Raw genomic sequence first — 72089 nt, forward strand, 5'->3', positions numbered from 1 at the left:
TGCCGGATAAAAAATATATGGATCATTCATGATTTATGAGGTTGCTATTAATTTTTTAATATTTCTAATATTTTTACTCACTCATTTCGCTGTTCGGGATTAATAACTTGGGTTCGTACAACTGTAATGACGAATTGAATACTGCATCGTTGTCATAAGCTTAAGTACTCAATAGCGACGCAAAATTAAAGTGAGAAAACATCACTCTAAAACCAAGTGTGTTACAAGTGTATTATTTTAACACATATTAAATGTGTTCTATGTTTAACGCCATAAGCGAAACTGTAGTTTTTTGTAGCCATTTAAAACACGTTTCACGGTGTATTAAATATCTATAGATTGCTTATGGCGTTTCAATGATATTTGGGAAGTGTGTTAATTTTGACTATACACTTGGTTTTAGAGTGATGTTGATAGTTGAAATTAGATAAACGATATCGAAAAAATATATTTCTTTAGATAAAAAATCACTTAGCCTTTAAAACAATGACAATTCAATATTTCGGTATATGGTAAAACCATTAATTACGACAAAGAGCTGTTCGTAAATATTTTTTATTTTGTTCACATCAATTGTTGTATAATAAAGACACGGTATGGCTATAAATATTTTAATATTTTTTAATAATAAAGTGCACTTGGTAATTATTAAATTAATTTTTAGTTAAAAAATTTTTTTGCTTCAAATAATCAATGGAATATAAGAGAAATTGACTGTTTTGATTACGCGCGTCAATACACGTGAAAAGTGATTTTATTCATTATATATATTTTGTTATTTATATATATCCAAATGATTTTCTTCTGATATAATACATTTAGAAGATGGATAATTTGATATAGAATGGAATTAAAGGAAATTTTACCCTGGGCACACGTGTCGAGTTGGTACGAATTATCCGTTAGGTTCAATGCAGTTTCTGCACTTGGAGATGTTTGGACGAATCTCTAATGTTTTTACGTGAAAGTGCAACAATACAGAAATTACTGATGGTTCTAAATAATTTAACGCTATTTTTTTTTTTCTTTTTACTATTTATTTGGAAATGATTATTCACAAATGTTTATACAACTTTGCTTGAAGTATAAAATTTTATCTGAAAGTTTGAATTAAATCATGAGTAATCGTCTTCATCTTGATCATAAGGTAGTCGATGTAAACAAGTGAATCTGGGGTTTCTGCAATAAAAATACCTCTCAAGTAAATTTCAACACCTAAAACTTATTCGAAAAACAAAAAATAAACTACTTACTTGAACATCCATCTAGAGGCTTTTTTAGTACATGTGGCCCAAGCACGTTCTGTTATTGTAAGCCACGAAAATTTAAATCTATAAACACAATCATCAAGACTGTCTCGATAAATTCCAAGTCTACAAAAAAAAAAAATTACCTTTAAATAAAATTATCAAATATATAAATTATTTACTGTTCAGAATTCTTACACGGAAGCGACAGTTATGGTAGCTTCTAAACTAAAACTCTCAGAATTCTTGACTTTCCTCATGGATCCTCCTGATGAACGGGAAACGAGACCATTTTCAGTATCACAACTAAACCTATTGCGCGTCATGGGATTTGTCTTTTCGTATTTCGTATGTAATTTCAGGCTTCATTATGTAAAACAAGAAATAATAACTATTGGACACAGCACCATATTCCGGGGACAAAAATTATTATTATACTTACGGCGTCATGAATATAAAAAAATCATACTCGAAATTTTCAAACCGATCGGCATTTTCATCTAACTACTCGCCTAGAAAATTGCGAGAAAACATATCTCTGGAGATACGGCCTTTAAGCTTCTGAGTGAATGTCCCCGTGTTCCAACTATCGGGTACCTACAATAAATACACAGTAAAAAATATTGTGTAAAATCAACACAGTTTGTGTGTTAAAAACGGTTGACATGAAATTTGTGTTGAAATTTCGACACAAACTTTGTGTAATCCCTTTTTAACACAAAGATTTTGTTGAAATATCGCCCCAAGAGGGCGCAAAGAATTCCACAGTAACACACAAAATGTGTTAATAAAGAGTGTATAACACATTTTTTATGTTACAAAATAAAGTGACACAAACTTTGTGTTAGTTTAACATACTACAATTTTTAACACAAACCGTTTCCGACACAAATACACAATATTTTTTACTGTGTAATTATGACCATAAATTTATAAACGATAATGATAAAAAAAAAAATCATTTATTTACCATCGGTATAACGACTCCAGCAATAGCCAATTTTATTTTGGGATTGACAAGTTGTTCAAAATATTCATCTACTCTATTCCATAACGTCAATACTTCATTAAAAAGATCTTGCTCTGTTAGGTTTTTAAGTAAATAAGAAGACGAATCAAGCATATAAGACCTATCAAGCACTACTAATACTTTTGGAAAAAATGTGTCTGGAAATGAAATATTAATCAGTTTATTTTATTTTATTTTTGAAATTACTTACCATTGGATTTGTTTTCCGTATGAAGATAGTAGTTGTAAGAAGGGGATGCTTCAAATTTCTAATAAAATTAGATATTATTAGAATTTAATAACTATAATTCTTCATTTAAACTTACGTTCACAGTGTGAAGAACTCTTAGATAATTTATATGTGCATATTCTAAATAGTAAACTGGAGTATCTGGTCCAATTATGACGCCTTCAGTTGGCGATAAGTGTTTATAAATCTATATATTTGCAAATTACCATTTTATTAAATAATCAATTGATAAAAATAATAAATTCATTATAAAAATTTTTACCAAGTGAGAATCGACGAATAAAATGCTGGAGAATATTACTAGCGATATTATTAATTCAATAATTAAATTATCTGCCGGATAAAAAATATATAGATTATTTATTATTTATAAGGTTGTTATAAATTTTTGACTACTGTTAATTAATTTTACTCACTCATTTCAATGTCCGGGATTATTAACTTGGATTTGTTAAAACTTTAATGACAAATGAAATATTTTGTTTTTTTCAGGTGCTTAAATACAAAATTCTAACAAAGAATTAAAGTGAAAAAATACGTCGATAGTTTAAATTAATTAAATTATATCGACTTAATTTTTTTTCGATAAAAAAGCGTTTAGTATTTGAAACAAAAACAATTAAATATCTTATCACGAGATAAAACTAGTAATACGGTTTATTCTGATAAGCTATTCGGCAAAGTATATCGAAATTTTTACCGAGTAAAAATCGACGAATGAAATGGTGGAGAATATTACTAGCGTTATTATTAATTTAATAATTAAGTTATCTGCCAAATAAAAAATATGTCGATCATTTATTGTTAATGACATTGGTATTAATATTTTAATATTTCTAATAGTTTTCTTCACTCATTTTGATGTCCGGGATTATTAACTTGGATTTTTTGTAACTTTAATGACAAAGTAAATATACTGCGTTGTTATCAGATGGTTAATTACTTAATAAAGACAAAGAAATGGCGTTGCAATATACTTTAATAGTTTAAATTAATTGAATGATATAGATTTAATATTTTTTTAGATAAGAAATCGCTTAGTATTTGAAAAAAAGGCTTCGCCTCGGCCAACAATTACATGTGATCTGAGACATTTCTTACTTTACTTCCCTAGGTGAGTAATATACTATTTTTTAGTGTATACTATTTAAGAAATGACTATTAACTATTAAAAAATCATTTCTTAAATAGTAAGAAATATTTGTTAAATATAAAAAAATGACGTTTAAGAAATGATTCCTTCAATACTAAAAAATCTTTTTAAATGCTAAAAAATCCTTCTATCAGTGGATAAAGTAGAAATCTCCTTTGAACAAGACAAATTCTCTTGGCTCCAAAAAATCTCGACTTCGTTCTCGAAAATGATTGTCTTCCGAAAAAATTTCTTGATTCAAGATATTTTTCTTTTCTGTATACACGGAAAGAAAATTATGGGAAGTTTTTCTATGCGTTATGGGAATGGTTCCCATAATGGTATGGGAATAGTACCTATACTATTATAGGGATCGTTCCTATAATTTATGGGAATAGTTCGCATAATAGTATGAGAATAGTTCCCATACCATTATGGGAACCATTCCCATATCATTATGGGGACCATTCCCATAATGGTATGGGAATCGTTCCCATAATACTATAGGAACTATTCCCATAATGGTGTGGGAACTACTCCTATAATATTATGGGAACTATTCCCATTATGTTATGGGAACCACTCCAATAATATCATAAAAATTTTTTTTTTGCAAAACAGTGTAGAAATTTCCCGAATAATATGAAAAGATCCAAATGAAGCTTCTTCGACGCTAAATTTGTTAAAAAAAAATTTTTTGTTAAAAATTTTAATATTTTTGCTAAATATGGATTTTTTTTTCAATGTTTGAATTTTTGTTTCTATACTTAATCAAATTTCTGTGCATTGTAAAAGTGATTGCCACACTTTTCTTTAAATTAATTTTTTCATGATGGTATGGGAACCATTCCCATAATATTATAGGAATGGTTCCTATAATGGTATGGGAACTATTCCCATAATATTATGGGAATGATTGCCATAATGGTATAGGTATAGGAACTATTCCTATACCATTATGGGAACTATTCCTACAATATTATGGGAATAGTTCCCATAATGGTATAGGAATAGTTCCTATAATGTTATGGGAATGGTTCCCATAATTTATGGGAATGATTCCTATAATTTATAGGAATAGTTCCTATATATTATAGGAATGATTCCTATAATATTATTGAAAGTATTCCTATAAATTATAGGAACCATTCCTATAATTAGAGGAACCATTCCCATAACGTTATGGGTATCATTCCCATAATTATAGGAACTATTCCTATAATTATGGGAAACATTCCTATAACTATAGGAACTGCTCCCATAATTTATGGTTGTAATTCCTATGATGATATAGGAAAAAATTTCACAAAATTATGGGAACAGTTTCCATAATTTTCTTTCCGTGTACAAACTTTTTTTTTAATTTTCGAGTACAATGGACAATCATAAAAAATAAAAAGAGAAATAAACTATTTTTCATAAGAATATTCAATATAATAATTCACTAACATAATTATATCAAAATATAAAACTGTCATTGACATGCTAGTATTAAAAAATTTATTATCATTTCTAAAAGCAATACAGTCGAAAATAAGCACTTAAAAAATTCTAAAATGCATGGCTATACGTAAATCTATCGTTAATATATTTAAGCACGTGTCTAGTGTCAGATATCATTTAACGACACACCCGCTTTAGGTCGAAGCCCATATACAGACTAATGATCCTCGTTATTGAATATCTATGGTCTTTATGTATTGCCGGCACTGTCAACCCTGCCACGCCACCGCGTCAAACTTCTAGGACCTCCTTCGATGCCTACTATATAAATATATGCTTACATACTGCATTATGGATAAAAAACCAAACGTCAAATATCACACACGCCCACCAAACACTGATTTTGATCTTACAATATATATTTATATATACAAGCATAATGAACACGCACTTATTATTATGGTATTTAAATATTTATAAAATAAATTTAATTTATCAATATCGATAAATTTTTAATGCTTATATATTTATATATATATAAGGACATAAATAAGAGATCAATGCATTATGAGATATTTGCAAGACAATATGAAACGCTAACGGTAATTTCGAAAGGATATAAATATAAAAATAAAATAAAGAAAGAAAACGAAATCAGAAAACAGAAAAGAGTAAACTATATGTCCGCCGGCATCAAACACATGCGAGACATCTGGCATTTTACGTGAATATATATGAAAGAGAGTTGTATATATGGCATATATAGAGAGAAAGAGTCCAAAAGACGACGAATTTCTGCAATACCTACCACGCCCTCCTGTCACGCTTTATATATATACATATATGCAAAAGGTTATATAAAAAAAATAAACGGTAAATTTGTAGTTTATTGTTTTATTGGGGAAACAATTATTAAGGCGATTGTTTTTTAATTTTGATGTTAATTAAGAATCAATGTGATCACTCGGCTGAGAAATGTGTTGTGATTCGCGAGAAAACACACGCCGAGAGGAACAAAAGCCATCAGAGCGTGTCAGGCATCCTGTTTGTATGTTAGTAAAAAAAAAAAAAGATAAAAATAAATTTTATTTTTAAATATTATTTATCTAGATTTCGCGGTCAATTTTTCATGGCAGTCATGTTATAAAATACTAATAACTTGTTTGTTTTGTGAAAGTGAAATGTGATGATATGAATATATTTCAGTATAAGTAGAGTATATAAATTTACATTTTTATTCAAGTATTAATTTTAATTTAAAAGTATGATTTTATTACGAGGAAATGTTTTGAGTTATGAAGAATTTTAAGGAGGTGTGGCTGCGTATTAAAACATGTATTGTTTAGTAATTAAAAAGAAGCATTTGTTGTATTGTTTAACGCCACCTGCTTGTTTTATTTTTCTCTATTTACGCGCGTATAGATGTTTATGTTTTGTGTGCGCGTATTGACCACGTGCGATTTTACAACTCGGTGAATATGTCAGGGGACATTTCGTCAGGTCATGAATAAAATTCAGTGTGACATTTAGTGCGAAAACGGTTTACTCTCAACCCTTGGACGACAGTTATATTAAATTATTTTGATTTTTTTTTTATTCATTGTAATCTTTGCTTTTATCTTATACTTTTTTGCCAATAAATTTTTGGAAAAAAATTTTTTATGACTCAGTTTGAATATAATTAGGTTAAGAAAGATAGATAATAGAAAATTTTTTCAAATTAAATTAATAATTATTCTGTTTTATTTTTTTTTGTTTTGTTTTTACTGTTTTTATATTCAAACCGCGTTCCTGGTGACTCTAATATTGTCTAAGAAAAATTCATTCCACCTTTTAGTTCCTCGAAACATCATCTTTCAAAAAAACATATAAAAAATCGAGGTTCGTGGGTCTATTATGACCGATTTGAAATTTTTTTTTCCAATACTATTTCAATATTATTTTTTGAAGCGTAAATTGTTAACCTGAAAGGCCAAGTTTCTCAGTGTAACTCTACTATATTTAAAGTTAGTGATAGAATCAACTATCAATTCATACAAAACTGTAAAAATTAATGTATTGAAGTACTCGGCTTACAATAAATATAATAAGCATTTAAGGAGAACCACTAGTGTGAAATTTTGAAAAAATCAATTTTTTTTTTTTGCGTATTTCGATAGTCAATACCTTCGAAAATAATACAGTATACTAAAATTTAAAGTGCATATCTCAAATTGTTTTTTTGAGTTACAGCCATCTGAAGAGCAGATGTTTATCGGTTCTCAAAAATACATTTTTTGAAATTGCTGCAGCTATAACCCGGAGACAAATCATCCGATCGATTTGATTCTTATTAGAGCTTCGTTTCTCCATACCATGAACCTTCAGTTTCCCATTCAAATAGAAAATGTCATTTTGACAGGTCAAAAACCATCAAATTTTCGCACGAAATTATATACTTTTTTTTTAAATACTCCGCCATTTTGTTAAATTTCAATTTTTCTTTTCGATCGAGGGTCATGGTACGGGTAATACCTTGTAGTTTAATAAAATTTTTGATTTCATCCGCATTGAAGGTCGCTATCACTGCACCAGTGGAGAGACTTTTTTCTTCGGAGCCTTGGGAGATTGCGAATGACTCGCGGAATTTTCAGTTTTTTGGTCCAAAAATTTCATCATGTATTAATTATATATCTACAAATATATCCTTCAAACATTAAAACATTCCATGCACTGGCTTTCTTTAAAAAAATTTCCAAAAATCATCTTTTTTTCAGGCGGTCACACTAGTGGTCCGCCCCCTTAATAGACAAAACTTTTTATTACTAAAGAAATTAATTTGAAAAAAGACAGAGTGCGTCAAATAGGATCTCAAAGTGAAGATAGAGTTCTGTGTCTATATTACAAAAAAATAAATAAATAATTTAACCCATAATAAAATTATGAATTCAATTAAATTTACTAGATAGATTTATTGTTAATCATATCAAATAAACAGCTATTACAAACTCATGACTCATGAGAGTATATTATAATAGTGTATCATGATGAATATTGAAATATTATTATTGGATAACACATGTATTCATATGTATCAATGTATAGACAGATGAAGATGGAGTTAGATATAGATATAATATATAATATATGGACGGATCAATATCCGCTGATTCAAATATAAATGAGTATTTTATCATATTATCATACAGTAATTGAATTACATGTAACAAAAAGCATAAGTTAACGTCACTTGATTGATAAAAAATATATTCAATTATTTACGCGATGAAAATGTAATTGAGTAATTCAATTTACTAAAACTTTTATTTATTAAACATAAAGACTAAAGAAAAATTTGTTAAGTGTTTATACAAGTCGTGACATTAATTTGATAAGTTAAAACATACGGTAGTCATATATGATATTTATATATTTATGTCGTCGAAGAATAAGCATGATTATGAGTTCATGTCAGTAGGCTTTGAATTATTTCTATCAGAAGCTTAATATTGATTTAATACGATATTATATTTATGCACTTTGTCTTGTTGGTTTGTCATTTGTTAGCTTTAAGTCTTTTTATTACAACCACTACTGTCACTGCTACCAATACTACAATGTTTAATGTTCTATACTATATATATCATGAGAATAAGGCAATATTGTTAACATATGGAATGTAAAGATGGTAGATGAACTTTTATTGAAATCTGTATGAGTATATTTATATATCTACATGCTTACATACGTATGAGCATCGATGAAATTAAAACTAAATTGAATTTAGTACACTTATGTACTCGTTTGTAGAACTGTAATTTAACTTTCCCCAGATAACTATTGACAACAATTATATACGTATCTATATATATATTTTATAAATTTATTTCAAATAAAAAGTTTTTAGTTTTAAATCGGTTTCTATATTTATTAGTTATTTAGCTTTGGCATAAAGGTCTTAGCATTTATGTTAATGTTATAAATTTGTCAACGTTTACTGCGTATTTATAAAAATAATCAATATGCCAACTTTGTGATATTTTAATTTTTTCTTTAAGTTTGTAATTTATTCTATAATTATTTATTGATCGTGTAAAGTTAAACAAAGAAAATTATAACTTTATTTTAGTTTCTAGTTCACTTTAATCATTAATCAATATTTATTATTAATAGACTAATTAGTAGTTATGTATTTCGAGAAGGTATTTTTTTCGTGACGAATTCGTCGAATTTTCAAACTTTATTATTAATGATTTTAATTTATTCAGATTTATGTAAATTTACTAAAATCTAGATCTAGATCTCAATTTTTTTTTCTTATCAAATTTTGAAACTTTTTTGAAAATTTGAAATTTAAATTGTTACAGTTTGAAAATTTATTCGTTTTTTTTTTAGGTTTGGCCCATGTATATACAAGTTTCTATAGAACTAGATAATGAAAAAATTTGATTTTCTTAAAATATATGAGGAATTTCAAACCTCGGTACATAAAAATTATTCTTTCGGAAATAAACTAACCATTTGGTATTTTTACATTTTTATAAACATTTTAATAATATTTCCCGTGTAAAAAAAGGTTAAAAACGTGTTTATAAACTTCAAAACACGACACAATGATGAAATTTTTTTTAAACGACTTCCAAACTTCTGAAAATACTCAGAAAAAAACAATTGACTTAATACTGCTACAAATTAACATTTTTTAGTGTAAAATACGTTCAGAAAAAATTGATTTCGAACTATTTCTGAAAGTTTTTCGTTTTAGCATATCTTAATAATATAAAGACATTTATTGATTTTTCTCTTGCAATTTCAAAAGTTTAAAAAACGTCAAAAAAAGTTCGTCGCTGTATCACGTTTTGAAATTTATAGTAGTCAACACTTTTTTAACAATTTTTTTCACACGGGTTTGTTGCTCTTTGATTGCAAATATAGAAAGTACTAGTGATAAGTGAAACCTTTCTTCGATCATAATATTCTTAATAACTTTAATTAATTATCGGAAAAAAAATAATCATACTCAAAGAGGAAACGCCACCGGACCTCATTCTCACACTCAGAAAAATAAATGGGAATATCTTTGTTGCACTCGTAGAGTAAATGAGAATTATAAAACAATTTTTCTTCAAGACGAATTAGAATTTTTGGAAATACGAAATTTTTAGCTCTTTGTTAAGGTTTTAAAAATCGCTAGACTCTATTTTAGGTTTCCAGTGTTTGTCCGTGAATTAAATTGAATTAAAAATCATTTGACGTGACCCTTTACGATATGCATTATGATATAGGGTAGAGGTACCGTTTTTGGCGACTTTAGGGCCACTTTTCGACACTTGAAAAACTCAAATAAAATAATTTGTAAAAGACGCAATGACAAAATGAATTTTTAAAATGTGTTCAAAGATACTTTTATCCCACTATTAAAATAGAAATTTTATTTTATACGTTTTTATTAATTAAAATAAAGTATTAAATGTCCAAAAACGGAGCAGTGTCCACAAATGGTACTTCTACCCTATAATTACCTCTAAGTTTAAAGTGTCCTTGGATTCAAATGCTTATAACTTTTAAAATTTTTTAAAAATTCATTTCCGTTCTAATTTTTCAAAGATTTAAATACAACTGTTGAAAACAAAACAAAACAAAAATTTGGTCGACGAAAAAAAATTCTTTATGAATTCAAAGAGATTAAAATTCTCTACAATAGAAACTAGCGGATATTACCTCACAAAAAATGCGCAATTTATGACCGTTCATTGCTGGGAAAACGGACACGAATCAAGGCCATATCTCTTCAAACATAAATAATAAAATTTTTGGCATATTTTATGAACAATATAAAAAAAAGAAAAAAAATTTTGATGATTTCTAATCAAAAGTTGGGACAATAATATTCTAAAAGTACTTTGACAAAGTTATTAGAGAAAAAAAGTTCGAAATAGATAAGTACTAGTCTACATTAGCTATTAGACTATTAGACATCCAACTCAAAAAAAAAACTTTTATAACTCCAAAATCGATTTAACTATATACTGTAGTTATTTATTGCCCTGAAAATAATTCATAAACTTCCCAATGTAATTTATGTATTAATAACTTAAATCTTAACAATAAAAAGACTTGGTGATTTATATTTATAATTTAAAAGCAGCAAGTAACTGAATTTATTTTTATTATAAATGTTTTTCGGAAATAGGTAACAATTTTTTATAAAGTTAAAGAAGCATTACATGTAGTAAAGGGTGTCGAGTATTTCGTTTTGGCGAATTCATATAACGATCTCCAAGATGTCTACGGTCGTACAGCGGAAGTTGTGGGCTCCTTAACTTGTATTTATTTTCTTTGCATTCTCTAACACACTTAACTTTCATGCTTACATGCATATATACATATTAACAAAATTTATCCAGAGTTTCATTCATCATATCACCGTCTTTTCATGTGCCTTTTATTTTCTTATTCTAAGATTATTAAATTAGATATACAAGAATTATTGAATTGATTTCTGTTGGTCATTCTTGTCGACAATTTTTCATACACATATACATATGTATATATATATGTATATACATTCAAAAACTTTGTATGCATGACGAATTATGTATTCATGTTATCATTATTGTAATAAGTAAAAAAAAAATTTTTTTATAATTTTTCATTATATTAATACACGAGATATCAATCCTTCTACGTCATGTTTTATATTTTAATATATACTTGATATTATGAAGTGACTTTTAGTAATTATAAATACGATAGACTATAGTTATTATCATATAAATATGAATTATGAGTTGAAATATTTGTTTAATAAGAATTATCTTCTGCTTAAATAAAAAAATTACTCTTATCTTGAATAATATTAGATTACTTTAGTATATGTATATTATTATAAAAATATATACATGCATTACAACATATATATGTCTATTTATTATTTATAAATATTTATAAGATCGAACGCAAAAACATTTAATTTACAAACATTTGAATTTAATATTTTTTTTTTAGTTATAGTTTGTGTCTTACTCGTAAAAATTACATCACTTGGTTTTTTTTGGGACAAGTAATGTTGAGTTAATAAAATAATTATAGTAAAAAGTAAATAACAGTTAAGCAAAAACTTTTTTTTGGACTAGTGTGGTTTAGTTGCAAGTGTTCGTTTGATCTTGTTCGCTGATGACGGTTGACGTACGACGATAAATCGACGTCAGTTATATGCCGGGACACTTTTACTTACCAGAAATATGATGTAGTGACGTTAACACGTCTTTTAAAACCATAGACTTTTTTTTGTGCTTTTAAAATATTTGTCTAAATTTATAACTTTTTTGCAAGCTTTATTATTGTTATTGTTGTAACAATTATTTATATGTATCGGAGTAAAAATTTTTTTATTAAATACTGGGTCTTTATTTTTATTTGTATTTAAATTTAAATATAAACCCGTGTAAAAAAAAATTCATTCCAAAAATGTTCCTAACATTGAATTTCCAAAATTGAGACAATTCTGAATTTTGAGTTTCAACTTTAAAATAATTAGAAGTGTGAAAAATTTTCAATTAGTCTAAACTTTTTTTGTGGGTTTCTATTTGTTTTTTTTTTTTTAATTTTTTGAGTAAAAATGATTTGAATTGACAATTTTGTGAGTTCATAATAACTTCATAAAAAGATCAGAATTAGTTTCAATCACTCATTTTTTGGACTATTTTTGAACGAATACGAAAAATGAAAAAAAAAAAAAAACTGACCTTCCCAAAAAATTCTAACAAAAGTCAAAAAATGTTTTTACGTATTTTCAAATCATTTTTATTTTTTGTCTCATACCTGAATAATTCTGGTAAGAGTCGTATATTTTCATAATTCCTTGTTTTTTTAATGTTCTTCAAATCCAAAAAATTGTCAAATCAAATTATTTTTGCTCAAAAAATTAAAAAAAAAAACGCATAGGAAAAGCCTACACTAGTCGAAAATTGTTCACTTTCTAATTTTTTCAAAGTTCCAAAAATGTTCAACTCAAAGTTCAGAATTGTCTCAATTTTGGAAGTTCCCTGTCATGAAAATTTTTGGATCGAATTTTTTTCATACGGAAATGCATTAACTTAAGGAAAACTGGGGTACGACGAAATATCTTAATGAGTAATTAATTCTTTGAACTTTTTGATTCAATCTGTCATTCTTAAATTTAAATAAAAACAAATTTTTCCGGGGTATGACGGGATAGTGAAATTTTTTTTTATTTCTGACTTAAATTACTATATTTATTTGCATATTAATTATATTCAACGAATTTCTAATATATCAATAATTTTTATAAAAACTTTTGTTCAATCAAAATTAAAATTTTTTTTTTATTCTCTTGAAGTCTCAAAGTGCCCCTTTATGCCTTCGGTAATTTCATATCACCTCGAAATTAATATTATTTGCATAATAAAAACATTTTCAAAAAAAGTTTTTCGTTGTCAAATTTTTTATGCATTCAATCTCGTCCCGAAGTTCCTTATTCTTAATATAAAAATTTTTCACAGTTTAATTAAAGAAAAATCTTTGACTGAACAATAAACTAATTTTTGAATAAAAAAAAAAAATTGACTTGTATCGAAATGAATATAAGTGAGCTTAAATAATGAATAACAAGGCAATCAGAATGTGTATAGAATATATATAATAGAGTGTCTAAAGAAGTTATTTGAACTTGTAGATCGATTGATGTGTCCTGAGGGCGAGTGAGTATAATTTAGTCACCAAGGGATGTGACCCTCTCCCATGCGACGTGTATGTGAACAACCAGATACTTTAATGACCCTTAACGATCATCAATTAGTTTCTAGTGGCAGTAATGATATCAGCTTTGTGTTACACCACTGACCAGTCACTCGAGTACGTCTATAGAATTAAGACCACCGGGTTGTCATTTACGGTGTTGGATGGCCATTAGCCTGGTTAGAATTCTTCAGCTCGCTATCCTCAGCATATAATGTTCCCTCGATTAATTATTTTCTAACCTAATGACATTTTTTATCCACATGATACAACTGTAGATAAACTTAAACATTATCTTATCAGCTATAATTACTTACTAAAGAAATTAATCAAACCAACAATAAATTATGTATTAAAATGACACAGTAATTAATCGTGTTAAATAATTCATACTGTTTTTATTTAGTTACAGTAAAAGGATCATTACAAAATTAAGTTGATGCATCAGTTAAAAAAATAACTGAGATGTCATAAGAGATTGTAAACTAGACACTTGAGCTTCTGCTAATCGGAATGATAATTTACGCGAGTCCTCGTTCTTCATCTGCTCGTTTGCTTTAAATTATACTCCATTTCCAAGTGGATCAGCATCAGTATACAGAATATCCATGGCTGTGTGTGGTAGGTATACTTATCCAGAGTGGAGAGTCAAGAGTCGAGAGTGGTAAGAATGGTTCAAGTGCGGGCAGGCATCAGATCACTTGGCTGTTGGCTTCCTTATACTGATCTTCGTCTGTGATGAAGCCGCCTTTACTCATCTCCATACAGGACTTAAGCTTGTGGTCCACCCAAGTATCCTATACTATCCGAGTCTAATATGTATGCCAAGTAAAATATATAGTTTAGTTATATTAGTTAACATAAGTAGGCCTATACAAACTCAGCTGAATCCTCTAACTCCTAAGCAAACTTTTTGAGGGCGGCACTTTGGTAACAGGACGCGTGTGCCAGACTCATCGTTTGTATTTGCTTTACGCGTGTCAGTTGACGACAACTTTTAGTTGTTTTTCTTATTATATACTAACGAGAGAAAACTAACTGACTATATTTGTAATGTTAATTTACTGCACGTGAGACATTGAGTATACAAAATATATATTTTATTTATGTATTTTATATATAAAGATATACCTTTAATAAGTATATCAAATTATCAGACAGATGCTATCTTGTAAATACAAATTCTATTAATTTTTATTTTTGTAAATAATAGGGTTGAAAATACTATCGGGTCAACTAAAGTTGGGTATTTATTTATTAATAAATTTTTACGGCAATTTTTTTTTCTTTATACCCGGGTCAAAAAAATTCTGATTTTAGTCTTAGATAATATTTGGACTAATTGGACTGTCTTTAAATTTTTATAAAAATTTCAAGATGTTTTTAGTCTAAAGACGATCAAAAACAGACTAATAAAAATAATAGGCAGTAAAAGTCGGATTTTAGTTTGGATAAAAATATAAGAAGGCGATTTATTATAAGAAAAAAGTTTGATTTAGATCTAGACGTGACTAAAACCAGATCAAAAATTATTTTAAAAAAAGTCTAAGTAAGGAATAATACCAGCGAAACTAGATTAAATTTCACATGTTAATTAAATACAAATAAACAGTCAAATTAAGTAGAAATAACTTAAAATTTTTATTTGATTTAAAACAGTTCAAATTTTTCGGCCCGGGTAGGAAAAATGTGTTACGAAACTGCTCTCTTAAAATGAATCAGTCGAACGTACTGCAAATCAATGAATATTTATTGCGAATCAGTCCTAAGTATATCGCTGATTAAATTAATGATAGATTTGGGGCTATTAGTGCAGTGAATATTCACTAATTGGAGAATTTTTCACTGACTCATTTTAAGAGAGTAGAAAGATATGACTAAAATTTTGTTTCAAAGTAGCCTGGAGTAGTCCAGAGGATAAAATCTCAAATTCAAGCCTCTTCCTTTGTTTTAATTAAAAAGATCAAAATTTTATTTATGAAATAATGATTAATATTTATGACGTACGGTTTTAAAAAAATTGCTGACATTTAAAAAAAATGTACATGAGATGTTAGTATTAAATTTTACCAAAAATTTTAGAGTTATAAATACTCGACTTTACTAAGAGAAATTAAGTGTACAATAGATATCATCCTATCGATGTATGATTTATTACGTGATTTTTGAAAAATATTATCTAAACATTTCTCTGTCTTATGGCAGACATTTTTAGTTGACGTCAAATATTATACAATTTAATTTGAACAAAAATAAAATATAATTCGCTATGACTTATAACAATAAATTTTACAATTAGTAAAGATTATAAAAAATTTAAATTCATTACAGTGACTTTGTGAAAATATAATTATTTCTTGAAAATATGACAATTATTCTATAATTAATGCAAAAATAATGAATTATAGTCGAATAAATATTGTCATTAATAGTTGAGTACAAACTATTATAAGGATATTTTGATATAATATTAATTTCAGAAAATTATTACAGTTTATATAAATATTTCATTAATATACTAAAATTTATTTCATCTGTAAAATTACCATTTTGCTTATTTATTGTTACTTAACACAGTGAAATATCATTTACATATGTAGTCGTTTTTACTATTATTTATGAAGAAATTACCGTGTACCCATGCAGAGAAAAAAACACGCGACGAACTGCTAGTAGTTTCCTGAGCCAACATAGTTATTGTTGCAAAATTATTTTTCTTTCATGTATGTAAAAATGAATTTTTCCATCGATTGCAACTTTTCTAAAAATTTAAATACTTCTAAAATTCAAGTATACTCAGAATTTTATTTATTTTCGTTAAAATTGTTGTTTCAATTTTATGATAAGTACCAAAAAAATATATTTTTTTATGTTTTCGAGTATTCTGTTGTACTGTTACTGAAAAATTATTTTTTTTTTGTGAACTACGAAGCTATTTTATGCTAGGGTTCTCATAAAAATGCATGTTATTTAACAAACTACATCAACAAATATTAACTGTAAACAAATTTTTAGTAAAAAACAACTCAAAAATTCTAATAGGACACTAATAAAATATTTTTACCTTCTTCTACGGTAAACATCTTTAAGATATTTACGAAAAAAAAAAAAAAATTAAGCTTGTCTAATGTATTTAGACAGCCGTTACTGATGACGAAAAATTAAAACACAGGGGTTGTTTAACCCTCATAACCGTACATCCTGTATCATCAAAATAGTTTGTACCTACTCGTTAAATTCAATACCTATGGCTGCAGTTAAATTTTTTCATATTCTATTAAAAAAAAAATAAAAGGGTTGACATAATAATACCTTGCACGTAAATTAATTTAGTTAAAAATTTAATGTACTCTTCACCGTAAAGGATTTTTTTTCTTTTACATTTTATAAATTATTTTTTGTTTTAATGGTAGGTATGGTTTTCAAAACAATGGTAATAAATAAGAATTGTTCCTGACATTTGTATCCGGTAAGCAGATTATCTGGGTCACTCGGGTGGCGTAAGAAAAATACGTAAGCGAAAAAAAATAAATAAAAAATAAAATTAAAATTAGTTTCCTCTGTCGGTTTGTGCGAGAAAGAGGACCTGTGCCAGAAATTAGATGAGTATTGAAAGTGAGAGTGTGATATCTTGATATGAGAGGGAGAAAGAGATGGGAAATGTTAGAAAAGAGGCGAGTTAATAAAAAAGGCATGCGGTGTCGGTACGACTTTGGTAAAATGAGAGCTAAGTATTCGGAGTGTATATCGTGAGATGTGGGGTATGAAAGATATATATCCCCAGAAGAGTGTTGTAGGGTTTGTTAACTATACCCAAGGGTCTTTCATCATCGTGTGGCGATCCTGCGGTACACGTATGCGCTTTGTCACACGCCGACATCACACACTCCTCATACACACAAATCCTCATAATATTACACAGCCTTGAATAGGATAGGATACACAACACAACTCAAACGCCACCCACGTCTTTTTAGTTTTACTCATTCATTCGTATCTTTTATATATCTCTCGTTAACTTTTAAAAGTCTATCTGCGGTAACTAGTTAGTGGCTGTGATTCTCACTTTTTACTTTTTTCTAAAACCAACAAATATAAATAAATTTTTTTATATTTACCATCACAATTCAAAAATTTTTTAGTTTTTATTTATTTTATCCAATTTTAAATGAAAGTAATTTGTCACAACAGAAGAAAGGATTTTTTGGCGCAAAAAATTTTAACTCGCCCAAAGAAAATTTTCAATTGCTCCAAGAAATTTTTTGAATTATAAATTGAAAACAAAACTTTTTTTAATCGAGAAAAAATTCTTCGCGCCAAGAAATTTTTTCTTGTCCTAAAAAAATTTTTGTCTTCAATTCATACTGCAAAATATTTCTTGCGCCAAGAAATCCTTTTTTTCTGTGTAGTATTTATTAAAAATGAATTTTGAAAATTTATTTTTTAAATAAATTTTGGATTTTAATTAACTATATTATAAATTTATTTTATAAGCTTTTAGTTAATTGAATTAAATTTAAAAGTGTGAGAATTAACAGGAGCTGAAAGACAAAAAAAAATAATAAACAGCAAGCTCAGTTTTTTATTTTGACAAGTGAAAAAAAAAGTTAAAGAGAGGAAAAGAATGAAAGGTGAATAAGAGTGATGGTAGATGATTTAAAACCAGTGAGGGGTAATAATATCAGGAGTGCGATGCGAAAACGACACAGACTCACAGCTCGCAGTTAGTTGTAGACTCTGATGTGCATTATATATATCTATATATATATATATTTATATGACGAACAGTGGCTGGTACGATGTAGTGCGCATGGGGCTGCAAATTGAATAACAAACGTGTTCACCCTCCTGAGTTAAATCACCGAATGGGCACCCTGCCTAGCGAGCTGCTCGACATTAACCGCACCCCCCGCGAGTAGTTGCGGCGCGACCCCTCAGTCGCTTAAAACCTCCAAACTGCTACTGCTGCTTTGCATAATGATCTTATTCTGTAATCTCTGGCATATTGATCCGAATCCCTGAAGAAATACAATCCATGCATGATATGACAGAAGAATGCGTCCATTACAACCATTTCCAATTTCCTAAATTAATAAAAATTCCTAAATAATTTAAAACTTAAAAAAAATAATAAAGTAATTAATAAATTATTGATAAAATAAAAATAAGTCTTAGAATAAAATTTATTATATAACTATTATTATATATATTATTTATTTGCTAATTAAATTAATGGCTATGAAAAGTATTATTTATTGCGGAAGTGGTGTGTAACTGTTCTCGAGATGCAATGTAGTTATAAATATATTTACATGTGGGATTTTTGGAGCATCGGATTAACGTGTCGGGAAGCTTTTGAGCGGATCAGAAAAATAAAGAAGAGGAGATTATGAGATAGAGTTGTGCTGAGAGCCAAGTCATCCCCACTAATAATGCCGAGTTAGAAATATTATTTAGTTTAAGCCTCACTGAATCTATCTATAATCATTATCATCATTATCATCATAATAATAATCGAAATTTAATAGTGAGAATGATTAGTAAAAGAGTGATAGAATAAAGTCACCGTGACTGAACACTATTTAGCGATCGACAAATTTTTTTTTTTTTTTTTTAATTTAAACTGATAGATAAATAATAAAATTAATCAGAGTAACGATTTAAGCCCAAGTAAAAATACATTGTAAAAAATGGGATAAGTCCAGGCGGTGTAGGTGTTAAAATTTTCGGTGTTAAATTTCAACACTGCCACCGGCGTAGTCTCTAAAAATAAATCAGTCAATATTCACTGATTCATTTTTTGAAAATAAATTTTTATATTTTTTTCTTCTAATTTCTATGCGTGGAATTTATTTTTCTTACACCGATTCAACACCGCCAAATTACAACGTCTACACCGGAGTTATTTCGTTTTAACACCGCTTTTTTTACAGTGTATTAAAATAAATTTTTTTTAAAATTAAGTACTCAAGTTTATAAGTATTTTTACTTTGCAAATGAATCTTGAGATGCTTTTCATATTTTCAAGCTTTTAGTCAATCTTACAATGAATTTTTTTACGAGTTAAAAAGTAGAGTCATCACCCAGTTAGCGTATGTTAGATTCACGGTCGTGTCATGATATCCCAGATCCGAGATCCCAGTACCAGTGGAGTAAAAAAAAGAAAAAGTTTAGGGTAAATTGAAAGGGGAAGACAAGTTGCATCATGGGAAATGAAAGGGGGCTTATGTTATGATGGGACATTTCATGGCTCGTAGAGTTCAGAAGCTAACGGCCCATGTGATATTAACCACCGCAAAAGCTCCCCCTCTTTTCGTTTCTCTTCCACTTATTTTCTTTATTTGCTTTTTTTATGCTTATTGTTCACCCGCGAATTCGTTACATGAGTTTATGTGTAAGTCTACGTGTGTGTGTGTGTGTGTGTAAAAGCGTGGATAGTAGAAAAGATAATTTATTAATATCAATGCATCACGAGTTCCGGAAAAATTTAGGGATTGATGTACGATGATAATGGTGGGAAACACGTGATCGAAATAATGATAAAAGCTCGATTCGTACTCACAAAAAGCATCATTTATTTTTTTTTGTCTCTCTCAAATGAATTTTCATAATCATCTATAATACTTCAATAATAATTATTTAATTCATTAATCAATAATTAATAATAATAATAATCAATAATCCATAATAGTTAACTAATAATAATAATAATTAATTAATTAATAATAATAATAATAATAATTGTAAGATACTTTTTAGATTTATATACGGGTGGGCGTGATATGAAGCTCCATCCGAGTACAAATTCCACGTTCATCTGAAATATGACAACAACGGGGAGTCTAATATACGAAATTAAAATTCGTCTAACAAAAATTATTTTATAAACCGTCCACCCGGTCGAGAGCCCATCGAAGATCGACCCTCGACGCGTTATATACTTTTATATGTATTTATATATTTATATTTATATTATATACATATATATTTATATAGTGTTATGATTTATATAAATATATGTGTATTTAATTAATTATACATTCGCGTCGAATCGACCGAACACGTATATCATATCGACAATGACAATTATTGTACAACTATATATATGTACTTTTGCATTTACTTTAGATTTTAAATATATAATAATATGTAATATTTAAATTTATAACTTTTTAAGTTTTCTAAATACCGTGTGTGTCTTTATACAATATTATATCACTATAAATATAATATTATTTTCTTTCACGCGCTATGTATAATATTTACAATTAGAACAATTAATTAATAAACAAAGACGTGTGCATAGGGACGTGCCAGCAATGGCGATAAGTATTTTGTGATTAAAGTGCATTATTTATATTATTATTATTATTATTTTATTATATTAGAATAGTGTATGTAGGATACTTAGATATTATGTACAGGTGCTGGAGATGCAGGGGAAGGGGTCTGAGGAGTGCCGGGATTCTGTGTAAGAGTGTAAGAGTTGTTTTGACGTTGTTGTTGTTGTTGTTGTTGCTGTTGTTGTTGTTGGTAGTGATTGTGGCGTTGTTGAGCTTGTTGTTGTTGTTGTTGTTGTTGTTGCTGTTGTTGTTGCTGTTGCTGTTGTAAGTGGTGTTGATTGATTTGGTGATGTGTGAGGACATTGACAGTGTGGTGTTGCTGGTGCATGAGGTTTAGGTTGAGTGGGTAGGATAATGGGGAGCCCAGGGCCGTTGTGGTACCGTTATTGCAGCCACCGGCTCCGGGCCCCACCGGGCTCAGTGCATGCTCATCCCCGCGTGCGGATGATGATGCACTGCCGCTGTTACAGAGGTTGCGTGATGATGAGGATGATGCATTAGTGGCGGGAGATGCGGGTGGTGGGGATGGTGTGGGGTCAAGGGTGGAGGTGTCATCTGCATTGGGGTCATGGGAGCTGTTGGTTGTTGGTGACCGGTGGTGGTCTGGGAGGTGACGTTGGCGTCCTGACCCACCTGGGGTCCCACCACCGCCAGGCCCTGCTGCTGTTGCTGCTGCTGAGAGCCCGGCGGTTGTTGTTGTGGACCCCCCTGTGATTGAACTACCTGGCCCACTCCCGGTACCACCACCGAGGTGGTGCTGCTGTTGGAAGTGGGACTCTGCTGGCTCCCGTTGTCCTCGCTGTCTGAGCAGGACTCGGCTGAGGAGCTCCCCGCTCCCCCCTTGCCCTTGCTGCCGCTGCTGCTGCTGCTGCTGCTGTGGGTCTTGACGTGCTTCGCGAGATGGTCGCTGCGCATGAACCGCTTGTTGCAGACCGGACAGGCGAATCTCTTTTCTCCGGTGTGGGTTCGAAGGTGCCGCTGCAACTCATCCGAACGTGTGAACCGCTTGCCACAGAAAAGCCAGTTGCAAACAAACGGTCGCTCACCAGTGTGCCACCGTAAGTGGGCCTTCAGATGTGATGTCTTCCCGTAGACCTTGCCGCAACCAGGTATATGACAGCTGTGGATGTTCTTCTTCCTTAGGTGGACACCGGCGGGACCGAGTCTCTCAGCTTCCTGGCAATTCGGGCAGTCACAGGTTGCTCTGCCGGTGTATCGTCTTTGCGAGCGTGGCGAAGGTGCTTGTGTTACTGCACCAGCGCCACCTTGAGGACTGCCGGCGCCCCCGGCGCCGGTTGCCGCTGCGTGATGTGCGTGCAGCCCAAAACCAGGTGGACCACCAGGTAGCATTGACTTGTACGTATCTTGTAGTAGATTGTGACTGGCTGTGGTGGCAGATGTGAGTAAATGATTGCCAGCCAAAGCAAGACTGGTTGAGTAGTCTGCTGAATAATTTGCCATTTGAGCGTGAACGCCAACGGTACCGCTTACGTCGAGCCAACCTCCTGTTGCGGCACCGTGTACGTCCCACCAGCCATCACTGGCTTTTATACCACCATGAGTTGCACCAGGCATTGTATTGAATGGCCATGATTCATACGGATGTCTTCCGTATACTGAACCAAGCGTTGCCCCCTCGACTTTGCCGAGGAGACTGCTCTGGTGGTGGTGCGGGTCACTGGCTGGTTGTGCTGACGCCGTGCCCGGAAAGTACAAGTCGCTACCATACTGGGGTGCCGTGGATGCACAAGATGTGACTGGTGCTCTCGCATACCCGCCGCCGCCACCTCCGCCGCCGGTGCTTCCTGCGCTGCTAGTCGCTGTTGGCCTTTGGGTGACTCCTGTTGTGGTGCAACCGCCGCCTCCAGGGTGTTGCGGTGAACTCCCGCTGCTCTGCGGGCTCTTTTTCCATGGATGAAAACCTTTCCCCACTGCGGCATCCGCCAAAGGCGGAGGGCTCTTGTTGCTCAATTTGTTACATTGTGCAGCGAGCATCGCCAGTGGGGTGCCACGAAGCCCGGGATGTTCCTGTAACATCAGAAATTATATTCACATTAGTATACATCATCGTTCACTATTTTCTTTTATTATATAATAAATTTTATATACACATATATTTATTTACTATTAAATTACACACATATGTATGTATATAGTCCTGATTTCCTGGTTTATACTAATCCTAATTTCAACATCCGTGACGAAAAATGAGGTTAATATTAAAACCGGTAAAACGAGCGGTTAAAGCTCAACCATAGATCCGCTATCCGTAATCACGTCGTCTAAATTGTCGATCTTGAAATAAGTTGTCGCTTCCGTTCTGTCGACGATAGTTGTATAATCGAAAAAAAAAGATTTAAAAAGCAATGAGTAAAAACGTATCAGAACAAGTGCAACGAGCCAAAAAAAACCTCACCTATATAATGACACTAAATTGGTGTGTGCTAGTCTAGAGAAGAACTGTTATACGTTATATAGACTAATAGTAAACTAGCTCTTGGAAATCGACTCGCTGAAAAGTAATCATGTGTAGAACAGTCAGCTACATCCAAATCAATCTATACATTTATGTTAATTCACCGAAGCTTAACCTTTACCAAAAACGCTAATAAAAAAAAAAAGTACATCAGGCTTCATACGAAAAAAATAAAATTCTTAAACTAAAAGTTACGAATACGCTATTATCAAAATAGAGGGTTTCACAATTTCAAATTACTCATATTCGATTATCAAATTTAACGTTTCATAAATTTGGTTAAATTTTTTCATACGATCATGGCTATGGATGCTACTAACAATAATAATAATAACAAAACTCAATGAGATGAAAGATGACTATAACAACGGATGGTAACCGAGAGATACTAAACGAAGAAAAAATTACGAATAAGTTAAAGCTCATCATCCCTACGACAGTTTCGGAAGGTAATGAGGCCGGAGGCAAATCGAGCGGTCTCATCAAGCCCAGTTTCATGCAAATCATTCTACTGCTGATGTTCTCTTATTCTCTCTGGCTCCTGGACTTGGTCGCATCGGTAGAAACATAACGGAGGCGAGGTTGTCTACTACTACTACTACTGCCACGACTATTATTACTACAGCGAAGGTAAAATGAGCCGGCAAAAGCAACGAGACTGATCAGAGCAAGCGAGAAAGTACCCTAAAGAGCTAGATGAGGATGAGAGAACCTACACCAAAGTCACGGTGTGTGTTGATGCCGTGATCCTGGTATATAAGAAAGAACAAGGGCAACTGTGATTCCGTGATGTATATAGTAATGGACCAGAGGCTGCGCGATAAGTTAGAGCTGAAGAGAGATACCTATAGAGGAAACCCGTCGAGTGTAGTATATTCGGACAGAAAGGTACAGTAGAAAGCCAAAGGGTCCGCGCGGAAGCAGCAGGAAATTAAAGTCTGGCGGCCCGCGGCCATTAGTAGCCGGCGCCATCGAGGCGACACGCCCCCCACGCGGATCCAACCATCCACACAAACACACATACACACTCACATGCACACACCACACATACGAATACACGTTAAGTTACCTTCGGACACTCTCATCATCATGTAAACCCACAACCCCAACCTGAGAATGGTACAAACGAAATGAGGTTACAAAAAGCATCAGCTCTTCATCATCATCTCATCTTCCATTCACCAGTTTTTATAATTCGTTACATGTTATGTCATTTATCACAAAAACTATAAATATAATTTTCAGTTTGTTTTTATAGTTATTTAAATTTTATTATCATTATTTTGATTACATAAAAAGTTTAAACACTAAAGAGAACTTGAGCAGGATCAAGTTTCTTTGTTTAAGGAAAATATATGTGTTACAACTCAACAAAACTCAAATAGTATAGCTTGAAATGACTGGATGTAAAGAAGCGAAAGTCACCCTATTGGGGTTGACGACAGGGAATAGGGTGAAACAAGCACGATGAGGATAGGAAAGCGCATACGACGTTCAACGTATCTCCGCTGATGGTGTACGAGAACCACGCCCTCTTCAAGCTCGGTCGTAGGTTATAGGTAGGGTAGGTATTGATCCAGTCGAACTACTACAATACGACGTGCCCTCCGGAGACAACGACATCTCTCAATTAGCTATCGAGGAGCTAGATCCACCCCTCAACGACGAATTCTCTGGCCCTCTGTGTCGACGAATTGTTCGGCATGGCCAGGATAAAGAGCGAGAGTGAGAAGGCTGCCCAATAAATCTAGTCAATGCTACTCCAGTTGGACATATGAATAATTGGCTCTAGATCCGGTGAGTGATTTCAAAGCTCAAAGTTCAGTACGTAGATAAGTGGGTGGCGAAGGTGATGATTGAATGCTGATGATATTGATGGTTCGAGTAATTTGACTCTACATTTATCAAAGAATTATTTAAATTACCGCCAAATTTACGACGTATCGAGTGTACGTTAATCGGACTATGATGAGTGCGGCTTGTAATTATTTTAAAAAGAGCGAAAAGCCGTTGTTCTTTGTTCCAGTTACTAAAGAACCTGATAGTTCACTAATGTTTACTAACGCGGCTGAAGATCTATGGCGCCGATCAACTTGTGCTAAAAGAATTATATGATTACTTGGCCGCCTCAAAGTCGCCGTTAACTTTTCTCTGGTTATTTAATTCGCAATTCTCTGGTTGCTTGATTGTTCCACTCAACTTTTCTTATCTCGTTGATGGTTGATGAGCACACGTCAATTACTGACTACAATGTAGTATGTATTATAACGCTTATGAATCACAACTGCGTATAGACACGCAAACATTTCTTATTATTGAGTTTCACTTTTGCTGCATCTGTGATCTTCATAAAAATGATTAAAGTAATTTTTTTACTTCATATTCTTACTTTGAAGCATCAAGTAGAACATGATGAAGTTAAACACGATGTTTGCTAATTTTAAAAATGAACACGTAACTTTTTTTTTAATTTGATGGGAATTACGATATCGCTAAATTAGTACCGTGAATAACAGTAAACTAATTCATGAATGAATTGAAGTTTTAATTAATGCTAAAAATATGCAAATGGATTAGATAATTTTAAATCTGTTGGCGGCAGGGTTTAAAGAAAACTAATGTTGGAAAACGTGCCGTTCGGAATCTTTTGTCTCAGCACAGCAGTAGAACTGAATATTGAGTATAGAAAGAGCCGCGTGACGTCACGCCCATCATAGAGAGACCGACTAGGACTAATAATAACGCCTGAGGGCGATGCCGCGCATAAATTAAAACCATCAGAAAACTACTCGTCTGTCCTTCTCGCTTCTAGATACATCACACGTAGTCGCGTCTTTTTGCCTTCTGAGAAACCTACCGACCAGCAAGTAAAGCGGATACGCCTAAAGAGAATGCTGGTGTATAAGATTTTTAGCTAGAGTTTGCTATGAGCTAGGCCCAGCTAGACCTTCAAAATTAAATAACTGCCATACAACTGGAGAATTAGTCAATTAATAATACTATCTTTCTCTCTTGTCTCATTATCTAACCAAACTTTATTTTTTTTTCATATTTAATAATTCTAAAAATTTAATGTGCTTGCTCTTTTAATCAATGCCGCAACCAGACCATGTTTTTTTCCCGCTCACGCGACTTTTCGTATCAGCTATCGAACCAACAAAATGGTATCCACGATAACGTCGTTAAACTGATGCTAAAAAGTTAACGAAAAAACACACATGTATTCAATATTATCCTTATCTCTTTTCCGCACAGTCCCGGGTCAAAAAGATAACTGGGTTTTGACTTTTTTGACTTGCATTGGACTTTTTTAACTTAAAAATTTAATTCAAATCCAAGACAACATGACTTCAATTTAATTTAGTTGGGGTAAATCGGTACTAAATAAGACAACTTAGTCAAAAGCAAGTCAAAACCAAATGTGTTTTCATATCTTAAAATATGTTTTTCATTTATTAAAAGAAGAGCTTAAAATTGACTTGCTTTTGTCTTTCTAGATTTTTCTGCTACTGCTGCTTTTGTTACCGCTGTTAGAATAAGTTATTTTATGAAAATATATATGATTATAAATATAATTGAAACAGTAATAAAGAAGACAGGATAAAGTGTTGGCATCGGTGGGCAAACGTCGGGTTACCACAAACACGTAAAGTGACAGCTGGTGATGAAAAGACTACCAGCAATGTAAAGTATAAATGTGATGGAGAAATAGTATAAGCTTGTCGTGTATAGTACAGGGTATGGTTTAGAATTATATATATAGTAAAGCACTCTTCACTCCCTCTTTACTTGATAGAATACACGACACGACTGACAGCTCGATGGACAGCGTGTGAGGGTGCGAACAAGGTGGAAAACTAGAAGGTAAGTTTAGTAGAACCCTGATAGGTAGGTTGTAGTGGCAAACCACAGCTGACGTGTCTTTCGTAAAAATTGCTAAACGGAAAAGTATTAATCGTTTTCACTATCACTGGCTGACTTTATTCTTTGATGTTCATTTATATTTAACAATATACATATATATTAAACTGTGGTATATAGTATCTGACGGCATGCAGTTGGCTATAGCTTTTTATTATTGTGGCTTTCGTGATACGAGCGAGTATGTTGTAAAAGAGTGTGTATAGAGTATATAAAATTTATAATCTACACGCTATGTCCACAAGTCGTCACACCCTTTTGCTTGTATCTTCATAACGCTAATGCGAGTCTTGCGAGTCTACAAAAGGACGCGCTCGGCTGTAAATTGATCTCGACGCATGGTGAACACAGTATATCATGCACTTGAGGAATTATAAAAATTAAAAAAACGCGTAGATTGCAAGGAGATGTAAGAATGTTTTATGGCGAACAGAAATTAGCTGTACGTAGACTGTATTTTTTTTTTTTTTTGTTCTTGAAATTAAAAATATATATGAATTGAGGGAGATGTAGATGATGATGAGAAAAAAAGACGGAGGTGAAGGAGGTGAAAAAGAGTGAGGAGATAAAGGGATCGAAGCACCTGCCGTAGAGCTGGGCGAGCTTTTGATTGGATTCACCTGCGCCGTTACGAATCTACTCAGTCAATTGTATGCGCAACTCAAGAAATCATTTTTTGAATTATTTTATTTTTATGTTTAATCCCTTAATTTTATTTGTGAGGACAATTTATCGCTTTCTAATTTCTGGTAGGGAAGATTTAAGTAAAAATTTGATTGAGAATATTTTCACTTGAATTGTCAATAAATGTTTAAAATAAAATATCATATAATTACACAGTAATTAATGCTTTAACAGAAAAAAAATCCCATTAGTAGTTGATAATTAAAATAAACTGAATACTTAAGATTTTTAACAACAATGTGGAGTTTTTTCCTTATTAACTGATAAAATATATGCGGGTAATTTTAATACTAATTATTTGTTTATCAGCTCGCTTATGCACGTAAAACCTATCGAGAATCTCACCATACTAAGAATATATATAATGTATATTAACACATATATTAGTTGTACATGTATCGATGAGCCGGCTTCGATGTACTCGTCAACAGGCTCGACATTTTTTTATAACTTTTTTATCACATCTTCTTCCTTCAAGTTAAAATTTTTTTTTTATGTTATTTATTTCGTGTTTTACTTTCTTTCGTGAAAGATAATTGCCAGAGCGATTGCAAAGTGTATGAGTTTATAAATACCGTACGCTCTCTTCGTCCTCTGCACCAGCCGTCGCTCAACGTTAATGACTTTGGCGAGGATGTCGAGTGACCAGGCAAGGTTATAAAGTGTAGTGCACTTAGATACACATATATGTTATATATAAACATCAAACATTATAAATATATATCTAACAAGTTAACATCGGATGTCTAGTGTAAGTTCAAAGATTTACTTGATGTATAACATAAAAAATCTGCGGAGTGAACGCGGATTAAATCCGGAGTGAATGCAGAGCGGATGACTGTTTATTTATTCAATCCCATTGGAGTGAAATTTACTCCGAAGGGGAGTTTATTTTAATATTAAAACTCCGAATCGGAGTGAATGCGGATTTAAATAAAATCCACACGGTAAGAAATATTTTGCGGATGTCACTATGCCAGTATGAGCGTGAACACTATACTGTATGGTATCGAAGATTTTTATAGGTTGTAAAATTGTATGCATAGATGATTCGACCATTGCGGGAATAGTAACATTGGCGATAGTTGTCGCGGACACCGAAATGTCAGTATGGCCGTCAGGCCCATACTGCGTTGCCGTATCCACAAGGCTTCTGGCAGATCAACCTAGGCCATGCTGTTTCGTCGTGCCTGCTATGCATACGTGTGAGCAATACAATAGCTCTTGTACTATACAGTATAGTAAATAATGTCATACTTCTGGGACTCGTTACAGTACGGTCGTGGAATATTTCACATACTGTTTTAGTATCTGTCTTGAGACCATACCAGCATGGTGTTGAACGCCATGCATTTCTTACCATGCAGTTTTTCAAAATTACTCCGCTGGAAAAGCAAACTCTGCCTTTACTCTTTCGAGTGACGGAGTGAATTCGGATTGAAATAAAATCCGATATCACTCCGAATTCACTTCCGATTGTTTGCAGTGTAGATATAGGTGGATATAGATAAATGTATGTGTATAGTTTTTTGCAGTGCACACATGATCAGAAAATGAAAATTTTTAGCAGAAAAAAAGTTCTAAGAAAAGACGAAGGACACCCGAATTTCTTGAAAGTGGATTTTAAAACTGGTAGTTACTGGGATTAATAACGTTATTCATGAGAGAGTGACCCCGGGGGCTAGTCTGCATCAACACCAATACACCTTTTTAAAAAAGAGAGTATATAGAATATAAGCCGAGCGGATCAGTGCGGCAGTAGTGTTGGCCATCGGATCGACGCTGTTAGTTCCCACCATGAAACGCGGCTACCTGTTACCCTTCTTCTAAATTATCTTTTTTAATTAAATCCATCGTGAGAGCTGAAACACTACACACTGAATATACAGAACAAGAAGATGATGAACAAGAACAAGACCAAGAACAAAAAGAAAAGAACGAAAAGAAGCTGGACTAGCAGAAGCAATTCTTAATTCATCCTCAGGTCTTTTTATCAGTTGATGCTGCAAAAGACTCTGTTGATGATGAGTGTGCAGTGCGTTACCAAAACAACGGCTTTAGTCGTCATCCTAAGTATATCCCGAGTGAATTTTGCCGCATGGCCCCAGGCCAACGGGAGCTCACGAGATTTATTCAGTCATTTCATCTCGGGCGCCGCTATTCTTCTAATCGACGACGAGCTTTCTACTCTTCTCTCACCATCAGCAGCTTATTCCTGTACTATTTTTCATCCGACTTTTAATTTAAACAGTTCTTTGTATACATCTATTCTTTTTTTTCTGAGCATGCGTACTTCGACGTGGGAAATTCTGATAAGACCGGGAGCTATAAGAGCAGAATGAGAGTAAAATAAACTTTGTTGTATATAGAGTTGGGACTATACTACATATATATAAATATGTAGGAGAGAGAACAAGCCTGCCAATTCATTAGCACTCGTAAATCTGTCGCCCTGGCAAACGTTGAATATTAAGCGGGTTATTTTACTTACTGACCGCTATAACTCCTTGCCAGTTAACGTGGTTACACCCTTGTCTCTCCCTTTCACTCTTTATTATTACCAGAGTACTCGCCGCTTATAAGTCGTTAGAAATATACCTTTTTTTTTTGTTTTATATATTATTTATTTTTTTCGCTCGCAGTCGCGTTTTCATTAACTCGTTCATACGAGGCTTGACGTATCGATCGATGTATCTATAGATGATTGGTTATCATGCATATTAGAATTTATATTAATTAATCGAATATTACATAGTCATTGATTATTTATTTTTACTTGATTGCAATTAATTTTTTCTTGTTAATGAACTTTAGATATTTTTTTTAAATATTAAATATATTAATTAAATAAGAATTATGTATTTTTATATATATTTTTTTTTTATTTATTTAATGCTTGCTCTATACACGGTAAAAGAATTTTCGAGTGAACGCGAATTAAATCCAGAGTGAATTTGGAGTGAAATTTACTCAAAAAATGAGTTTATTTTAATATTGAAACTACGGTTCGAAGTAAATGTGGATTTAGATAAAATCCAGACCACTTTGAAATCACTCCGCTGAAAAGACATCCTCCCTATTTACTTCATATGCGGAGTGATTTTTTTTTTAAGAACTCCGAAATCCCGAATGACGGAGGAAATTTGAATTTAAATAAAATCCGTAATCACTCTGAATTCACTCCCGATTTTTTACAGTATAGACACATGTTTAATTGAAAAAAAAAAAAAAAAAAAAAAATGTGTAAGTAATTAAAGTTCGAGTTTAAAATATAAAGAGAAATGAAAAAATATAAATGAGGGCATTTAAAAATTAAAATACTTGAATTTATTAGCTGATTGGTGTTCAAAAAATTCCTTTGGAAAAATGACTTCAAAGTAATATCTCGTTATAGTGAACGAGTAAATATACGAGTGCGACGAACGACGACTAATACTACTCCCAGTAAAACAATTTTAGATTTTTTTTTTCCACGTGTTACGTCTTCATTAGGATAATGAGAGCGATATAAATCTTGTGCAGAATATGGTTCTCTAGAGCGTACTGAGCACGAGAAGTATTAACTAACTATGTGTATATATATATGTATATATATAAGCAGTAAGGTAATGGTACCAGTGTTTCTCAGATAACTTTTAGACGGCTATGCGTTGGTTGTGTAAGTTTTAGGTTTGAGTAGTGAATGGAAGCTAAACACAGAAAGAAGGATATATATTTAAAACATATGGAGGGTGAGACGGAAGCGGCTGTGCATTTGCATGAGATAATTTAGTGGTACATAAAATTCTGCGGCAAATTAGCGCCCGAGTGTCCAACCTATCGCCCGGCATGTGTTTTATTATAATCTCTCAAATAAATATAAATATATATATACTAGCTATATATTTATTACCTCATCCCGGATTAATTCTTCTAAAACACCGACAATAAAATCGTCAACATTCCACACTAGGAATTCGAGATTCAATAATAATAATAATATTTAATAAATATTATTTAATATTTTATTAAATTCATAAAAAACTTAACAAATTTTACCCTCCTTAATTAAATAATAAATAAATTTTTTTAATATTTTAATTAAAGTTTAACAAAAAATTTTATTCTTAATGAAATGTCATTTTTAAAATAAAAATATAATATATTTTAATAAGGCAGTATAAAAAAATAATTTATGTAAAAGGAGTGTAAAATATTAAAATTAAAAAAAAATCTAATCGATTGCTAATAATCGAAAATTAAAAAAATAAAATATTGATAAAAAAATAAACTGCACCCATGTAGTTATTGTGAGAGTATATAGGTGAAGGCGTAAAGGAGTATATCGGTAGCTTTATGCATTAGCATATAGAGGGAATAGCCCTGGGGCCGTGTTCTCTGTGTTATAAACCCAGCACCCGACGGCCATAGCAAAAGGGCTCGCGTCCTTGTATATTTATTAACCAAAAATACATTTAAACCCGTCACATTTAACCTCTCTTCGTCTTGTTAAAAATCCACGGTCTAATTTACACGACAATTTTTTTACTTTCATTTTCATTTCCCATCGCAAAATATCTTTAAATATTTTCAGCTCCGGAGACGTTAAAATAAAATAATCAACACTTAATATTCAATTTATTTTTTGATAACTTGGTAAATCTATTGTTCGGATATATATTAAGTATTTTATTGCATTTGCATTTTTTCAAGTCACGGTGGTCTCCTGAACCGGCGGTCCTCTTTCAATTATCAAGAATTTTTAACGGGTCATCGACGTGTAAATAGCACCAGGCTAGGAACCACTCATATATTTATATTTATATATATATTTATAAATAGAAAAGACTTGACTGAAGAACGGAATCCTGAGGCATCAAAAAAATATTATAACGAGTTAAATTGAGCAGTATTAGCATTTAAACGAAGGTGCTATCGAACAAAAAATGTTAACATATATGATGGTAAATGTATTTTTAAAATATATAGGGGGCGAGGTAGGGTGGGCAAAACGGGGTACTCCCCAAATTTTATAAAAAAAAAAAATTTTTTAAATATTCCAAATTCACTTTTGTAAATATAAACGGGCATTATTTTTTATTTTTTTCGCTAAACTTTTTTAAACATCGAGTGTCAGTAGAAAAATGTTAAACTTTTTTTTTATGATAAAAACTATTAAAATTTTTTTTCCTCTTTTGCATTCAATAATTATGTGAAATGTAATTTTTCTTTATCTAAATTACTTACGAGAAAATTAAATTTAATTGAATTTATTTAATATCCAGAAATTTTTTGTTTTTCACTTTTTTTAAGGGGTACCCCATTTTGTCCGCAAATAATGAAAATTTTTTCTATTTACTTTGAATATCATTAGAAAAAAAAGATTTAACGTATTTGAGCCCCCGAATACTTAAAATTTCCTTAAGTACTTCCCCCCCCCTTCCTCCCCTACTTATAAAATTAAGGTCTTTAAGGTCCTGTGTATGTCAGATTTCTCATATGCTGCATCGTCACGTGTATTACCAGAGTGCAAAATGAGTATGCGTCTTAACACTAATTTGTTTCTTAGAACACAACTGCAACGAACTAAATTAGTGTTTCAAAGAAAATTCTGCCTTTTATCTCGTCCAATAATGAATCAATTAATTCACTCTATTTACACAATTTATTACGTTATAATTTATAATGCGCAGCTTGTTTATTTTTAGTTATTTATGAAAAATGTATTTCTTACATTGATTGCAAATCGTAATGATTGTTATTGTTTCAAAATTAAACAAGGTTATTTCAAATTATTTAATGATAAACATTGTAAGATATTCTATATATAAATATCTATAAATACATTATATATTTACTAGTATAAAATATAATTTGATGATGAATAGTTCCTGGTCTTACACGCAATGCAGCTATTTCCTCATAAAGAGAATTATTATCTTACAAAGTTTTATCTGATCTATAATTGTCACTCATAACATCCCAGCTTTCTATACTAAAATTACTTTGTGCATTGACATTTTTGCTATAGTTTTTATTTTATAAATTTTTCTTTTTTAGTTGTCTATACCATTTTACTTTTTTTACTTGATTAAATGTATGAGATACTGCAGTAGATTAATAGATAGGGTTGGAATATTTAATTTAAAAAGAATAATATTTATGACATTAATGTTGGGGAGTTTAATTTTTATTAAAACCTTAATAATTTAATGGAACTTAACAGGACCGCGCCTGTGATCGTTAATAAAATTTCAATTATACGTTGACATGTGACTTTCAATTGGTATATTTTTGTCAATACTATTCCTTAATTTATATAACCGTATTTCAAAATCAGAGAAAAAAATAATGATATAGATGAGAATTTAAAAAATGAGTATTTATAAAATACGACAATAAATATCCATCTATGAATTTAAAATTAAATATTATTAGAAATAAATTTGAATAAAAATATTATAATGCCGGCTTCTTTAAACAGTTAAATATAAAATTTAAAAAAAGATTCCATGGTTATAATTTAACCGGCTGTGTATATTTTATGTGAGGTAAAAAAGAACCAGCTAAACCTCAAAGAGACCATAAAAAAAATTCTTCCGAGCTTTAAAAACTGTTTTTTTTATGAAATATTAAGTTTTAATAATGATATTTAACAATGTTAAATGATATATTTATCTTAAATTATATGAATTGATATTTTTTTGAGCAAGGTGCTAAGTGAAGGTCACTTTGCGGCGAGATAAACGTGCATGTATATTGCAGGGCAATGAGGGTTAACTCAGTTGAGTAAAGTAATTTGTTGAGATAAATTGTCTGTAGTCTTTGCGTGAACAGAAATATTAATATACGTACGTAAATGTTCATAATAATAATAATAACAATAATATATATATGTATAAATAAGAAATAACGTAAATTTACAATTTCTATCCAGCCAACTGTTACAAATAGCATTAACAATAAAACCGCTACTAAATCATCCTCATTTAGTTAATTTCAGTGGTCTATTCGTCTACAAATACTACGTCTATTATGAAGATATATATATGGTTTACAACCGCAGAATATATTATAGAAATAATACTTATTAAAAATCAAAGATAAATCAGTTTTTTTCTCGATTAAAAGTCCTATGAATGGTTAATTAGTATTTTGCAGTAACTCAAAAAAAAAATTATTTTAACTACAGGGTCTAATTAAAGTGTTAAAAGCTCACTGCAAAATTTATGAATATTTTTCATTACAGCACTAAAATAATTATTGTAATTCATCTATTATTATTGAAAAATATTTTTTCGTTCTTGGTGATCATTTTAACGCCATATTGCGATGTAAACTGTAAAATTATTATCTTTGACAAAAAATTTTGTTTTTTGAGATCTCATATTCAAAAAATTTTAAATTAATTAATGGGTTATAATGAGAGATCATTTCCAGAGGCAATAGGAATTTTTACAAAAGTGCTATTTGAACAGTATACTGTAAAAAATTTGCAGAGTATGAACGCGGAGTAAATTCAGAGTGAATGCAGAGCAGATGACTTATTTATTAAATCCCCTTGGAGTTAAATTCCAAGTGAAATATTAAAACTCCGAATCAAAGTAGATTTAAATAAAATCCGTAATCACTCTCAATTTTTTACGGTAGCATGAAAAAACATTTTCCTACAAAGAACACAGCCTAATTTAGATGCATATAAATATTTTGTTTTATTTTTAATAATAAATTCATAAAATATTTGATATAACACATATCTAATAGATGGATTTTTTAGGTTTTATAGAGCTTGAGTAGCGAATACTTTCGCGAACAATCATCAGAAGTTCGTTCACGCTAAGGCAGCTAACGAGACGAAAAGTGCATGCTTACCGCGACTATGAATTATACTCTCATGATTATAGGGATTATGTACATGTAGCGCAGTAAACGGCTTTTGAAGCTAAGTGCATCGTGGATTCACGTGCACTACAGTGTCATTTATTTTTGTCTCGTCACTTTAATCTAAAAAAATTTTTATTTACAATATCAAATTTATGTGTACATTTAATTATTGTTTGTTTGTATTTTAATCGTTTTTAGTATTATTATTATTATGATCAATTGAAATTTAATGTTTCTAGATTTCAAAAATAACCGTAAAATTAGGTAACTCAAAATCATATAATTATAGATCATACGTCTTAATTATAAGTATAGTCCATGTTTATTTAAACAGGAAACGCCATTTCCTTTTGTTAAATTATTTTTATTTTGGTTGAATTGTAATGATATATTTATTTAATTATTATTACTATTCTCTAATAGAAACAAAAAAATTTAATAGCCAGACAAATATTTTTAAAACTATAAAAAATTTATAAAAATTGTGTAATAATAATGTATGGTATCTAAATAAATGAAGTAACAGTAAATCAATTTTTCAATTATCAACAAAACCTAAGCCGATAATTTGTATACACTAGTCTTGACAATTTATTAGTGATGTGGTAGTTTCTCGCGACAGGTATCAGCTAAAGCGATATACTCTACACTCGTATCAGTGCTTTAGCTTCAGTTAACTCTCTGAAATGAATTGGTTCGCGTGTCTTCGTCGGTGTTGTTGAATTTATAGCTTCATCCTATTCGCGTTTTACACTCTGACTATCAGGGCTGTACACCCATATTGAACACACACATACATATATAAATATATTCCTACACATTGACACTATAGGGGTTTATATTGGTCGGTATGAACCATAGTGCGTCAATTGAATAGCTATATCGCGTCTCTCAGTAATATCTCGCGGTGGGATGGAGAATAACTCATATGGTGATTCCTGTACACGACACGTACACACCAGAGTGTGTATATCGAATTGTTGGTTCACCAGATCCTCCATACATATGTGAGTTATCGATAGTCATATATGTATGTCTATATATAAATATATATACCTATAGGTATTGTATGTGTATCTATAGTTAGTTTAGTGTGTAGACAATCGATGGTAGCTGATTGTGATGCTAGTATTGCTGATGCTAATGCTCTCTATTTATTTCGCTGGTGGCTGTAAAAGCCTGTACTGTACTGAGAGTAAAGACCGTTTTCAATCTATACATTTCGTCACGTACATTGCATAAGCATATAATTTGTTGATGATGGATTTGATGACTGAATTCCAATTATGTATCGACGATTAAATTTAATTTTATAATTATAAGCAATAAAAATTTTAGTCAATAGAAATTATTTGAAAACTTCCTTAAGGAATTACAGAGAAAGAGAGAGAGAGAGAGAGTCTGTTTGCGTTTATTGAAAGAGATAATCCGGCAATTTTCGGATAGAGTAAATAATTTATTTATTAGTTTTAAGTTTATCAGATCATCGGTATTGAATCAGTCCATTAGGAGATCCCCATAAACCAGAGTATCAACCCCTGGACGAGCAATTGTAACCCCACGCACACGCTTTTACTATTTTGGAGATCACTGCAACAGACTGTGACATATTAGGCCACCCCTCGAGGACATCATCACCGTATAAGAGACTCGAGGGTGACTCCACGGGTGAATTTATTGTTCCGTTAGCTATCTAGTGGCCGAGTATGTGTATATAGGCTACAATCGTGGGAGACAAGAACTACGACCCTTATTCTTCAAGAGAAACATATCGCGTTGGAGTATAAATACGTATAAATTTCTCGTTTTTACTCAAAAAGACCCCAAGTAAATAAAAACTCGTAAATAAATTTAACTTGAAATGCTTTCGTACACTTGATAGTACATTCTTGTGAATTTTCATCATTCATGTTATCATAAATAAATTTATTTTTACAATTTTACGAATCAATAAAAAAAAATTAACAATGAATTTTATCGTTACACTGTAAAAAATTTGCGGATTGAACGCGGATTAAATCTGAATTCGGATCGAATGCGGAGCAGATGACTGAGAATTTATTTAATTCTCTCAGAGTGAAATTCTTCTCGAAGGGGAGTTATTTGTTTTAATATTGAAATTCTGGTTCAAAGTGAATTTGGATTGAAATAAAATCCGTATTGCCTCCAAATTCACTCCCGATTTTTTACCGTGTAAATAAAATCGTCACCTGACACTGATTCATTTTTTAAATTTATTTTAATCGTGTACTAACAAACTCATAGTATATTTTACTCATGTGTTTTTAAAATACGTCGCGATATCGCGGTAAGACTTGAGACCCGAAAGCGTGCGTAGTCTACTAGAGTGAGATCATTTATCTTTGGCAGTGTTATAAGTAACATACGCAATTATAATGAATTATTATACGCAATGAATCGTTGGCGAGCTAAGCAATAATGTGGATATTAGATGCTACGATCAGACAGCGATTACTAAATGAAAAATAGGCGTTTATAACTGTTTAATCTTTGATGCGTTGCTAAAAAAATAAACGAGGAAATTATTTTATAAAAAAACCTTTGAATAAAATAAAATAATAAATAAATAAGTATGAATAGTATCGCATCAATTTCATAACGGTGTCGAGATAGATTAAAAGTGAATAACTGAAAAGTGTAGCAGTGCAGGCGAGCGACCGTTGCGCAACTTGCAGCTGCATAATTTTTAGCCTTAAGGCTTTTAAAAGGCATCCACCCAGAGTAAGTATTGGATGTACTAAAGTCAGCACTACGAAGTTGTCAACACACGAAAATGCAAATTAACTTATGAGCAAGTTGTTGCTGCTGTTGAGCAAGGACGAAAAATTTTTAATGACAATTATTTATTTTCATTTTAGTTTTATGTCAACAGTTTACTTTTATTTATTTTATCAATTGATTCACTAATTGTTTTTATTAGTGTCTATTATAAGGATCATAAGTTCATTTATTTTATGAAGAATCAAGATGATTAAAAATTATTGAATGCTAATAATAATAATGATACATAATAATAAAATGTTTGAGAAAATTGGCCGTATAATAAAATGATCGTTATGTAAAAGAAAATAAATATGTAAGTAATTGTTGACAATAGAAAATCAGTTGGGTTTTCGGCTTCCACTTTTCATAGATGAGATTTCAATCGATAAACCCATCTCGCGGACACAAAACGGTAGATAATGATACTTTCCAGCCGGTTATCGTAAAGGTCGTGCAATTATTTATACGAACCGGTCTTATTATATATCAGATACATCGTAGGTACATAGATACAGATGTATGTGTACTTATCAATATATTATTATTATTATATTTATTATTATAAATAAGTGTGTGGTTGTATAGACGTGCATGACTCTTGTTCTCATCTCTGGTTAAAAAGCTTCGAGCAATCACGACTTTACTAATATAAGTTTTTAATGCAAAACAACAGCATCATGCGCTGCATAAAGTTAAACAATAAATTTTGTACAAATAAACACCTCTTTTTTGTTTTTAAATTCAACGTAATAAAAATCAAAATCGAATTTTTTATTAATTTGGTTTTGACTTCTGTAATTTTCTTGACTTGCACTTGACTTTGATAACTTGATTTTGGCGATACTTATTTTTTTTAACTTCAATATGATTTTTTTTACTTGAAACTTAAGACAAATTCAAGTCAAGTCTGACTTAGGTTTGACTTAAAAATTTCAGTCAACTACAGGGAGAGAATTTTTTGATAAAATTTACCCTGAAATTTAGAGTAATCCTGGGCCAAAAACAAAACAAATTCGAAAAGAATAAAAACTGATTCCCTTTGTTTTACTTTATACTCTTCTTTATGTAAAAGTTACTCGAAATTGGGTTTTTCTACCCCATATGTGAACACTATCTAGAAACAGAAGAGTAATCATACACCCAGACCCAATTTTACTCACAATTAACGAGTAAAATTTATTAGATAATTTTTTCCGTGTAAGTCAAATTAAAGTCACAACTTGGATTTGACTTAAATGACTTAAATTTAAGCGAACTAAGTCAAATCAAAGACAACGTGACTTTAATTTTACTTAGTTGGCGTAAATCGGTACTAAGTAAGACAAATTACTCAAAAGCAAGTCAAAACCAAATGTGTTTTCATATTTTAAAATATGTTTTTCATTTATTAAAAAAATAACTTAAACTTGTCTTGCTAGACTTGCCTTATTTTTAATTTTTTAAAATCACGCCAAAATCAAGTTATTTTTTGGTCCCGGGTTTTGATGTCAACAATATTAATATTGTGTGATGGATCAGATGTGATGAAATAAATTTATTTGGCACGCGTATACATTAATAAAATAAAAATAACTGTATGCTTTAACTTGAAATGCATTGATCCGACAATGACGGCAGAAGTATAAAGAAAAAAAGAGAAATGTATCGTCTGTCACACCCGATCGGACACATCATCGAGTCGATAAATCATATACGTCTGTTATAAACGGTATTATGTATGAATGTATGAATGTTATGTATAAGCGTATAGTAAGTGTTGGTGATGTTTTGGCTCGCGCCACAGGGATTTGGCACCCCTGCAGGGACTCCCGACGTCGTGGCACCTCAAACCGCGTCGCGGCAAACTCGTGATAAGGCCGTACACGGCAACGCTCATCGTACGTTCGTACTCGTGCGGGCATAAAGTCGTCGCCTGGAGCTTTGCGGGACTTGTTTTGTTCAAGCCTTTAAAACACACTCAACAAACTGATCGGAGCTCTCATCTTAAGTTTTTTTTTCCTCACAAGAATCATCCCTGCAACATATTCCCGTTCTCGTTCCCTAGCTATGCTATACTTGTATGTTAAGAGAATAACAATAATCTTGATTCTCTTAAGAAAACACTCGACTATGACGATCCGAGATGATGCCGCGTCCTGATGATAATGCACGGTAATTCAATGTACGTACCCACGTGCGAGATATATTGTTGTTTGTTAAAGCCCTCGAGTCTTTTACAATTATCGTTGATCGCTGAGGTGCCGCGATTGACGCTCTATACTCATAGAGAAATAAAAATTGTTTTGTTCAAATGATACCTTTGTATTTTATGAAAAAGTATAAATATAAAAAAAATAACGCTAGCAATAATTTATTGTAATGTTTTTAAAAAATATAAAATATTAAATAATTTTTCTTCATTGATTGACATCATAATAATTTAATTACACATGTAATTTTTTTTAAGTATATTATTAGAATGCAACAAAAAAAGAAATAACTGTGGGATTGCTAAGTGGAAAAATAGTTACACTCAGACATTGATGAATTGACAATGACATATGTAAAGCATTTACGGTTTCAAATCGCAAGAAGTTGTGATGTACGTTTTTCCTGCGATCTGTCTCAAAGCTATCATTTTAGCGCACGTTAGAAATTTATATATATATATTTTCTGAACACGGTGCGTGTATACAGCACCAGTGCGTTGTCGATCAATCATATCTCTATGGAACATGGCTCATGCAAGTCGCAAAAGACTCAAGTAGAAGAACGAGTGGCAAAAGAGCCTCAACTCAACTACTGTACATAACTTATATACTACTGTATAGTAGTAACAACAACTTCTGGCAGCCATGGCTTTATACATTTCGAACATCTGGCATTTGGTAATTTGATTCACTACACCGGAAGTCGGAAAATCAGTATAGGTGTTAAAGTAACGTAAATATGACAAATTTTGTATTAATCTATTATGTCAAATATTGAAATGTCCACGTGTCAAATATAAATTTATCAAATAATTCTGTTGAATTATTGATCGAATAAGTTGAGGAAATTAATTCGCAGTGTTAAGAGCACGTAAAATTTTTAGATATAGAATGTCTTTGAATGCCTGAGTAATGCAGAAAGTGCGGCGGTTTAAATTTTCAGGTAAATCTTTTACTTTATGGGAAACGAATAATTCATGAATTTTAGCAGCTCTAGTAGACTACAGTGTAGAGTACACTCACAGTTTGGAGTTTTGATTGTTTGAAAAAAAAAAAAAAAAAAAAAAAAAGGACATGCGGTCCTTTTATCCCCCGTGACGAACGACGGACGGGGCACGTTACAACAAATGTTCACTCGGGCCGTTCGCAGTCCATTGTTGCACTTGAAAATGTCAACGGGGCGACGGCAATGACGACGTCGGGTTTATAAGCATAGAGAGGTACAGTAAAGCATGAACAAGAGGATAGTCGAACGTTTAGTTTAGGTTGAGTATGTATATAAAGGCACACTACTCCACGCTATGCCACTGAATCGGATTATGGGATCAGCCGCTTTAAGGTTTATACTTATTTGTATGTCATGTTGTGTGTCCTAGTCTCTGAACTCTCTGTGTTTGCTTGATACGATGAAAAGTGAAGTGGAGCGAAGATATTTCGATAGGCCACTTTTATTATTTCTTTCTTTAATATTATTATTATTTTTTTTTTTTTACTTTTCTTTTCTTTTATCGATACATCATGCAAACAAGGCTTTTACGCAATGTAACCGGTGGTCTGTCATCATTATGGTTTATTGGTTTGACAAATTAGTCTTCTATTCATACGTAATCGGATAGTATTTTGACAACAAATTTAAAACTTTATCCAAATAAATTTTTTAAACATTTAAATTATTTTTATTTCACAAACTGTTACACAGCAAAAAATTTACGGAGTGAACGCGGATTAAATCTGGAGTGAATACGGATTCAAATAAAATTCAGTTCACTCCGAATTCACTCCCAATTTTTTACAGTGTAAAAATTATCGAAATAAATTTTAAATACATAAAAAAATCATGACTTTTAAACAGTATTAATTTTTTTAAATGTCAAACAACGAGGCAATGACTGCTTTATATATTTATACATCTATATGGATAAATATATAAGGTATATAAGTTAAAGTTGTCGGTTATAGTTGTTGCGAGTTATTATTGGTGATTAATAATTAAATGAATACGTGTATGTACCATCGAATGTAGAGACAGGTAAATTATTACAAATAGACATGAGCAATCGATTGTAATAATGACAAGGATATTGTACATCATACATTATTATTTATTTATATTTATATTTATTTCACTATCTGACAGCCGCACATTTAAAACTCATTAATCCCATCAACTCACATTTAATAAATGAACATATTCATTTTATGATTCATTTATTTTTAATCTGAGGCTTGAGATGAAATATTTTATCTATATATGTATATATATATTTTAACAACTTATGAAATTTTATTATAAATTTACTGTTAAAAGTGTCAAGTGTCACATCAAGAGGAAGTGTAAGTATCGTATTACACATCCCACGCATCCTATCAAGTGAATCCTGTGTCACACAAAAGAATCTCAGATAAATAATTGGCTCACCCTTAGCAGCACAGGTAGTCTATAGTCTACGTTTCACTCTGTCTACACTTTCATACAATTCTTTTTCTTATACTTTTTATTGCTTTGTTCTCAAAAAAAAAAAATAACAATAATAAAAAAAAAAAAAACCTTGCATCAAACATTTAAAACTAAAAAAAAAAAAGACACTCGATACATTTATATCCATTTATATATAATATTTTTATCCTCATATATATGACACTCATTTTTTTTTTTTCATTACTTGTAAGTTTATTTTAGAACAACCAAAAAAATATATACAATATAGTTATAAATTTAATAGAATGGATAAAAATATAAAAATTTATGAGGAATATGGATATCGATGTGCATAAAAAGCTGCATTTCGTGCACTAAGAAAAAAAATAACAACAACTAATACTTTAAAACACCACGGGAACTCTGTCTTTATATATTATATACAAATAAAAATAAAAAAATGGATCGATGCTTGTATATTCAGAGTGAAAAGTTGAAGAAATACCCGTGGAACGGGTTATAAGTGCATTCGTGACTTGAAATGTCAAATATATATAAAAATATAAAAATACACAAAGAAATATAAAGAACCAAGAAAAAGAACTGCTCCGATAAAACGGCATTTTACTTTAGGTCGAGTATATGTAAGCTTTTACGTATGCTCCAGTATAAAAATAATAAAAGGCACGTGTGATATTGCTGTCAATTAATTTAACGTCTCAACGTAAATATATTTTTTATAAAAAAAGCTCCAAAAATATTTCATTCCAAGTGGCGAATTTGTATTTTACTATTGCTTGCAATTAATATTTGGCTTATATATGTATATATATATATTTTAATAATTTTTGTTTTTTTTTAAATGCTGTGGATTTAATTACTTTTTTACCGTCGTCTCGTAAATCATCCGCCGAGACTGGCGGCACTCTTTACAGTCGAGTCATAAAGTCAATTTCTAGTGTATGTACATATTCAGGAAGGAAAAGAGTTGAGTGTATATATTTAAAATAATATAATATAAAACTGATGTTATGTTGAGAGTGTAAGAGATCAAGTATCGGGTGCGAGTTGGCGACGGATAAAAAATTTTAAAGAAATATTTTTTTGGAGAAACACGTGTCGTGAATGAACAAAAAATTATAAGTATATATGTATATATGAGTGTATTATATGTCTATATCATAAAAAATATAGTAATAGATTATTGTACGTTGAGTGTGGACATTATAATGTACATAAGAGCATTTTGTCTGTCAAAACAGAGACCAGAAAATCCCGGATGATCCGCCGGCTAATCCTTGACAATGGGCGATTACCAGGATCTTTATATTCTAATATTACAAAATGTTATTTAAATAGTATAAATAGCCGGAAATAGCTCTATTTATTAAACTAAATGTATTAACGTAAATATGATAAAAAATATAATTTTTAAATAAATGAATGGAGGTTAATATTTCAAGGATTATAAACATAATGAGCAATAAATAAATGAAATAAGTAAAGATAAAATTTGTTGACTTTGCCGATGACGATCTAGAGATACAGAACAAAGGACCGAAGTGAATTGTCAAAACGAGCACTAATTTAGTCGTTTAAATGACAAGATCTTATGATGTTATCTGATGATGACAACGCGGGTGTAAGGTCTTTCCGACTACCAACCACTACCGTTACTATGTATACTACTATATATTTTAGGACTTTACGACTTTACTAACTTTGCCTGAAGTTACTTAACATCTGAAATAGGAGGACAAAATAACCTGGCATGGCAGTAGCACTTAATGATCAAAGATTAGAAAATCCAAAGTGGCTAATGTACCTGCCGGTGAAGATTTTTATCGCGTGAGACTGACATTTGTCAATTTAGATGAAATTTTTTCTATTCAATACAAATATACCGACGGCAATATTTTCTACTCCAATTTGAAAAAAAAAAATGAATATTTTTGTCACTCATTCGACAAAATTTGAGTATAAAGCAAAAATCTAAGGACTTATCTATGGAGACACTCACCATATGATGAGCGGGCGATTTAGTGATGGACTGAAGCTGCGGATAAAGCTGACCAGCCGCAGCTGGTGTCATGTCCGTCAGCATCTCGACAGTATCTGTGCGCTCTTGTTTCACACAGACCCCGACGAACTCGCTTTTTACGTTAATTATTGTCAAATAATTAATAAACACTCGTTAAAAAAAAAAAAAACACCTTTGAGTTTTCGTACTAAATAATTATATTTAAATAATTTTCACTCCAATCACGTCACCGTTACCGTTACCATAAATAAATAAATAAATAAATAATAATAAAAAATACTAATTAATGATATACTGTAAAGTAAATCGTGATGTAAATAACGCGGAGCCGATGCACTCAGCCAGTTTGGCTGCGATCGGTCCGTGCTCGCGATTTAAAACGCGACAACGTTTTCGTTATATGATGTATATATATAGTGTGTATATATAATACAATAGTAGATTGTAAAGAAAGGTTAAAGGAGAACCGGTTAAACAAGCAAACGTGTGGTTCTCGTTCTTCGCGCGGTGACAGACTGGCCGGCGAACCGATCAGGGTTTGGAGTCGATGGTGATACGCTACAAGAGCTGGAGAATGCCAAGCTACCAGAGTAGGGAATACTATACACACTGTACACTATACACTATACACTTTACTATACTGTATAAACTGTAGACTGGTGTGTAGTTTAGTTTTGTGTAGAGTAGAGTAGTAAGGGTATACGGTGGAACAGGCACACCCGACTGTGCATGTTATCCCCTTCATATTCGCCCCGGGCAAAAAAGGGGCAGTACTCAGAGGGCGGAATTTACGTGGATGCGGTTCCCGCCTTCGACCGCCTACGAGCTGAATCCACTTTAACTTTTATACTGGTGGGGTACAGTAGTATACAATAGCACATTCTCTTTCTCTTATACCCGTGGATGTTGATAACGCTGTATTTACTCCACTCGTTTATATAGTGTCTATGTGCAATGTTATGTATATGTATTTGTATATATATATACAGACATAGATATGTGTAGTATGATGGTATAGGGATAGGCTGATAGGGATAGGTTATCGGTGGATTGTCGCGCGGTAATCCCCACTCTTATATTACACATTGTGGGGATTATATCAACGGTTTTGTGTGCCAAGTATAGAGTAAGAGGGGGTAGATATGCTTAATAAAAGGGATTGAGGGCGACAGAGAGTGGAGGAGATGTTAACCGTGAAATGCGCGCGCAGAAAGTCCAACTCGCGGTTACTGCTGTGAGAAGGAGTTAGTGTGCTATATGATGTCTTACAATGTATTTCCCTTTCTACTTGCGCGGCGTGATAGGTAGACCCTACTACTAGATAACATTTGCAATACTACTGCTTAAAGTATTTTTTTTTATACTTTATGATCTGGAGATTTTTTGTTACTGATGTTGATGGCATTATTGTTTTTAGAGATTTTTAAAACTAAAAAGTTTGGGGGATTTATTGCTCAGCAGAGTTTGGATCTTTAAATGGTTACAAGAACGATAACTTGAGGATACAAGAAAATATGCGAGAACTTACTTTGGAGCTACGGTGTTTTGTTATATTAATTTGTTTTTTATGCTCGGAAGTTTGAAGCTAACGACTGAAAATTTTTGATTAACTCTCAATAAATGTTTCATGTTTTTCAAGTTTATATTAAAGATTTTTTTTTTATTTTTAAATTAAATTTTAAATTTAATAGTATTTTTTATTATAATTAATAATAAAATATTTATACATACAGCAAAAAATTTATTTAGACTTAATTTTTATTACGAATTGATAAAAAATATTTTTAAGTTTATAAATTAAAAAGATTAATTTTTAAACCAAAATAAAAATATTTTAAGGAGGGTCTATATACACACTGATAAAAAGGTTGACGATTCAAGAGAAAAAATCTTGAACCAAGAATACCATTTTGAAGAAAATGATTTTCTTGAACCAAGAGAAAAAATTCTTGAATCAAGAGAAATTTACTTGAACCAAGAATAATTTCTTGGCTCAAGAATTTTTTCTCTTGATTCAAGAAAATCATTTTCTTCAAAATGGTATCTTTGGTTCAAAATTTTTTCTCTTGAGTCACGAAAATATTTTGGAAGACAAACAGTTTCGGGAACTAACTCAAGATTTCCTTGAGTCAAGATAATTTGTCTCATCGGTTAAAGAAAATTTGTCTCGGTCAGAAGAGATTATTACTTAATCCCAGAAAAATTAGGTTTTGAAAAGCATTTTTTTGAACCAAGAATATTTACTTTCAGTAGAGAATTTTTTTTTTTATGTGTAGTAATTTTTGTCCAAATTTCTTCTTCAAACGAAACCTCTAAACGCAAAATTAAGAACAAAGTTCGATGCACACTACTCTATAATCTATCTATACGTTTTTATTTTTCAAAAATGTTCATTTGTTGAAGAGAAAAACGTGGACAAAGTTTCCACTTACTGCGCAAGCGCAACAAGGATAGTACCGTTCATCGAATTGGGTGTGATAGAAAAAAAAGTTCAAACCCCTCTTAAGAGAATTAATTTTATGTTTATTTTTAGCTAAATGATATAAGATTGTAAAACTACCGTTTCGAAATGATAATGACGACAAATGGATTTATATTTAATTTGATTTTTTATAGAAAATTATATACAAAAATACTCGGAGGCTATTATGACAAAATAATTTCAGCAAAATTTCAAACGGTCGCCGGCTAAAAAAATGATGAATAAAGAGTGTGTTAACGATATTTATGTACATAATAATATGTATATATGTTATAGAAGTCGCCCGAGAGATTGCATGAGCTCACATGTATGCTAGCATCCTAATGCGATTTTAATCGGAGAGTTTGAATTTCAAATATTATCGACTTGGACTAATAAAACGGAACAGACGGCGATATATGCCAAAGGAAAGGTAAGGGGTCAATTATAAACTCTCTTGTGCCATAATATAACGTCAGTATTGACTACTTCTGGCGTAACCCGCATGCCTTGAATATATTTAATATGTGTAATCTATAAATTATTTATTACACTAGTTATTTTCAACAAATCAACTCCGATTGATTTATCAATAAATATTTAATTAATTCAATTTTTTTTTATTAAAAATCAAAAACAAATTATTCTTTTATGCACCGTGAGGAAAAAATAAAAAAGCGAGTCTTGTTAGATATTTGAAGGCTGTAAGGCTGCATTAATCACATTATCCAGCCACCCCCGAATAGAGCGACGGTGCCAAAGGCGATGATGTGGACATCGCGTGCCATCCTGCCACAAAAGGTGTAGAGTGTACGATAGTCGGTCGAACGGAGCTTGTTCCCGGTATATATAGCCGCCGTCGGATACAAGGGGCGGCGTACACGAGGCGTCGTGGCGCGCGAGAAAAGGGATGTTTTACAATGACTCGCGCGATCTTCTCTCTCTGATAGATATTAACCCACGCACCTACTTCGGTTCACGCTAAATTTGTGATCCCGACTGCGTGCCGAGATGCGTGACAGGATCAACAGATAAACGTTGCTTTTCAATGTTAAAAAAAAATAAAACATAAAAGAGCTCTTTTGGGTAACATATATCTCTGCTCCTGATTTGAAAGGCTAAGAATATATAGTAGCTTGTTTTTTATGATTTATTAACTATAGTTTTCTATTAATGAAACATATTTTTTACTTCACGCTTTTATTTTCATATTATACAGATTTATTACCTACGCCTATGGTTATTATCAATGAAAAATTATTTTTATTATTTATTGCAAGAGTTTATTTAAAAAAAAAATTTAATTAAAAATTATTCACATTTTTTTTTTTAATATTTAAAAACAAAATAATGAGGAAAGAAGTCTTTAAGAGATTTAAAAAAAACTATTTTAAAAATTTAATTAATAATAATAATTATTGAGGATGTAATGGTTATTTTTACTTCTAAGTATAAAATTAAAACTAATAGTTAGTTAAGATTTAAAAAAAAAATTTAAGTGTAAAATAATGACATGGAACAAGTAACTAATTAGTGGCGAAGATAAAAATTGTCTATAATAGAAAGGCAAATGACGTGACGAAAAAAAAATGCATGGAAGTAGCTGACAGGTTTACACAGTTAATGTGTCTCCCTCGATCACTTTTTTTCTCTCCTTCATCATCCATTCAATAATTTTTTTAAGTTTTTTTTTATTATTATTATTATTATTATTCTTATATACATATATATTCTTCCGGACCTTTCCGATTCTCGCCGATTCACTCACTCGACGACGACGTAATCTATACTTATCGGCTTCTGTGGGTACGGATCGAGCGCCGATCGACTTTCAATGATGGATCGTTGATTGGCAGACAGAGACTTCGGGGTTGAAAGGGAAATGGGCTACGGGGGCGGATAATAACAGAGCGGTGACGGAAGGACGCGCATAGGACCAAAGCCGAGTGTAAGACAAAGATGCCCAAGAATTTATCTCTGCACTGACGAAAAAGACAGAGAGAAAATATCCCGCCGCTGAGGATCAATGCTGAGCATCAAAGAGCTCTGTGCCAGTGGGATATATAAAGACTTTGGTGTGTTACCTTTTGCTCTTATGCTTCTTCATTGCCATGTGGTCATCGGCCGAGATCCTGATCTGCTCTCATAATTAACTGAAAATCGTTGCCCTCAAGAAGATCGAATATAAAGATCCATCATCCAAAGTATCCATAACTTTTTTATATTAAAAGCTCTTATAAATATGAATACAATCTTGCGTCTTAATTATATTATAACATTTTGTATAAATATACTGACAAAATATGTATCAAGGAAAGTTATTAAAAACGGTTGGAAAAATAATTGTTGCTCGAGCATGTGCAGTAGTTGACAACAAATATAATACAAAAAGAAAAACTCGTTCGCGGTTGATTTACGTCCTCATAACAACGCCCAGCTATGATTTCGTCAGCTATGTATGTACGTACACTTGAGTCTTGAGTCTCGTTCCAACTAACTGCGGATATATACACGTTTATTCCCAAGATGACGGTCGTGCAGTAATGGGGATGGGACACACTAGGCGCCCAGATTTATGAGATGTTCTCGAGGAATACTCCATAACTCATTGTCACTTTTTTGCACAAAGATTTATTCAACTCTCATCCTTCTATCTTATTATTTTATTTTTCATTTAATATATATGATGCACAGTTAAGAAATACTAACCACGGTTTTATGCATTACTGCACTTATTTACACACTTTATGTTGAAAGACACTAATCAAATTTTAAAGTGTGATGACATATTTTTAGATAAGCTTTCAGCAGCTATATGTTAATACTCTTCAACATATTAATAGCCATTAACAGTTAACTAAATTTAATAATTTTAAAATAAAATCGATGTAAAATTTGATTGGTGTGATTTAGCCATGTGATGAGATGCGGGGCGATAAATTGAATGGTAATATTTGCGGTGTGGTAGTGACACGAGCCGCTAATAATAATTATTTATGAATATAATGTGTCCTTAAAATTGAGTAAATGACGGTTAAAATCAAAAACCGGCGTTAAATTAACGCGCATGTACCTAGGCCTGGCGAATAAGTTGAGATTGCAGAATGACGTGCAAACTGAGGGACGCCCTCGTCCGCCCCCTGGCAATGCGGTAATCACTATAATTACGTATCGAGCCCTTATATTAATATCCCCCAGCAACATCTCTTTTCCTTGTCGATTTCGTCCTCATCGTCGTTCATTCGCCTTTCTTCGTGAAAGCTACTTCTTCACAACCTTTCACGCGAACCTATCAACCCAGATTTAGTGGTTCATGTATATATATATTCATACATTCTTATATCTACAACATTTCTCGGCATTTATGACCGACATTTCCACACCGCAACATCCATTTCACGTAAACATACTGGTTGTATATTTTTTTATGGTCCATTTTACTCTTTACAACATTGTAAAATATTATTTTTTAAATATATATTCATCAATATTAAAGAGCTGTTATCCTTTAACTATATAATATCTTCAGGAAAATATAAAACTTAAGTGGATATCATTGAAAAGTTTACTTTTAACACTAAAAAGTTTGGCCAATGACCTACAGCCGTAAAATAAATTTTTCTTACAGAATTCATAATATAGTTTTTTTTTAAACCAGGGTCAAAAAAATAACTTGATTTTGGCGTAATTTTAAAAATTGAACTTGACAAAAGCAAGTCAACTTTAAGTTCTTTTTTTAATAAGTGAAAAACATTTTAAAATGTGAAAACACATTTGGTTTTGACTTGCCAAGTAGCACACTTGACTTTGTGACATCTATATAATAAAGATAGAAGTTTTGAATCTGTTTTATGACATATCGATAAGGGACCAAAATGTTGACAAAACGATCAGAAATTAATGTCACCGAAAAAATATCTGCTTAGAAGACTTGACACAAGTGACGACAAAAAGTAAATTACAAATAATGGGCAAATACCCTTATAGGAAGAAACAATAGGCCCAAGCTTGACTAAAGCTTGGCGCAAGACTTATTAACTCTGGGGAAAGCTTGAAATCTAAGCTTGGCCCAAGTCTGTCTAAGCATCGAAATGATAACACTCAGCCAAGCTTGAGTGACAGTGTTGTGCCAAGACTGTTGCTAAATAAGCACCTATGCTTGTTAAAAATAAATTAAAAAAAAAACAAATATTAGTAGACACCTGCGTGATGGTAACATATGGAATTAAATTTGTGCACAGAGAAATCAGGTGGATCGATGAAACTAATTTTTTTTTGCGTTTGCTGAGTCTCGAACCTGGTCCTTCATAGCTGCTAGGCAAGCGTCTTATCCACTAGGCTGTTACGCTATTCACAGAAGCCAGTGGTTTTTAGGTACCATTTGTTATTTAGACTGGTGAACCAAGGCTTGTCACTTGAGTAATGGTTGAACCTTGTCCCAAGACTGGCAAACCAAGGTTTGTCACTTGAATATTGGCTGAATCCTGGCCCAAGACTGGCAAACCAAGGTTTGTCACTTGAATTGGCTGAATCTTGGCCCAAGACTGGCAAACCAAGGCTTGTCAATTAAATGTCTGTTGAATCTTGGCCCAAGACTGGCAAACCAAGGTTTGTCACTTGAGTATTGGCTGAATCCTGGCCCAAGACTGGCAAACCAAGGCTTGTCAATTAAATGTCTGTTGAATCTTGGCCCAAGACTGGCAAATCAAGGCTTGTCAATTAAATGTCTGTTGAATCTTGGCCCAAGACTGACAAACCAAGACTTGTCACTTGAGTATTGGCTAAACCTTGGTTCAAGACCGGCAAACCAAGTCTTGTCACATAAGTCATCTAAACGATTTTTTAATTGAAATGTCTTTTTTAAGATAGGACAAATAACAAAAATTTTCTATGTCTCCGAGGACCAATATCTGTATATCTTATTTATATAAAAAAAAACTTGACTTTGACAAAAAAAAATTTGTTTGTCCTTTTAAAACACATCTTAATGACATCTAAAAGTTGTCTCTGTGCAACTTGGGTTACTTTTGACTAAGGTCTTACTTAGTACCGAATTACGCCAACTATAAGCCAAATTAAAGCCACGTTGACTTGGATTTGTCTTAAATGACTCAAATTCAAGTAATTTAAGTCAAATCCAAGTCCACGTGACTTCAATTTGACAGTTTACTTAAAGTTTTAAGCTAAAAGTCATATTAAAGTTGAAAAAGTAAGTGTAGCCAAAATTAAGTTAATTAAGTCAAAAGCAAGTCCAATAAAAAAAGTCGAAATCAAGTTATTTTTTTGACCCGGGAAATCGTTAAAAATTTTTTTAACAGTTTTGAGGATAAAAAAAAAAAAGTAACTGAATCAATTGATTGAATACAAGTGTAAAGGGCATATAAAAGCACAGTTGTAGAAGTTTCCGGCAGTTAGAAATATAAGCTATTGCGTGTTTCAGTGGTGGTGTGAGAGACCAAGGCAGCGATGAGTACAGAGCTACAAAATTGCCCGATAAATTGAATTTCCATTGGAAAATTGGCAGAATGCGTAGTTTAAATAAAACGATGGCTACAGCTAGTTCGATACGACCTTTAGGGCAAATTTACGATCACAACAAGCAGACTATAGTCTGCTATATACGATGACGACAAAGATGACGAAAAGAGTAGGAGAATTAGATGATATAGTTATGAATGTCGTATTGGCCGTTATGGATGCTGGGAGATGAACAATTAATGAAGGGGTGGTACTGTAACGCCCAGGACGCTGTCGACGCAGGACTCATTCAGTCGATCATCGGTTGATCTTGTCAAATATCGTTAGGGAATCACGCTTTACAACTTTAAATTGCGGAAGGCGTCTATCGACACCATCCCCAAAACCCACTCAACTTGGTGTGCGTAGGAGAGTATACATATATGTATATAGTATAGAAGTTTGTCTCTTAAACAGAGGGTAAAACTCTTAGGAAAATTTTGATGTTAGTTGACTTTGACGTGTAAATTATTTTATGCTATTTTTGTTTTTATTTCAAGGATTTGTGTCGTTCGTCTAAAATAATAATAGTATATACATTGTGTGCATTATATCTTACTCAAGATGACTATGGTATTTTGTAAAAGAGTCGTATGTGATTAAAGTCACACGCAAAGCTCGTAAATTTTCTATAAACAACAATGTCAGGAGAATTTGCGTCATGATGATGAGGAAAAAAATAAATATTTTAACATAAAAAATAAAAACTGGAGTAAGTGCGGTAGTGTTAACAGCAATTTAGTCGAGTGGAAAATTGGATCATAATCAACTTTTGAAGTTAAATTTTCTTGAAACCCTGTTTCTTGACTACTCATTGACCGCACGTCCTATGCCCTATATACGATATACGGCATTGAATGTGTGTTTTATTATGTATATACGTGGCCTGTAGAGACTTTATAACGCGTGATAAAATCATTTGCATGGCTTGTACAGCTCATCGTGCCACTAATTACCGGGTGCAGTGAAAAATGTTTTACAGCATGCGAGAATTTAAATATACTTGGGCCACTCTCACTTCTCTGATAACACCGGGTCTTAAGTAAATCTTGACGGTTTCATTGCGAAACTCTTGAGCTAAATTATTTTTTCAAGATTTTTAACTGGCATATAATTTGTTTCAGACTTTTTTTTACTGTAAACATTTAAGGTTATTAATTATTAAAAAATTACAATTAATTATTAATTTTTTTTTAAATGTTTAACTAATTTACCTCAAGATATTCCGTATCTGTTGACGAGAGATGACTCGATTGTGACATTTGTGTCATTACTACACTCTGGGGGTGAGCTTGTTGTGGATATTGATATGCACAATTCATTTTTTAAATTTTTTATTCACTATTTTTTTCAGTCAAAAAATTTTATTTGTGATTTTTAATTTTTTTTCAACTATTCAATTTAATGTGTTTTCATTAAATTTTTTTATTTTTCTATGTTATCATTAGTCATTATTCATAATAAAAATTAATTAATTATTATTTCAATTCACTTCTTAAATTTAACTCACAAACACTTGAATACTTAATGAATTTTTTTTGTTTTAAATATATTACATGATAAAATGAGTAATATTAAATAATATAAAAATCACTCTTTATATTTAAATGTAAGTTTAATTTAAAAAAAAAATTGACTTGACCGTAGCACGTGTGTTAAACATAATAAAGTGTATGAAAGAGTTTAATGATACGTGGATTTAATAATCGTGATTATAGAAGTAATGGGTTATAATATTATAATATTACGAGAGAGCAAGTAGAGATATCGATGCGGCACTCATCAGGGAACAATTATAACTGAGGTTTTTCGAACGGCGCCGGGTGTCGGGGGCTACAGAGTTGAGTAGAGAAAGAGAGAGAGAGAGAGAGAGACCAGAGAGCTGAGCGCTCGTTCGCTCGCGCGGAGGCGGATCATTCCCGCGACTCGCGTGTGTAGTTCACTACTCAGCGATTTAACTCTCTCTTACTAAACTCTTTTTCTCTTTCACTCTATCAGTATTTCTCATTCGCGGTTGCGTGTGCGCGGGACACTTGCCGATTCCTCAGCGCGTGTATTCATCCGCGATGTGATGCGTGGGCCCGGTATACGACTGGTTGATGTGCACTAATACTTGCTAAAATTTAACAAATGTCTACATATGTAAATACATATATATATGTTTGAAGAATGAGGATTATACATATGAACATTTATGCATGGGGAAGGTGTTGCTGTTGTATTCTGGTGGGGTCTCAGACCGCCCTCTAACCCGTCTTCGTCTTCCCTTTTTATACCCCTTTCATCTCCCCAATCCCCTTTTTACCTCCAACTATCTCAACCGTGAGTCTGATCTCCACCAATTAAAAATCTCTGTAAATCACGTGGGATGTTTACTTTTTTTTTTTTTCTACTGGATTTTTTTATTTTGGATCAAGTATTCATACATAATGCGTTTTATTAGAAGTTTTTAGAACTTTCAAATTTTAATTTTATATTTTATAAAAATTAACTTTGACATTTAATATATAAAAAAATTTAATGTACAGTAATTTGTACAGCTATAGACTCAAATCATAGAGAAATTGATTTATCAAAGATAAATGGTATTATATTCGTTACGCTGTATATTAAATTCTCAAATGGACAAACTACATCTCGTTTATACATCAAAGACATATTATATATACTATTATTATTATTAAAAACATGTGATATTTCATAATTTATTTAATCAGGCATTAAATGTCAGGTACTAGTATAAAATGACACGCATGATTAGTCGAGACATTTCAAATAAAGGTGTATCCTATACATAATTTATTGACATGAAAATAAATAAGTAAACTCGAGTTTAAAAGGTTTTACATAAAAATGTAAAACATTATTATAGATAATAATGTTCCAAACTCACCAATAGCAGACTTTATTACCAGAACTTGATCTCTTTTTGAGTCAAAATTTAAGGCATACTTTGAACCTAAATGAGCATTGAAAACCGACGTTAGACTTTTTATGAAATAATCATTGTAAAAGCTGGAAATGAACCAACTTAGACTTACAAAGGCCTGAATTTGGCCTACAAAGTCATATAACGTGAAACGAACGAACTCAGAATTTCTTAAATCGACTCGATCTCTATTGGTCCCAGGCTGCTTCTAAGTCCTACTCCACTTCTAGGTATCATTAGTCTATGCTGATAAAATCGCTGGATTACTTGCAGCAATTTTTTGCTAGTCTTATAGAATTTTTTTAAATCGACCCTCTGTTAGTCCCAGGCTGCCTATATGGGACCCAATCTATTCTTGGGTGTCATTAGACCGCTGGAGAGATGACTGGATCACTTGCTCTCTAAACATGAATTAGTGAAAATAAGTGACCCGAACCACTAATTTCAAAAAGTGGTTCGGTTCGCACTCAAAATTAGTGAATATTCACTTATATCACTTATTCATGTTTAGAGAGTGAATCAATTCTCCAGTAGTCCGCGAGTTTCACAATTTTACCTTTTTGGAGTATTCCTTGCAAGTCCTCCCTTCTGTTAAGTCTAGTTACGTTCGTTTTACGATTCATACCCTCTAAAAATGAATCAGTAAAATTAACTGCGAATCAGTGGATACTTACTATTTCTACAGCTATAAGTATACCACTAATTCAACCAGTGGTATACTTATAGCTTGTTCCCAGTGGATATTAATTAATTCGAAGTGAATTTTACTGATTCATTTTTATAGAGTATGTAGGTCTAATTCATGCCTTCATAAGTCTCTAAGTTAGGTTCAATTCAAGCCTTGGTATGTCCAAGTAGGTTTTCAGTACTTATTTAGGTTTAAAGTGTGCCTTAAATTTCGACTCGGAATTGTTACAAAAATAACAAACATAACAGTCTGTATAGATGATACTTGCATTACTTGTTAAGTTAATACACAATAAAAGATTGTTAAATTTACATATGGCTACAATGTGTAGGAGTACTCATAATTCATATATCGCGTTATACGCATTATCATTTAATATTTATATTTATATATTCTTATAATAATTAGTTAGTTAAAATAACAGCGAGATAATTATGATGAGGATGAAGATGATGATGCTTGCCTGATGGAAGGTATTTAATTCGTTCACCGTGAAAATGAGCAGCCATTATATGAGTTTATTATCTGATTGGAGTTGTCCGGTGTGACATGAGTATTATACATACCTATATACAATAGAATATATAAGTACACGTATGAGTAAATAAGTGTAGAGTATTCTCAGGTACCGACGTGGAAAATCTAACGACCTTAAAGTACAAGATATACGCGTGCCTGTTACGCGCAAGGACGCATAATTAAGTTATTAACTATATTACCACAAATCACGTATTGTTTAACTATTTTCTTATTTATTTATTCGTACTAACGCTTGAATAATTTATTTTTCTAACTTCCCGCCATAAAAATTGAAATTTTCATTTTAATTAGTTATCAAGGAAAAAAATCAATGGACGTAAAGTGATTGTATTATTTTTTATTGTTATATGTAAAAAAAAAGAAAAGAAAAAAAAATAATGTGGTTTTTATAATCCACTCTCTTTATTATTTCTTAACAAATTAAATAATGATTAAAATCTAATTTTAAATGTTCCAATGTCGCAAGTGGTAACGCCCACGATTACGGTGCTCTAGAGAGCTCCATGTTTGATGATGATGATGATGGTTCATAGAAAACAATTCGTCTTTTATGATTCGTCAGCGAGGCGATGAATGAACGCACGAGTATAAGAACAAACTAGACGTTTCTACGTGATCTTATTCCTTGTGTGTGTGTTTGTATGAATGTGGGTTTAAGAATTTAGTTTTAGTAGAGAGTGAACGGGTAAGCGAATGAATGGGATGTGAATTGTTATTAGAAACGAACGTATAATAGTTGAGCTTTCTTCAAATAGACTGTAACTCGATGCACTGGGAACCTACGCAACCCATTCTCATTCATCTATTTTAATTTGTTGTGTATGAGGTTTAATATATTTTCGAGATTATTATTAATCATTGTTTTTTTTTTCTTCATTTATTTCTACAGGAAATGATTTTAAATTCTTTTATTTTTTTGTCCGTTACCTTTAAATTTAATATCAATCATTAGGCAATTATGAGAATAAATATTTTCATAGTTGAAACAAAAAAGTTACGTTTTTTTTACTCAAATATTTAGAATGCACATTAAAAAAAAAAAAGTGGAATGTTTGTTAATGATGGATGAATTTAAAAAAAAAATAATTATTCAATTTATTTAACGACACGGAACGAAAAAGTAAAACGACAAGAAAAATTTCTTGCCGTCAAACTAAAATAAACTCATTAAAATTTATTTTAAATTAATTTCCATCCTCAAAAAAAGGACTTTTGAATTTACGCCCTAAAATTATCATAATTTCAGTAATACTAATGCACGTCCAACTAAAAAATAATTTTTTTTCAGACTCTGCATCGTTAATTGCATTCTCATTAGATCTCATCGCCAGTCGGTGCCAGCCAGAGCAGTTGTTATATATATACGTATATATTTAGCACATAGAACTGGACTTAGTGTTCTTATTGTGCCGGCCCGATGACCGATGATGAGATCAATCTGCTGATAAACACCTTACTCCACTAAGAAGCCAGGTGCAGATGAAAAGACGCTTTTTCTTTTTCTTTAAAGGAAAATTTTTAGGAAAAATGGGTGGATATAGCGCACGTGACTGGTTAACGTGAAGATAAATGACTCGGAATCTAATTGTTAGCCAAAGCTGTGGGTTATATATACACAGGCAAGAACTGCAACTAGGCGCGATTAAAAATCATGATGAGGAGGCGGATAATTTCGTATAATAAGTGAAACATGAATAGAAAGGAAAAAAAGTATGGGTAATAAGACAAATAAATTTGTAGTGTGGCTCGTGTTTTGTAAATGTGAGAACTTCAGAACTCTGGCGCTCAAAAAAATAATGGACGACGGCTGCGAATGAGATGGTCAGCGGCATCAGAAATGTTAAGAACAGAACTAAAAGAAGAAGAAGAACGGCCGTTTTCTTTGAGCTCGCAGACGGACGCGCTCTGTTATTATACATACATCTTTCTCATATTCTTTCTCTCTTACTTGTGTTATTTCACGTCGAGAGAAGTTGGAAGTTGGTAATACACAACATCTTATATATATGTATACATGCGTATATAGATATGTTGTGTATAAGAATTAAACGTAAGATAGTTGGAGAGGTCCAGCCGTTACGCGTTATACCGCGCGAGAGAAGAGAAAGAATAATAGCCTCCCCCTACGCAGCCTGCAATTAAAACTTTAAAGTTCTATACTCTTTCTGATGGCATGGGGTTCTCTCGATGAGTACGCCGCCATCATGTTACGTCGGGGTTTTGCTCAAGAGCCAAAGAAGAGTGCCCAAAGGAAGCCGTGCTATTCGCCGTTTTGTTTCACTTGAGTGTATTCTGTCTAATCGATTTAACTCGCGAGAAAAATATATAATAAAGAAAAAGAGATAAGATGCTGTCGGTCTAGAGATACTTTTGCTAAGAGTACGAGAAAATGGTGATGAAGAAGAAGAAAAAGAAGAAGAAGAAGTTGCTTTAAAAACAAGTGAAAAAGCTGTTGAGAAAATGGTGGTCTTTAAAATAAAATAAAAACTATAGAACAAAGTGTCATAAATTCAGTTGCTCTGCAAATTCTTACCAGCACTCTTTATACTCTTGCTGTATATATAATAATACTTGAGAGAGTTCTTCATTCGCGCCTTCACTTCGGCACGTGCCGATAATCTTCGCCGAGACTTGAGAGAATAAGCGAGAGTGTTTAAGTGCCCCCAGGATCCAACATCTCGAGCAGATTGTTTCCCTTCTTTTTTTTTTCTCGCTCTACTTTTTTTCTTTTTACTATTTTTTGTACAATTGCTTCTACAAAATAGTCCCTTTTCCGGCCGGACGAGGAAATGTTTTTTTTTTTTTTATATATTTTGCGGAAATGTATACAAGAAAAAATTTGTGACCGGGCGATTGTATACGAAAAGGGTAAGCTGAAAAGCATAATGTGCGGACGTAATGCTCGATAAACGATGTTTTATCATATATTTAAGCTGTTTTTATTTATTACTTTTCATCTTCATTTAAAATTATTCCGTTGGGTTTTTTAACTTCAAGCTTCGAGCGATTTTTTCACGTAGGGTCTTTATTGTTTATTGCATCACACTCTTAAATGAATAATTGACTTTCATTATATTTATAATTAAATTTTATTTATTCACAGAAAAAAAAGAATTCTTGATGTGAATAATTTTTACTCGCCTCAAGAAAATTTTTTGTATTATGATTTGAAAACCAAAATTTTCTCGGGGCAAGGAATCTTTTTTTTCTGTGTTTAATAAAATTTGATTTAAAAATCTTCAATCACAAATTTTTAAAGTAATTGTCACGTTAAAAAAAAAATAAAAATTATTTCACTGAAAGAATGCTGTGATGTGATTAATAAAGATGAAAAAAAAAAAAATAAATAAACGTGTCACACTGTTACACGGGAATTATCATGAGCAAACTATTAATTAAACGGGGAATGCATAAATGTTTTTATCTGATATAAAAATTGTAGGTTTTACTAACACACTATTAGTAATGTGTATGTACAATGTATAGTGGACGTATAAATATATAAGGGCAGAAGAAGATGAGGGTGCGATGCCAACGGTGGCAGTGGCTGAACTGGCATTACGGGTTACGCAGGCGGGGTAATCACGATGATTCAAACTCTTCAGATGGGTCATCATCTCGTCAGTACGTCACCTAAGGCTAAAGGCGTACGGACCATGGGATTACACCCTGACCCTGTCATACACAAGCATAAATATATACATTTATACTTATAAATACATACGTATAATTCAAAGTCAAAACATTACAAATGTATATGAAAACAAGAAAAAAAAATAAGTAAATTAACAAAAAGCCAAATAAACATTTGACTTGAGGACTTGACGTTGAAACTATTTTTCATGGGTATCTTTGTCTCTCATATTGTTTATATATATACATATATATACCGACAGTGTAAAAGAGTCGATGATGCGGATGCCCGCCAAAAAAGGAACGAATGGTTTATGGACTTATCAATCATTTGGTAGCCGCTTTTGAGACCGTGGTACGTTCTTACCGATGCAGCCTGTTATTAGCGACGATTAAAAGATTCCGAGAGACGTGAGAGGACTGTAGTGGGCAAGAATACTCTCTAAGAGGGGCTAGGAATGAGCTTTACTGCTTGAGGGGGAGGCTGAGCTTGTGAATTTCTTCATATACATTTATATATATATATATATATGCATACATAATACATAAATATATACGAGAAAGACAGAACCAGAGACACTATTTATATTTGTGTACACATCAGAACAGACTGGATGTATTTGTGTGCGAGGATTTTAAAAAATAAAAAAATCTCCATGTAAGCAAGGAATCAAGTTTCCTTGATTCGTTTCATTGACAAGATTTACGATCACTGGAAATAAACCGTGTGGTATGGATAAGCGAGGAGAAGATTGAGGGTGGAAGGGGAGAGGGGTGGGCTTGAGAGATTCGCGATGCGAGATTATTATCGCGGACCTTGCGTTGAGATGCGCATACCCAGTAATAAATAGTGATAATGAACACACTGGTAAGATTACATTATATTATATATGCATCCTGGTTATATGATGGAAATAGTAATAAAAGTAATAAGTTTTATTGAGTTTATTTACAAGTCACCTTTGACTTAGTGAATTTAACGAACGTAAACATTGATGAAAATGATTTATTAATTCATTTTATATTGATATGTATGTTTTTAAATGATTGTTTTTTATTTTATAAATGTTATTAATGTGCGTATGTATAGATAATTATGGGTATGTGTGAATGCATGTATGTATGTGTGTGCGCGCGTGTGTAGGTTTGTATGAGTAAATGATTTATTTTGCAATGTTTTACGGAAGATGCATTTTGATTTTTAAGATAAGATTATCGAGGTACCAACATGGCGGACTGCAGTCGCCCGAGATCGGAGAAGGTGGGCTGTAGCCTACCAAGGTGATATATGCTTCGTTTGTACCTTTATATACTGCATACTACGAACATACATGTGTTAGCCGTGAAGAAGTTGAGTGGGAGAAACACGTAAAATATTGCGTGGGTGAGAAATAAAATGGTGGGTATTCGCGACATCTATGTAGTATAAGTATAAAATATATTCTTATATGCATTGTAATTGAAAAAAAAATTAATATACTTTAATCAAAATGATAAAGGTACAAACGATATGATAGAAAAGATTTATTTTATACAATTTTCATGAGTTTGATTGACTAGTATTTTTTTTTTTTTTTTTTTTTTGATGAAACTATTTTTATGAAAAATAATAAATTTAATTTAATTAATGCATTAAAATATAAAAAATTTATGTAAAATAAAATTGGCAAAGTGACAACGGGATGAAAGAAGAAATATTGCGTTATAAAAGTGTTCGAACGTAGCTGCGTTATGTATATTATGTACTTGCATTTGATTTTTGTATGCATATGTATGTATGTATGTATGTATATATGAATGTATAAAATATGTGTAGAGAGAGGAGCGGGTAAAGAGTCTCTGGTCTCTGGTCTCTGGCGAAGAGAAGAGAGAAAAGAAGAACTGCGAGGACGTAGAGAGGGCTCTCAAACCCGGTAATTAAATAGCTCAACCCTGCAATTAGGGCCACTAAATCGTGGCGGGCCCTGGACCCAGAGAAGGGCCCGCCAGACACAAAAAACAACGTCCGAACGCTGCTTATATCCCCCAACTCACAGTTTTACTCACTGCTACAAGAACTGAGTAGGTCTTAGACTCTACTCATATATACATGTATATATATATATATATACATGTATATATTTTTTTTTTTGGTTAATGACGAGAACGTCTAATGCATTTCGATCAGGTTCCCACATGTAACTAAGCCACCCCCGCGAGATATGTATATATATATATATATATATATATATATATTTTTATATTATTTTTTGTATTTTTAATCTCTTTTAATCCATCTCGAATCTGAAACGATTGATCCTTTTTACTTTTTGATTTCATCTGCCGAATGTATTTTTTGTATTATTTTTAATTTCTCGAAATTATTTATACATATACATATATATATTTTTTTTTAAATGAATCAAAGTCAAAATGTTAATGGATAAATTACAATGTGAGAATTAAATAATATTGAATGTAGTGAGAGCTAAAAGTCTAAAGGAGGTTTAAAGAGTTGAATGGCCGGTGTTTTCGTGCACAACACAAATGCATATGTAAGGAAGAAACAACTGTGGATTTAGCTTACTCGAGCAAGCAGTCTTATGGTCAAATGGTTGAAGATGTATGCATGTAGCGGCGGACACGATTGAAGATAATGGTAACAAACCGTCTTCCTTCCTGAACAGAACGTCTGAGCAGAGGGGCCTGTTACGTTGATTTCTTGTACGCGGAAGGGAGGCTTACTCGGTCGCGATGCATCGTGATTTCCGTATGCAAAATTGAACGTGCGCACGCATCGAGAGATAGCAAGACGAGAATGAGGATGAGGGCGAAGGTGAGGGTGGTGGTAGGTAGAACGAGTCAGTGAAATAAGAGGGTTTTTAGGAGGTTTTGCTGTATATATATGAGGCAGCAGAGAGGGAAAAAAAGGGACAAGCAAAGGGAGCGAGATGGATGGCCGAGCATCACGCTCCTTGGCGTATTAAAATATCAGCCCCTTGCTCTCCACACTCTCTTTGCCTTTATTCCGCTTTTGCACTAAATCACCCACCCACCTACTCTTGCGGCTATTTTTTAGGCTCTTCAATGTACTAAAGATATTAACTACCAGATCCAATTTTTTACCAAATTTTTTCTAAATGTTTTTTTTTTCTTTACGATAAATTTATTTTTCGTGCATTATTTTTTTTTAGAGTTGAAGAATAATTTATTTTAAATTCACATTTTATGATCGTATACTGTAAAAAATTCGCGGAGTGAATGCGGATTAAATCCGGAGTGAATGATTTTTTAATTATTCACTCCCCTCGAAGTGAAATTCACTCCGATAGAGAGTTTTCCAGAGTCGAAAATTCTTTATTAATTTGATCCCTCCGGAGTGAAATTCACTCCGGAGAAGAGGTTTGAAATTATTATTAATAAAAAATAACTCCACTAAATAAAATCGAAGTAAAAACTCGCGTATTACATTACTGATCAACTGATACGCGCACACACACATACTCGCGCAAACACACTGTTTAACAGTTTAATATAAATTACTATAAATTCATTGAAATGTTAAAACTCCGGACCGGAATGAATTGGGAGTGAAATTAAATCCGCGTCACTCCGAAATCACTCCGCTAAAAAAACTCCCAATTCACTCCGGATGCGGAGTGATTTTTTTCAAAACTCCGGAACTCCGAGTGGCGGAGTGAATGCGGAATGAATTCGGATTGAAATTAAATCCGGATTCGCTCCGGATTCACTCCAAACTTTTTACAGTGTATTATAGACTGTAAAAACAGCAGTGTGAAAAGTGGATTCAATTTAACACTACGTGGTGCTAAAATTAAATAACACCGGTGTAGGCGGTGTTAAAATACCGGTTTTAAGTAGTGTAAAAAAAAAAAATTCCACGTACAGAAATTGGAAAACAAAATGTATTACATATAAAAAAATACAGAAATTTAATTAATGCTATCTGGAGGAAATTTGAATTTTGCTATATACTTATTTAAATAATAATTTATGTTGTACGCAATTTGTTTAAAAATTATACAATTTTACGCCCACCATTTCAATCACCAATAATTTAATTAATTAATAAAAATAATGTTCAACAGAAGTGGTCGAGTAAGTAAAAATAATCACAAAATAGTATATTGCCAACACCGAAATATAATATTCAAACACCCGTGAAGAATATTTACACCGGTGGTAGTGTTATTTTAACAGCGCTGTCGGTGTTGAAATTTAACACTGAAAATTTTAACACCCACACCGTCGGGACTTACCTCAGTTTTTTTACAGTATAACAAAATTATTTGAAATAGAATCAATTTTTTGTTATTTAACTTTAAAGTTCTAAATATTTAAGTAGAATCCGCAGAGAAAAAGAGATAATAATGAAGAAAAAAAAAATATATATATATATATATATATTAATATTTGACAATTTTTCATCCCTAAAAAACCACACAGAGAGAAAAAATCAGTAACTATTGCTGTGCAGAACAGTAATCCAGTCAATGCAATAAATGTGTGCCTAGTAAAATATGCTTTTGGTATTAACTTAATTTTTCACCCAAACACACTTATTGACTGGATTACTGTTACACGCACCAATGATTACTGTTCATTCTTCTCCGTGCAGATGATCGTGTAAGTAAATAATTCCCATAATTTTTAAAATAGATAACGATTTAAAGACTAGTTTTAAATTATGTGAACAAAATAGCAGATTTATTTCTTGCTATATAATACAAATGAATTTGTTTCTGCTAAATATAGTACCGTCTGCCATTTACTACAAATGCAAACTTATTTCCAAGGCCCATAATGATATATTTAAATAGATAAATATTCATAAATAACGTTTGATTTCGCGCAATAACGTTATTTTTTTTTTTTTTTTAAGGATTAACTGTAATAATTTGCATAATGTGATTAATGGTAAAATGCTTCCGATAAACATATATAATTAAATAAATATTAATAATAAAGACATAAATTTGAATTACAAAAAAAAATAAAGTATTTTAAAAAGATAAATTGTTTTATCTGTGCATTTACTTTTATTTCTATGAACATTTAAAAAAATTCTGCAATTGAATAAAAAAAAAGTATTAACCTTCTTGCAACTGATAATTACAGATAATATTTAAAATATAAAATGTGTATAATTTAAAGTTAAATAACTAATAGCTACTTATAAATTACATAAAAATTTTTTATTTTACACTATTCGCAATAAATATTGAAAGAGATGATTAGAGGCAAACAATTTAATTTTATAATTAACGTAACGTGTCTTCAATAACCAATTATCTAAAAGTAACATCTCTAACTCTAATATATATATATATATGTATATATATATATATATATATATATAATATGCTGTAACCTACTCTTACATCGGCATATCATGATATTCACATAAACACTAATGGATCTCGCTCGCGGCAGCTTCAATCTAAACTAATCTGCAATTTTTCATATTTTACGATCCACACTATACTAGAGTTATACTCAACCTTTAAAGACAATCTACCATACTCCCAATCAATAAAAAAATAAATAAAATTTCCGTAGGGTTAAAAGAGAACGCGTATGTGGACATGATGCGAGTCATCTTACTCTCTCTTTATCGCGTATGCTGCAGTACAGAAAATTAATTGATTCCCTCTTATACATGGTGGCAATAATGCGTGCAGCAGCGTATAAGATGTCTGCATGTAATTTAAAAAGCCAAGAGAAATCAAGGGAGGTATGCCGAGGGTTTAACATCATCCTTATAACCTACAGACTGCCAACCATTTACAGAATAAAGTGTTGGAACTTTTATGACGTAAGTTATAAAGGTCTCTATATAAAACACATCACATCAAATTTATATATATATATTTCTATACTATACTTCATACTTATACGTTTATAAAGGTATGATATCACAGAAATAATTCACATTTAAAAAGATAACCTATCGCGTTTGCCTCGCGGTTATAAGCAGAGCTAGCTTGGATGCTACTACTTTAATCCACTCAATGATTAAATATATGTATATATATATATGTATATATAATCAAGCATTATCGCTTCCTATCACGTTTACTCGACGGTTATAAACTACGTTAATTACAAAGTTAATTGCAAAAAGTTTTAACATGCTTCCTCTCTATATATATTACAACCAAGCAACTCTCGTGCTGCGATAAAACCCTTTATTTTAAATTAAATACTTTTATTATGGTTGTGGTTGTGATTAAAAAATGTTAAATTAAATACACAATTTTTATTTTAATTAATAATGTTAATAGAGTCATGTAGCCAAGTATCATATTTTTATTTGTGTACTTAAAGTTTATAAAAGCTTTATTATGATGGTACTGAGACAGATTGTTTGAAGTTTGCGAGTGTCTTTTTTAGTTAGTCTATATATATATAAATGTGTATGTCTGTGGATAATATACCCTGGGGTGAAACAGCAGGATTTTTTTTGCGGGGGGTTAAGGATCCACTCGAGTGGATTTTTTGTGAACGTTGTGCTTTTATCCGTCGTCTTGGTCTCGGGATCTCGACGTCACGAGTCTTGAACGCGCCACGGGGTCGCTGTATAGAGCGAGAGATGAGCAGGAGGGTAAGGAAAATAAAAAGTCCCGTGTGGAGAGTTGCCCGCTGCGATCGCACGCTGGGAGATAACCTTCGCCACACACCTCCGTGACATATTATTGAGCTCCGGGTGTTAACGACTTTACAAATAGGCTAACTAATAATAATAATGTATTCCACGTGTGTTAATGCCGATGGCGTGCGTACTTATACAAGTGTGAAAAAAAATTTTCTACCCGACACCGTTTGGAGAAAAATTTTCAGATTTGTTACAAATATTTAAGCTCCGCGTCGTTTAATAAAATAAGTAAAAATATATTTCAAGACGTAAGTCTAAAATAAAAATATTTTAAACTATTTGCGGTCCTGAGTATTAAAAAAAAATGATTCCGTATGAAAAAAAAAGTATTTAATGTTGTGTAATGACGACGAATGAAGTTGAATATGGTCCTTGGAGAGAGAGAAAATGAAGATAATGATTACGATAAGCAACTCAAGTATCAGGGTGTTAACGATGTGGTACTTATAATCCACACACAAGTAAGCTTTATTCCCCTTTCCCAGAACGTGCATCATCGTCTTAAAATATATCCAGGGACTTCTCTCCTTGTCCATCTGGTGGGATCATAAGCCATACATATTGCGCGAACGCGGAGCAAAGAGTGTGGTACAGGCAGTTAGAGTCTACACTCGCGGTTACCACGTGGTTATCAAGTTAACCCTTTGGTTGTTGGATATCCCGCGAGCAAGAAGTCTGTGGCTACACTGCTGACCAAGTCAGCGGAGCCATCCAGCCGTAAGGTGTGAAACCACTCGAAAGCAAAGAGCCCAGAAATTGCGTCCCATTATCCGGTAATGCCTCGGCGTGCAATCGCTTCTACACTCTCTCATCCTCTTCCTCTACATTCTACACTCTACACTCTCTGCTGGTACTGGCTCATCATCCTCTTTACTTCTCTGAACCCCCTGCCCGCTCTACCCAAGATTTACACCACTTGATGATGCACATGCACACTAACTTAACTTTATACTCGCGATATGTAGTCAGAGAGATTTAGTCTTTCTCTCTCATACATTCTCACTTAACCACTTGTATTCACTCTCTGGTATGTGATACACAGCCTGTCGATAACCATTCGAAGAAAGTTCATCATCGTGTATGGCTTCTTTATTTTCAAATAACTGTGTACTAGTTGCCATTATACATACGTATATATATATATATAAAGGTATATAAAAAATAATAAAAAAATCGATGTTGGATGAGAATTTGCACTAACTGTCGATGGGTTTTTTGACCTCGATTAAATTTGAAGGCGTGTATCAAATGTATCAGATAATAATTATGATGTTCAAAAGTTAAATTAATGAATAAAACAAAAAATATATTTATCATTCTTATATGTACATACGAAAGTATTAAGTATAATTGTAAATGCAAAATGGTAATTAAAGGGAAGATGAAATGTGTGCGACTGGTTAATAATGTTTGACGACGGATAAAAATTAAATGAAAAGTGAGAGGAAAAACATAGCGAGGGTATATACCTGTATCTATAGTTGGAAATAACGCGCATAAATATCTTTAAATTTATATACATATGTTGCCTTGACTGTTGAGAATTATGACCGCATTCGTCTCCATTACTCGGGTGAATCATTGGGCGAGCTGAGCTAACCTTAAGGGTGAAATTCTCCTCCAATCAGTGAGCTTTGATACCATGCATTAAACGCTTTACAAATACTTTGCACGCGTTATTATATAAAATAAAATAAAAAAACAGGAATTTAATTATTTATTCATGGGATTTAAAAATTTTTAAATTGTTTTAGTGAAATTTATTATTGATAATTTATAGAGGATGCAATAATAAAATAAAAATTCACAAAAGGACTTTTTTATTTATTTGACATATTAGGCAATATATGTCAGCAGATATATATTTATATTTGTCATTTATTGAATGAAATATATATAGTGAAAACTAATATGTACTCTGATTTTTGGTATAAACTCGCCGATAGGAGTTTGAATAACGGAGCTCGAGGGGTGGTGGTGGTGGTAGTAGACGATATAATGGAGAGTTATTGTCTGCATCATTTTGTATCATTTTACCGGCACACGCGGCTAGCTGATAAATCATCCACTCGGATGTGACCACTGTAGTGTATACGAATTGTCCGTATTTACCAGTATAGTCCGACATACATGCTTGTGTACTATTTTCATCTCTGTTTAAATTTATATATACGTGTACGTGGTGTGGTTCAAAGTGTTGTGTAGTGTACACCAATACTTTGGCGTCAGAGTAATTTTAGTATAAATTTCTATTCCCTCGTTCGAGACCGCCGACGCGTTATTATTTCGCACCGTGCGTAAATTTTAGCTGAGTTGGATTGCTAGATATGCTGTGCAATTGTATTGCACACCATGCTGGCTGTGTATCGACAGTATGCACAAATATCTCTAATGCAAGTGCTATATATGTATATATATATACACCTATTACCTACATTTATATGAGTAAATGTAAAATTTATATATTGTGTATTTGATGTTCGTGACACGTTCACGATTTGATCTCAATGCACACCTGCAATAATCTACGAATATTTTATATTTCTTTTTTTATCAACATATGATTCAAATCAATTATGTTATTATTTTTATTATAGATGTTGTGATAAAAAAAATTTCTAAATATTTTTTTCAGTAAAATATTAATGGATATAATGACTGTTAGCAATTTAACAATGATGTACTGAGAAGAAAATTGTTTAAAATGTATTGCAATATAAAAAAAAATATAAAACAAAACAAAAATGACTGGAATAAATTAAAAAGTTTTTTTGAATAACTAAGTGAGGCTTATTACAATATTACGTGTCTCTGACTTCTTCACTCTCTCGATCTGCATGGTAAATATTTAAGACGTAGTCATAAAAGTTTAACCAGACTTGTGCCTCACGTGTAAGGATTCTATTTGGAATTATATACAATAACAAAATAATAACCCGGTACTTATACGAGTGTGTCAATTATAGTTGAGGAAAGAAGAGGAGAAACTGGTTGTACTTTCAAGAACAAATTTAACTCGCTACTGCATTCATTCGTGTCTTTACCTCTTGCCTTTTGCCTCTACTTGCTATATATGTACTACTTAAGTCATTTAATAAAACATAACACAACAATAACAACCAAGATAAAGGCAACGACAACAACAGAGTGGCTTTCAACGACCGGTGAATTATTGTCATTCAAAGACGTTCGTTTTAACGGGTTGATAATTAGAAAATAATGGCCGGGTTGTGTGTCTGTGAGTATGTGGGGAAAGAATAGCCGCTAAATTATGCATTGTATGGAATAAAATGGCTTTTCTTCTGCAAACAACCTTCCCAAGATAATTCCGTACAAGTATTTTTGTTTATTTATTTTTTATTTTATTTTATTTTTTACAGCAAAACCATTTGTCTTTCAACATTACTCGGGATCCGATCGAAAAACCATTCAATTCAAAAGCATTCGAGTAGTAGTAGTCAAGAACCCAGGAGTTAATCTCAATAATGTTCGCGAAAAGCGGAAATCCAAGTCGTAAATCGACATGCCTGAAATTTCCTTTTCTTCCTATTTCTCTGGGGTTACACGACAACGCGTTCTCCTAACTCACCCTTTTTCCCATTTCTTTCTTTACTTTCACTCTACTACTTTTATACGGATTTTTTTATTTTACTTTTTTCTCAAGCTTTTTTGTTTTAGCTTTTGTTCAACAAATCCAAATTTTTTTTGTCTTTCATCATTACAAAGAAATCAGACCCTGTAATTTATTTTTTACTTATTATAAAAACCTCTATATTTATTATTATATAGTAAATTTATTAGAATTAAAAAAAAAAAATTATTTTATATAAGTACTCAAACAAATCAAAATTCTGTGCATGTTAAAATAATATTTTTTCAGCTCTTATGCACATTAAATTTATGTAAAAAAAAAAATATTGTTAGAGTGTATAAGAGTAGAATACACTGGATGTCGACACGTGTAAGCAAAAAGGCATCCTATAAATAATTCATACAATTAGTACACAGAAATGTCTGACTGGTTAACTAGAGAATATCTTAAGTAACATTATGCACCCATTAAGCGCGAAAAAGCTCTCAAAATTATAATTTTATGAATCCTTAATTCCCCACTTTCCTCATTAAA

The 72089-nt window shown here is 31.9% G+C and overlaps 1 protein-coding gene and 1 long non-coding RNA gene across 3 annotated transcripts; both read right to left on the reverse strand.

Moving 5' to 3' along the window:
• Window positions 1–1270: 1270 nt before the first annotated feature.
• On the reverse strand, window positions 1271–1927 carry LOC130668792 (uncharacterized). The gene is made up of 3 exons (XR_008990073.1): window positions 1690–1927; window positions 1446–1610; window positions 1271–1373 (listed from the first exon to the last, which is right to left on the reverse strand). It is a non-coding gene; the product is annotated as an uncharacterized LOC130668792 (long non-coding RNA).
• Window positions 1928–14203: 12276 nt separating this feature from the next.
• LOC130669119 (transcription factor Sp8-like) lies at window positions 14204–55031 on the reverse strand. 2 transcript variants are annotated; one of them, XM_057471835.1, is made up of 3 exons: window positions 54733–55031; window positions 22210–23191; window positions 14204–22141 (listed from the first exon to the last, which is right to left on the reverse strand). In XM_057471835.1, the coding sequence occupies exons 1-3, from the start codon at window positions 54838–54840 to the stop codon at window positions 21228–21230; spliced, it is 2004 nt and encodes a 667-aa protein (XP_057327818.1). In that variant the 5' UTR covers window positions 54841–55031; the 3' UTR covers window positions 14204–21227. The 2 variants fall into 2 exon arrangements, with proteins under 2 accessions (XP_057327818.1, XP_057327819.1); XM_057471836.1 differs by lacking the exon at window positions 54733–55031 and adding an exon at window positions 45520–46252.
• Between the last annotated feature and the right edge of the window lie 17058 nt (window positions 55032–72089).

This window comes from Microplitis mediator, chromosome 5 (genome assembly GCF_029852145.1).
Source record: "Microplitis mediator isolate UGA2020A chromosome 5, iyMicMedi2.1, whole genome shotgun sequence".
Taxonomy (NCBI): Eukaryota; Metazoa; Arthropoda; class Insecta; order Hymenoptera; family Braconidae; genus Microplitis; species Microplitis mediator.

Excerpts from the sequence above, each read along its gene's own strand:
- LOC130669119 (XM_057471835.1), bottom strand. The coding sequence starts at position 54,840 with ATGAATTGTGCATATCAATATCCACAACAAGCTCACCCCCAGAGTGTA. Across the intron at positions 23,192-54,732 it reads CAGATACGGAATATCTTGAG|GAACATCCCGGGCTTCGTGG; the intron begins GTAAATTAGTTA and ends CTGATGTTACAG. Across the intron at positions 22,142-22,209 it reads CCACTTACGGTGGCACACTG|CGGCACCTTCGAACCCACAC; the intron begins GTGAGCGACCGT and ends GATGAGTTGCAG.